Consider the following 72089-nt stretch of genomic DNA (forward strand, 5'->3'; position numbering starts at 1 on the left):
CGAAAACGACTTATGCAAACGACGTAAAAAACTACCGCCGGGCGCACGTACGTTTGTGAATCGGCGTAACTAGGTAATTTGCATAATCTACGCCCAAAACGACGGGAGCGCCACCTAGCGGCCAGTGTGGGAATGCACCCTAAGATACGACGGCGTAAGTGACTTATGCCAGTCATATCTTAGGCTAATGTCGGCGTATCTTGCTTTCTGAATACAGAAAGAAGATACGCCGGCGCAGATTTGAATTTACGCGGCGTATCTATAGATACGCCGGTGTAAATTCTCTCTGAATCTACCCCAGAGTCTTTAAACACAAGAAATTATCGTAGATCATAGGGAGGCTTGAGACACAGGCAACTAATCTAAATCAACGTAAAGCTTTGAACAATGAACACAAGTAACTGATCTTAAATCAGAATGAGGCTTGGAACACAAGAAATGATAATTAGATCATAGTGAGGTTTGAAACGCAGGAAACGAATTTTAGATCAACGTGAGGCTTTGCACACAAGGAACTGATCTTAGGTCAGAATGAGGCTTGGAACACAAGAAATGATAATAGTTCATAGTGAGGCTTGAAACAAAGGGAACTAATCGAGACCAACGCGAAGCTTTGAACACAAGGAACTGATCGTAACTCATAGTGAGGCTTGGAACGCAGGAAACCACTCAGAGTGAGGCTAGGCATATAGTAAACTGATCTGAGAGTGAGGCTTGGAACGCAGGAAACCAATCAGAGTAAGGCTAGGCATATAGGAAACTGATCTGAGAATGAGGCTTGGAACACAGGAAACCAATCAGAATGAGGCTAGGCATATAGGAAACTGATCTGAGAGTGAGGCTTGGAACGCAGGAAACCACTCAGAATGAGGCTAGGCATATAGGAAACTGATCTGAGAGTGAGACTGAGATCCTGAACACAAGAAATTAGGTGGGAGAAGGAAGGAAAGGTGGGAGTAGCAGACGAGAGGTGATATAAACCCACTAAATAAGGTAATGTAAAGACCTGATATTTGTATGAACTATTTTGGTAATCAATGGTCGGTGCATTGGTAGCAATGATGAGTGTGGAGACTGACAGATGTGCACTCTACCTGGAGATCATTGTTTTCCTGTATAATTGCTCCCCAGAGGAATTCATAGCTTGCTCTTCTGAGACTCCTAGCTCTTGTTTACCAGACAGCAAACTAAAAGAGATCTTTTTTTCCTCCTAGCTTTATACGGATGACTATCAGAGCAGCAGTGCAGACATGACGGGTGGGAAGAAAAGTTCCAAGGAAAAGAAGAAGAGGAGGAGGTCGAGTTCTCGTGACCCGAGTGCCCAGATAGAGAGGAAGAGGAGGACTACGGAATCCAGTCAGCAGCAGGTAGCTCGATTTGTGCTTCTTTTGTTGTATGGACCACCTTACACTTGCATACTTAGAGCCCATGCCCTTTGAAATCACACATGTAATAGAATAGAGATTATTATGGATTACTACATTCACTGTTGTATCTGTATAAAAACACATCTGTTTATGTGTAAACATGCACAAATGTTGACAATAACAAATGGTTAAGATGGCATTCCTACATGTAATGTGGGTTCTGTGTCAGTCTTAATTCACTAAGCTCTGAAATGACTGTTCATTATAGCCGTTGTAATCAGTATACTGTAGTGTATGTCGGCTCTCAGTGCTACAATTTTTTGTCTGTTATTGAAAATAAATCGATTGCGGAGTGTATGTTGACGGCACTCTTCCAAATCAGTTTGCAAAACGTAGTGCGATTTTACAGATTTGGTACATATGGGTGTGAACATCCATGCGATACGATTCTGGTGCAGACAAAAAAAGGTTCCTGCATGAGTTTGGTGCGATTTGAGCCATACAAATCTATGGCTCAAATCGCACCCCAGAGACACTGCATGTAATTTACAGAGGGATGTCCCGCACCACATCAGTGTGAACCCGGCCTCTCTGCAAGGAATGAAAAAGATACATACATCTTTCCTCTCCATTCACAGAGAGAGTAAAACAAAGGGGCAGGCTTCACAGTGACTGATCACTGTGGTAGCCAATTGGAGGTTACCACAGCGATCAGGTGACCCGGAATGGGGAGATTCGGGTCCCAATTGTTAGTACAGGGCCCGGAGCTCTCAGTGGGCACACTGTGTGGCACGCTCCCAGCACAAAGGGATCTATGCATATATGTGGCCCCACAGAAAAAAATCACAGTGCAGTGGGGCCGTATATATGTGTTACATCGGCAAGAAGAGGATTGAATAGTTTTGAATAGAGAGGATAAGGATTAGAACACCTGTTGTGTTTTTATTACTGTCTGTGCCTCCATTAGTCAGGGAGATTCATCCTCCCTGTTTACCATTATTTCCAAAAGTGAAAGCAAAAGTAAATCCCAAAATGTGGGTTGTCCCCAGAACAGGAATAGAGGGAAGATTATCCATCAGGGGCGCTAGTTATGGTGACAACCAGGGATTTCCTCACTTTGGAAAGATGTCCTCTCACTTGCTGTTTAGCTAAGGAACAGGAAGTTCAGGGAAATCTCTGCAATGGAGCACAGATAATGTGAAATAGACTGACGGGCTATAACCCTCCCTTCATCATCCAAAATGATAAAGTTTTGCCTTTAGGGCACTTTCACACTGGGGCGTCGGCGGTAAAGCGCCGCTATTTTATAGCAGTGCTTTACCGTTATTTTAGCGATGCTTTTTGGGCGCTAGCGGGACACTTTTAACCCTGCTAGCGGCCAATTTCAATGTATACAACGCTCCTAAAGCGCCTCAAAGATGCTGCTTGCAGGACTTTTTTTAATGTCCCGCAAGGACACCGCTCCAGTGTAAAAGCATTCAGGCTTTCACACTGAAGTGACAGGAGAGGCGCTCTGCAGGCACTATTTTTTGCGTTATTGCGCCTGTAAAGCCCCTCAGTGTAAAAGTGCCCTTAGTTCTACTTTAAGTGGCTCTATGTAATCTCAAACTACAAATCCTACTTACACAGGGCTGTCTTTCCTTACTTCTTGGCGCTAAACAGAGCGATGAAGGAAAGGCAAGTATAAGCTGCTAGGGAGAGGGTTAATAAAGTGAATCTGTTGCTCAGCTCTGTATGGACAAAGCACAGCTTCACTTTAAGGCCTCATTCACACTACGGGCCATTCGGGTCCGTCTGTCACGGACCTGAACGGCCGCTCCATGCATTCCTATGGAGCGTCGGATGTCAGCGGAGACATGTCCGCTGACATCCGATCCGCTAAAAACAGACGTATGGGGGCCACGTCCCCATCCATCCATGCTGATCGGATCGGGTAAGATCTGATGAAAACGGACATGCTGTCCGTTTTCAGCAGATCGCTCCATAGGACACAGCGGTGCCCGACAAGCCCCTCCCCGCTCAGTGAGCAGAGAGAAGCTTGTCATCCGTCGGCTCAGCGGAGATCTGCGGACTGATCTCCCGCTGAGCCGACGGGAGTAGGCGGACTCCGTAGCCAAGTGTGAATGAGGCCTTAAGCGTATATAAAAGAACTTTTCTTATTTTCTTTCTTTTGGTCTAATAAAGTATACCATTGAAAGCTTTCTGTTCAATAAGTGAAGTTCCCTTTTTAAAGTTATAACATTTTACAATATATATTTTTTTTTTTAACACTGATTACAAATCTCTATTGTCTGATCTGTTTACTGAATGCTGCTAAATTTATTTCAGGAACCAGAAACCTCTGCTCCATATTCTGCGGTGAAAGAAGAAGAAGTAGAGGAGTTGAGTGATATAGAAGAAGGTGGACTAGACTTGAATGTGCCTCTTAAACCTATTAGTTTCTACGTTTCTGATAGAAAGGAGATGATGGAACATTGTTTTCGTGTTCTTGGCGATCGGAAACTTAAGAAAATGCTTCCTGATATGTTAAAGGTGAGAAGATTAATTTTTTTTTTTGTTTTTTTTACAGGTGGAGTCGGATGCATGAAAGTTTTCTGCAGTTCTGTGCTTGCTGTAAATACAGTATTATTTAATCCCCTGTATCGATACTAAAAATAATATACTGGAGCTTAGTAGAGATGGGCTCAGGTGTGTTTTGGTTTCCTGGTCCTAACCCACCTGCCCGATCCCGGCCAGGAAGCCGACATTGCTGACTGCTAATCACAGGCAGTGAGACATTTCACGATCTGTGCAGCTGCAGACCAGTAAATGCCTGGCAGGATCGGGCAGGTGGGCTGGGACTAGGAACCTGAACATGCCCAAACCCATACCTTAGATGTGGTGGCTGTGGTAGTTTTCTTCTTTGAGACTTTTTACTGCTGTTTTCACCTAGTAATCTTGCAAATAAAGAACTTCTTGTCCTTTTAATTTTTTTATTTTTCCCTCACGGTATCTGTGTGGGCAGCCATGGTTGTCCTGTATGTTTTCATTGTCGCTGTGATACAGAAACTCATCTTGACATCAATCTGCAGTCTTTCTGAGGCTGGCAGGTATGCTGCTATATGGTCAGTTTAACCACTTGTTGACGAGCAACGTACCAGTATGTTGCTAGACTTTAAGTGGTTATACCTGGATGATGCCTGCAACTGCAAGCATCATCCCAGTACTGTTTTTTTAGCGTCAACAGTCGGATGGCTTTTACAAGCAGCAGGAGGGGGCATCCCATCTGCAGATTTACCAGGATCTCCCCGTTCCACCGGGAATCCCAATCAACCAGCCGGTGCTTCTGCTGGCTGATCATATAGACTGGAATGATTTTCATTGCCTCTGTGATATAGGAACCCAATAGTGATGTCCTTGCTTCTAGTGTACCTGGAAGTAAACGGCTCCAATTTCAAAACTATGTACTCTTTTCAATAAATATTGTTTTTTGATACTTCTCCATTGTTTCCATGCCTTTAAATTCCGACCTATGGTTACTGTAAGGAGTAGCCTTCCACGTTCCTTCTCCAATTTATGGATGTGGCATTTTGAGTGCTTCCTATTTTCCTTTTCTGCTAGTGTATACCCAGCTTAAGACTTGCTGTGAGGTCAGACAGCGCACCCATCCTCCATAACCAGATTTTGCTGGGCAATTTGAAAAGCTGAATATGCAGTTGGGACCTTAATGTTCCTTCCTTAAGGAACAGAATAATAGCTTGTGGTGATCTTTCATCAAATCATATGCTTTAACTGTTAGAAAATGTCTGAAAACAAATCCTGTAGGGAATGTTGCAGCTATGAAGACACTGCGGTAAATGACAGCGGGTCTTCTATAGCAAGGAGTTCAACTTTTTTGTCCACAGAACTCAAGGCTAGTTGGGGAGACAAACTTTTACTGTATGCAGCCTTTTGTGAAGCATGGTAAGAGATTCTGTCATTGCCATATGTCCATGATAGCCTGGTCTTAGCTGAGGCTAGATGTCATTCAGCCTAGAATATTAGTGATGTCCAGTGGTGGTAAGTATTACTGCAGAGGACATCATTGGTCTGAAGATGAGTATTGCATCTAAAACTGTTTATTTTTATCTTTTGCTTTAGTAGCCTAAGATACACAGTACTGTATGTATTTTCATTGGTTTTAACTTTTGTGTTGGTTTGGAAAAACTAAATTATTATTTTTTTTTCCCCCCTGAAACCTTATTTTAACAGGATTTGCCTCTTGATGAAATCAAGCGTCTCTGCCTGGAGCAAGTGGAAATGGAAACTGATGATAATTTGCTCAGAATTCTACAGGGTAAGAACACAACAGTTTTTGCATAATTATACTTTTAGTTGTGTATTTTCTTCCATGTAGTAATATCAGGGGTCTCCACATCTCCTAAAATATGCCCACTACTTAAAGAACCATAATCGCAAATATATATACCGTGTATATACACAAGTTTTTCAGCAATTTTTTTTTATTTATTTTTTTGTGCTGAAAAAGCCCCCCTCGGCTTATACTCGAGTCTCCCTGCCTCACTGTGTCCATCTGCAGCCTGATCTCCCGCTGTGACATGCAGTCTTAACTGCAGTCGTCGGCCATCCAGTGTAAATACCCCTGCCGCCTCCTCGTCCTCATCCGTGATAGATGGAACACTTGCTGGGAAACTGAATCAGTGTTCCGTCACAGACGCAGATGGGCATTGTTAAACCTCTTTTCCACTTACAGTAGCTGCTGCATTTCTCACCCTAGGCTTATACTCAAGTCCATAAGTTTTCCCAGTTTTTTTGTGGTAAAATTAAGTGCCTCGGCTTATATATTCGGGTCGGCTCGGGTGTGTGCATGTGTATGTGTAAAAAAAAAAAAAACTATTTTTTTATATATATTACATTTTATAGGTATTATACACGAGAATTACAGAAAGTAAATGGAATTTACATTTTGCCATAGGCTCCAGCCTGTGATGCAGATTGCTTATCCAAAATAACCATGTTCAAGTGGGCTGAATTACATTGTGCTGAATGTGTAAACTTTGCCTTCCAAAAACGCACTGCACAGATGCGTACGCACCCAACTTTAGTTTAGCTGGTGTCTTTCAGTCCCAGCTATCTCTGACAGCTGGTTCCCCACTGACGATCAAGATTGGGTCGGTACAATGTCCAACAGGTATGGAAATGCGACTCGGTGCACATCTTGTGACGTGTATGCGTTCCTTCAGCATTCAATCACGGCGGAATACTGCTCTACAAAATGTGTACACTTTGCTTCCTTGGACGCTCAGGTTCTGAATCTATGAAAGCAGCAGGCAAACACTGCAAAGCCAGTCCCAACCTGAAAGCGAGTTTGGAACGTATCCGACGGGTACTGGCAGGGGCCAGCACAGAAGCAGGTGGAGATACAGCGATGCAGGCACCAGAGTAGAGTAGTTGGGTGACAGGCGGAGTAGAGGGGAAAGGGGTAAGGAGGTCAGTCCTGGGCTGGAACATCTCAATAAGTTCACCCTGTTGCGTGATGTTGGGGAAACCAGTCAATGACCAGCATTGCTGGAACAGAGCAATGCCCCTAGTTGCCAGGGGAAAAACTCCTCCAATGAGGGCAGTGGCAAGGCTAAGGGTAAGGAAAGACAGATGCTGGTGGTAGGGGATTCAGTTAGTAGAAGGCTAGAGAGGGTCATCTGTCACAAAGACCTTAAGCGCTGAACTGTGTGTTGTTTACTGGGCGTTTGGGTTCGGCACATTGCGAATTGGGTGGACAGATTATCGGGTGGGGCTAGGGAGGTCCCAGCTGTCTTGGTACAGTGACGAAGTTAGAGGAAGATGGAGAGTCCTAAAAAAACTATTTCAAGGACTAAGGCTCGCTTTACATCTATGCATGTTGCTTTTGAGCATTTCTGTCGTGCTTTCTGCGTGTTTTTGCCGCGATTTGTGTCTTTAATTTTTTTATTTTTTTTACATTCACTGCTCCTTAGCAACTAGCTATGTACAGGTCGGGAAGCTGGCCGCCACATCCTTGGCAATGGGTGAGTCATCAACTGTCAGCGGGCTTCCTCGCTGATGGCTGAATGTAAAAAAATAAAATAAAAATAAATTGCATGCTAAAAAAATGGTCTGGTATGGATTTGGAAGGGACCCCCACGCCAAAAAAAAATAAAAAACAAATTGCCAAAATCCATACCAGATCCTTATCCGAGCATGCAGCCCGGCAGGTCAGAAAAGGGAAGGGATGAGTGAGGGACAAGAGGTGGAGCCTGGGTGGCTGCCAATAGAAATGGAGCTGCTGCCAGCCCCGCGGCCTGCTGCTGGTCTTTGACCTGTTGTGGGAAAGGCCACTGGGCGGGGGTTGGCGGCAGCTCCATTTCTAATGGCAGCCACCCGGGCTCCACCTCATGTTTCTTTCCCTCTGCGAGTGACCGGGCTCCACGAGAGCTGATCTTCTGTAAAATGGTGACGGAGGTCATCACCAATGCCGGCACCGGATCTCTAGCGACGTCTCTGTCGACTCTTCGGGAGTCTGGACAAATTCCAGTTTCCCATGATTTTTCTGTGACAATGTCAAAATGGGACAATCTAAATCAGGACTGTTGGCATGTATGCAGTATCAGAAATAGTCTTGAAGGGTGCATGTGCGGCGTGATGCAGGTCAGCAGCTCACCGTAGGCACTCCACCGGACTGAAGGGAATACGATTAATCTGCAGGGCTCAATCGCAGCTTTTTAGTCCAATTCTTCATCTGCACCCCTGCAGGATACTTCTGAATGAATGAATGAAAACTTATATAGCGCAGCACATGCAAACTTAATCGCCTCTGTGTATGCGGTCACCACTCGCAGCATTCTCCAACAACCTATTTTCTCTGCACCAAAGAGAAGACATTGTCCCAAGATGGCTTCCATACTCCAGTCTCCTACAGTCACATGTGATCCTCGGCCATAGAAATCTACCACACCAAGTTACAGTGAGTATTCTCCTCAGCTCACAAAAGCTGATCTCTATGCCAGTTTGACTATTAGGCCCCTTTCTCACAAGGCAGATCCGCACAGCAGAATCCGCTAGCTCAGCAGGAGATCGCTTCATTGATCTCTGCTTAGCCGGTGGATGACGATCCGTCTCTACTCACTGAACAGAGACTGACCTGTCAGAGCCCCGCTGATTTCTATGGGGAGATCGGACAAAAATGGACAGCATGTCTGTTTTCATCAGATCCCATCTGATCCACCAGGGTCACTCCGTTTGTCTCCAGGTTTTGGCGAGCCTTTTGTGCACGATTAGGAATTCAGCTTTCCTTCTTCTCTGTGTATCACCCACAGTCCAGTGGGGCCGCAGAACGAGCCAACCAAGCCTTGGAGCAGTTTCTACGCTTCTTTATTTCTGACCACCGTAACAACTGGTCAGACCTCCTACCTTGGGCAGCGTTTGCTCACAATAGTGTCATCAAATAGTGAAACTGGGCCCTTTCACTTCTGAAAAACGCCCGGTGGCATGCGGAGTCCCCCAGGGATCCCCACTGTCGCCTGTTCTGTTCAATATCTATCTCCGCCCTCTTTTTGAAATCATCAGTAACCAGAAGTTACTTTACCACTCTTATGCAGATGACACACAACTATATTTTCGCATCTGCAACAAAAAGGACCATTATCTCGGAGTAGAGAAATGCCTTTCTTTGATAGAAAATTGCATGACTAAGAGTTACCTTAAACTCAATGGCTCAAAAACAGAACTTCTCCTGTTTCAGGCCAATCGGAAGATTCATCCCGCTACAACATGGACCCCCCCGCCCATTCTGGGTCAAACCATCACCCCTAGCACCAAAGTCAAAAGTCTTGGAGTCATCTTCGACACCTATATGACAATGGATGCACAAATAGGGTCAGTAGTTAGCGGATCGCACCATCTGCTGCGCCTACTACGCAGACTCGCCCTCTTTATACCAAAAAAAGACATAGCAGTCGTGGTGGGAACAATCATCAACTCCAGACTTGACTATGCAAATGCCCTCTATCTTGGACTCCCTAAATACCAAATCACTCGTCTGCAAGTCATTCAAAATACGGCCGCTAGACTTGTGACTGGCAAAAAAACATGGGAATCAATCTCCCCTTCACTGAGAACCCTTCATTGGTCGTCTGTAAAAGACAGAATCACTTTTAAGGCACTCTAACACATAAGTGTATTCTGGGAAATGCCCCCCAATATCTATGCGGAAAAATAAAAGCTCACAACACCAATCGCGTTCTGCAATCCACCAACCAAAATCTATTCCAGATACCCAAAACCAGATACAAGTCCAAAGGAGAACGAAGATTTGCGGTCCAAGGACCCAGACTATGGAACACTCTACCAACCAGCATCCGGTTGGAGGTAGACCACCTGGCCTTCAGGAGAAAGATTAAGGCCCCGAAGTTCATTTTCATCGGACCAAACCGACCGTGTGTATAGGCCATCGGTCTGGTTTCCTTCGGTCCAAAATTTCTAAACATGCTTCAAAACCGAACTGATGGACCGCTGCCCCATCGGACCAAACCGATGGTTAGTACAGAAAAGCATTGGTTCAAAACCCGCGCATGCTCAGAATCAAGTCGACGCATGCTTGGAAGCATTGAACTTCGTTTTATTCAGCACGTCGTGTGTTTGACGTCACCGCATTCTGACCCGATCAGATTTTGGACTGATGGTGTGTACAGGTATCAGGCCGTACGGCCACTTCAGAGGTGAACCGATGAAAACGGTCCGACGGGCCAGTCTCATCGGTTTGGTCCGACCGTGTGTACGGGGCCTTAGACCCATCTCTTCTGAGGGCCCGGGAATGGATACCAAGCGCCCAGAGGCGATTCAGTTCGCATGTGTTGCGCTATATAAGTTTCTCACTCACTCACTCAATACCGCTTCACGATTGTCTCAGTATATGGCGAATTATGGTTTCCAACCATCCATGTTGCCTGACTCATTTGTTTCCCAAAAAATTCCTGCGTTAGAGAAGCATCTCCACGATCTTCGTTCTACCTTGGTGCAGGTCCATGAGCCCTTGCAAGTGACAGTGAGAGGTACAGACTCCATGCTGACCACCAACGCCAACCTGCGCCTTCATTATTAGGTTGGGGAGAGGGTCTGGCTGTCATCTCGGAACCTCTGGCACCATGATGTATTGGGCCTTTCTGTATTCTCTGTAGGATCAACCCAGTGGCTTGCGCATTAGACCTTCCTTCTAACCTGCGTATTTCGAATGTTTTTCATGTCTCCTTATCAAAACCTTTGGTGTGCAACCGCTTCACCACCTTGGTACCACATCTTTGCCCAGTGTAGGTTGAGAACCATGAGGAGTATGAGATGTAATCGTTTATTGACTCCCGTAGGTTCCTTGGGCGCATACAGTACCTGGTTCATTGGAAAGGGTTCGTTCCGAAACAATGCTCTTGGGTCTCTTCCTCGGACATGCATGCTCTTGTCATCCTCCGTGCTTTCCATAGATGTTTTCCCCTCAAACCTGGTGGTCCTCCTGAGGGAGAGGGGTTGTTAAGGAGGGGGGTACTGTCAGGGCTGGGCTCTCAGTCCTCCCATCTCGGTGCTCAGGTTGTTCAGCTGTTGGTTAATTGCCGGTTACTCATCTTTCCACATGACTCACCTGTTGATCATCTCCTGCTTATCAGTCAAGCCCACAGCCAGCCCCTTCTGGCTATTTAAACTGCCTTGTTCATTTCTTCAACGCTTACGCCTTGGTCAAGATATGTAGAGACTCTCTGCTGTCTTCCTGTTGAAGGCTTGCCTGGCTGACGTCGCCCTTCTGGTTCCTGATCTCGTCTGCTGCCTCTGACTACGCTGATCTCTGGCATCCTTATTTCTTGGCTTGTTCTGACTACACGATTTGGCTACCGAACCCTGGCTATGTTTTTACTACGGGTACCATTTTGTTAAAAGATGTGATTTTTACTGCATTTTTTTTTTCTCGATCCGTTTCATGGTTCCTGACAGCTACTCCCATCAGAAACGCTGAGGTACAGTTTGGGGAGATTTCCCATGGATATAAGGCATTGTAGACAATTGCATCACTTTTTCTTGACACAAGCTTACGCTATTCTTTATTGATGCAGTTCGAACGACTTTGTGCTGCTCGAACACCAATCTCACACATGATCTCAGAACTGTATAAGTTACTGACTCGACCAATTAAAAGCCAGCCTTCATCAGGGAATGGCATTGATCCTGCCCCCGTATGACATCATCAACCAGGGCATGCTGGGCTGATGTCATAAGTAGCCCCACCCCTTAGCTTGTTTAGCAGCTTGGGGTGGAGGAGCTATTATTCAACGGGAGCCAAGCGCCGTGTTTTTTTTTTTTTTGTGAATTGGGATACCGCTTTAATTTGAGCCCTAATAGAGAGGAAACCTTCAGCATGCTCTCTCGCCAGTCCTCGTCAATTAGCATTGTTAAACGCTATCGTCTAACGTTTAAAATGTGTTTTTTGTACTAGCAGCTAATTTATATTGTTTATTTCATCCTTGCATATTGCTTAGAACCATAAAAATCCATTGGAATCAAATTATTTGTTATGGAGAATAGGAACTAGGCTTCCTTATCCATTACAAATGCTGTTCTATTTATTTTCATTGAACCACTAAGCCCCATAGACATGGGTGCCATACTATACTTCAAGCCCTCTAAATGCTGTCTCAACATCAGGGTAACAGGATAAATACAGCCAAATGGGTCGGTTGACAGGAACACTTGTTGCTTCTTGGCAAAACAAATATTGCCAGCAGCATCAGTTTGCTTTTAAGTGGTAATGCCCAATGTTCCAACTGGACTTCATGCTTTTGACAGCAGGAAACGGCTGGGCTGATTGTGGCCTAGAAGTCCCCAGAGTTGGTTTTGGAGATGAATGTTGTAGCATGCGTTGTCTGTGCACTCCTCTATATTAACGGCAGCTTATTGACACCATTTATTAATGACTTTTTTTATTACAAAATGTATTTTCTCTTTTTATTTTAGGTGACCATGGAGTAGACTCTGCAGAAGAAGAGGAAGGATATACTCAATCCAGAGCAGGTCCTAGTAGCCAGTGTGTATAAATTAATCTTTTCTGTCCTTTATGGCATGTGTTTTTTTTTTTTTCTGGTAGTTCCACCCCCCCTCCTTTCTCCCCTTGTACTATCTAGCACCACTATCTCCAACAGATCCCTGCTTTGTCTATTTTTTTCATACAGAGAAGTGCAGGCTTTTATAGGATTCTAGGGAGGCAGTTTAGCAAAGGGGATCTTTGACCCCTTAAAGTGCCTGCTGTCTGTAGGCCTACAGCATTATTCACTAAAGGTTTACTTTGGTATCCATGTATTTCTAGGCTTTAATCTCACAAGGCGATTGGCTTAAAATCATACTCTGTCCTGATCAACAGCTCTTGGCTCTTTGCCAAGCTGGATATCCACTACACATACAAAAGTAGAGCCCACGAATAGAGAAGAGCACTGGGAGGCTCCATTTAAATCGGCACTATACAGCAGCAGAAAAGCCCTAGTCCTAAGGCTCATGACTCGTGCAACAGAGCTGTAAAACAAATCACATTTGGTACGATGCCTGGTGGCTATGTAGATGCGACTTGGTGCACATTTTTGCAGCATGTATGCATTCCTTGATCATCCAAATAAAGCTGCGCAAAATGTAATAGCGTTGTTTCCCTGGAAGCCCGGGTTCTGAATCTAGGGAAGCAACTGTCAACAACGAGAAGACTCTCCATACTAAAGGAGAGTTGGGATCGTACACGGCAGGGCCAGCACAGAGGCGGGTGGAAACAAATAGGTGCAGGCACTAGAGCAGAGTAGATGGGTGACAGTCAGGAAGGGTAGAGGGGGAAGAGGCAGGGAGGCCAGTCATGGGCTGGAACATCCCAATAAGTACGCCCTAATGGGTGATGTTGGGAAAACCAGTCAGGGACCAGCATTGCTGAAGCGGAGTGATGCCCCTAGCTGCCAGGGGAAAAACTCCTCCAGTGAGGGAGCGGGGGTAAAGCCGAGGGTAAGGAAAGACAGATTCTGGTGGTAGGGGACTCAATTATTAGAACAGAGAGGGCAATATGTCATTAAGACCTGAAGCGCCAAACTGGATGTTTACCGGGCGCTCAGGTTCCGCACATCACGGATCTGGTGGACAGGTTACTGAGAGTCAGAGGAAGATGGAGTGTCCTAAATGATTTTAGGGACTTGGGAGCTAAATTGAGGAATGGGACCTCCAAGGTAGTATTCTCGGAAATACTACCAGTACCTTGAGCCACACCAGAAAGGCAGCGGGAGACTAAGGAAGTTGACAAGTGGCTGAGGAGCTGGCGTAGAAAGGAGGGGTTTAAATTCCTGGAGAACTGGGCCGACTTCTCAGTCGGTTATCAGCTCTTTAGCATGGACAAACTGTACCTAAATGGGGGAAGGTGCAGCTCGGCTGGGAGAGAAGATGGCCAAAAAGTTAGAGGGGCTTTTAAACTAGGCGAAGGGGAGGAGTGTTCAGATGTATCGATGGCCAGCATGGAACAAATTGGTGGTAGGTACCTAAACCCGAGGTAAGTAAATTAAGAAATCCAAATTGCAGCCTCAGAACAACCAACAAGGAGATGGTATGCGATCGGACAAAACTACAGGGCTTTTTCACTAATGCCAGGAGTCTGGCTGACAAGATGGGAGAACTAGAGCTGCTGTTGCATGAGGATTTCGATTTTGTGGGAATTTCAGAGACTTGGTTCAACAGCACTCATGACTGGCTGGCAACCATTTAAGGGTATTCTCTATATCAGTGTTTCCCAACTCCAGTACTCAAGGCACACCAACAGGTCATGTTTTCAGGCTTTTCATTATTTTGCACAGGTGATTTGATCAGTTTCACTGCCTTAGTAATTACCACAGCCGTTTCATCTGAGGGAAATCCTGAAAACATGACCTGTTGGTGTGCCTTGAGGACTGGAGTTGGGAAACACTGCTCTATATCACAGAGATAGGGAGGGTAATGAGGAGGGATATGCCTGTATATCAAGAATGATGTACAAGTGAATGTGAGGGACGACATCCCTAATGGAGCAAAGGAGGAGATGTAATCCTTATGGGTAGAGCTTCAAAGGGAGGAAACCAAGGGGAAAGTAATACTGGGAGTATACTATAGGCCCCAGCCCTCCAAAATTTACACTCGCCTGCTCGCATTTTGCGAGTAAATTTTGAGGGCTGGCGAGTGTGGGCTGCCTGGGAGCAGGGGGGGGCGAGCAAGGAGAGGAGAGCATAGTCGCCGCCGTGTTCAAACCGCGGGGAACATTACAGCTTTCAATTCAATAGCTGTGTTCCCTGCCGCGCGCGTCATATACAGCCCCTCCCCCTTGTCCGGGCACTTTGATAGACAGATCACCCATCCAATCCTGGAACAGGTGATCTGTCTATCAAAGTTTCCCGGACAAGGGGGAGGGGCTGTATATGACGCGCGCATCGGAGAACACAGCTATTGAATTGAAAGCTGTAATGTTCCCCGCGGTTTGAACAACGTGGCGGCTCCTCTCCTACCCAGCAAAGGTAGGCTGCAGGGGTAACTCTGGCTGCAATGGTGGGGGGGGGGTAACTCTGGCTGCAATGGTAGGGGGGGGGTAACTCTGGCTGCAATGTGGGGGGGGGGGACTCTGGCTGCAAAATGGGGACATTTTGCTGCATTGGGGACCCATGCTGCATTGGTAGACATGGGCAGGCTGCATTTTTAGGCATGGATAAAGTTGTTGTTAATATTTATTTTTATAACTTAATTCTGCATAAAACATTTAAGTGTCATTTCATGAGGGTGTGTCTAGGGGCGGGATTAGGGGGCGAGACATGGTGGGGGTTGGGTGGGGCAACTGGTGGCGAGTATGCCTTGAGGCCTGGCTAGTAGCCCAGGACTTGAAATTTTGAGCCCTGCTATAGGCCCCGTAACCAGAGGGAGGAGGGGGGAGACAGACCTCCTTTCACAGTTTGGAATGGCGGCAAGGATGGGAAGTACCCATTATAATGGGGGATTTAAATTATCCAGACATTGACTGGGCGGAAGGAACCGCGCATTCTTCTACTAGACCTACCGAGTACTAACAAATACAGACCTGATGTGGAATGTGGAAATATGGGGCAATTTAGGGAAACAGCGACCACAGGTCAATTTGTTTCAGCATAAATCACACAAATAGGAAACACAAGGGTAATACAAAGACATTGGCCCGGATTCACAAAGCGCTTACGCCGACGTATCTCCAGATACGCCGCGTAAGTATGCGCCGTGCCCATAAACTGAGATACGTCTGAAAATAGGCTTCATCCAACCGACGTAACTTTCCTACGCCGTCGTATCGTGGGCGCATATTTACGCTGGGCGTATTTGCCGCTCCCATAGATTTTCTATGCAAATGAGAGAGATACGCCGATTCACGAACGTAGTTGCGCCCGGCGCATAATATACGCGGTTTGCGTAAGTCGTACGTCCGGCATAAAGTTATTCCCCATATAGTAGACGCAACTCGTGCAAAGGTATGGACCAGGGAACACAAGCCGTCGTATCTTTTGTCGTTTACGTAGTACGTGAATAGGGCTGGGCGTAGGTTACGTTCACGTCGTAGGCAGTGATCCGTCGTATCTTAGGGAGTAGTTCCGACGTGATTCTGCGCATGCGCACTGGGATGCGTCCACGGGACAGCACATGCGCCGTACGTTATTCGTATCTTTATGACGCTCAATCCATCATTTGCATGGGGTCACGCCTCATTAGCATGGCTCAAACCCAGCGTATCTTTAAGAGTGAGTGCTTTGTGAATCCAGTGCTTGCATCTGTGCGCTGCGTTGGCGTAGCGTATATTAGATACGCTACGCCCGCATAAATATGCGCCTATGTATGTGAATCCGGCCATTGAATTTAAAAAAAGCAAGTGGGATAAAATCGTAGGAACAAAGAACACAGAGGAGAAATGGGAGTGCTTTAAGAGCATATTAAATGAAGGTATTGGCCAATGCATCCCAAAGGGAAATACATTTAAAAAGGCTAACAAAAGTCCTGGGTGGCTTACAAGGCTGAGGGGGTCATTGTCTGCATTCCAACTTTACAGAAAATGCAGTAAGTAATGTAAGGGTGCAATCAAGATGGAACACTAAAGGCACATATCGGAGGAGAGTAAAAAAAAAAACCCAAGAAACTCTAAGTATATAAATGGTAAGAAGGGGAGGTCCGAACATATTGGCCCCATAAAGGATGATGAAGGGAATCTGGTTACAAAAGATGGAGCGATGGCAAAGGTTTTGAATTTATTCTTCTTCTTGGTCTTCACAAGGGAAACGGGGGGATTCAGTAACCAAGACTGCAATGTTTATCCCCCTCACACGTCACAGGAAGCATCCTCATGACTAACAGAGGATAGAGTTAGAAATGGACTTAAAAAAAATTAACATTAATGAGTCACTGGGACCAGATGGCTTACACCCGGGGGTGTGTGTATATATATATATATATATATAGCGGTTGTATACCCGCTATATATATATATATATATATATATATATATATATATACCTAAAAGGCATAATGAGCTAGTATGCTCATTATGAAATACTTACCTTGGAACGAGGTGTGGAGAACTTACCTGATCCACGCCGAGCGAGATGTCATCTTGCTTCGGCGTGTCTTCTGGGTATCGCCGCTCCAGCGCTGTGATTGGCTGGCGCGGCAATGTCGTCACTCCTGCGCATGCGCGTGGGAGACTTCATTCCGGCAAGGTCCGGCAGCTGCCGGGCCTTTAGCCGAGGATCCCCGCTGTGCATGCGCCGCTGCAATCAGCGGCGCATTGTGAGGAAAATATCTCCTAAACCGTACAGGTTTAGGAGATATTCTTTATACCTACAGGAAAGCCTTATTATAGGCTTACCTGTAGGTAAAAGTGGTAGTAAAGAGTTTACTACCACTTTAAGGAACTCGGTCAAGTGATTGCCAGACCTTTGTTCCTAAAAATTAGGAACAAATCTACTGACTGTAATGGTACCAGCTGATTGGAGAAAAGCCAACATGGCACCAATATTTATAAAAGGGCCAAGATATATCCCTGGGAACTACAGGCCAGTTAGCCCACCATCAATAGTTTGCAAGCTCTTGGAGGGGATGGTAAGGGTCTAATATACAAGATTTTAGTAATAAAAACAGTATTATTAGCAGTGATCAGCATGGATTCATGAAGAATTGTTCTTGCCAGACCAATCTGTTAATCTTCTATGAGGAGGTGAGCTGCCATCTAGATAAAGAAAGGTCTGTAGATGTGGTGTATCTGGATTTTGCAAAGGCATTAGATACAGTTCCCCATAAACATTTACTGTACTGTATTTAGTTATTCACTTGCTCACTTAGCACCACACTTGTTTTTTAGAACCCTGGGGGACCCCCGCCTTCTACACCAGACCATTGCAAGTACTCCCCATTTACCACCAGAGGGTGATGGTAAATGGGGAGTACTTGCAATGGCCTGGTGTAGAAAGCGGGGGTCCCCCAGGGTTCTAAAAAACAAGTGTGGTGCTAAGTGAGCAAGTGAATAACTTATGAACCTGATAAGGTAAAATAGACAGTGCAAAATTGAATGTGGACAAAACCAAAACGTAAAAATCCAAAGTGAATAATAAACATCTATGGAAGGTCCATTAGATTTTACAATAAAGTGGAAAGGTCTTTCTTTGATAATCTGGAATGAATCTTGAAAATGCAGTCAAAATGGTAAAATGTTCACGCTTACCAGATTCAATGGACACGCGTATCTTTACAGGGATAAGCAATTAGCGGACCTCCAGCTGTTGCAGAACTACAAGTCCCATGAGGCATAGCAAGTCTCTGACAGCAACAAGCATGACACCCAAAGGCAGAGGCATGATGGGATTTGTCGTTTTGGAACAGCTGGAGGTCCGCTAATCAGGGCCGGATTAACAATGGGGCTGATGGAGCTGCAGCTCCAGGCCCCTTTCTCAAGATAGGCCCATTTGCCCAAAAAAAAAAAAAAAAAAAAAATTTTTTTTTTTTTTTTTAAGATTTTTTTTTTCTAAGATCGAATTTGGGGGGTTGTAGCTCGATGACCAGAGGTCACAGAAACCCCACATTTGGGGGTAGGCATGGGAAGAGCTACCCCACAACTGGTGAAAATATGGGACGGCTATCATTTATGGTTCCGGAGATACGGGCCTGCTTGCACAGCCTGTTAGAAGCTACATACAGAGCGGCCAATATAAATACAAGCTGACACACTGCAGCAGACTGATAGGATCACAGTGCTTATAATAATTATTTGTATATTACTCATGGTAATTAACCCCTTGCCACCCAGGCCAATTCTGACACTTCTCTACTTCATGTAAAAATCATCATTTTTTTTTTGCTAGAAAATGACTCTATGGTGGTCTTTGCACTTTTTATGTTACACGGTATAGAGCTGCACGTTTCTGGCTAAAATGAGAATTGCAATTTTTTTGCTTAGAAGATAGATCACGATTCTCTCACGATTGTTGCGGCGTAACATCATCTTTCACATTAAAACAAAAAAAACAAAAAAAAAATGGGCTAACTTCACTGTTTTGTTTTTATGGTTTTTATTATTCATTGAAGTGGGAAAATGCAGTGTGACATAACATATTGCAGCAATAGCCATTGTATTCCCAAGAGTCTCTGCTAAAATATATATAATGTTTGGCAGTTCCAAGTAATTTTCTAGCAAATAATATTGCTTTCTAACTTAAGAAACAAGTGTTGGACTTTAAGTGGTTAAATTTAGTTACAATGTTAGTTAGTTACAATGTTTCATTTTGTTTACAAACTTCGCAGACTGCCCAGATTTGTTCTTTACACACAGAAGTGTATCCCTTTGATCTAAGAAGGAAGTGTCAGTTACAATGTTTCCTGATAAAAACTTGGCAGACTGCCCAGATATTTTCTTTTGATAGCTGAAAGTCTCTCCACTTGTTATATGAAAGAATCAGCAAACTCTGCATTGAAGATCGTCAGGGGGGTTGAATCGAGATCACGATTTTTTTAACGATTAATTGTGCAGCTCTAGCACGGTATTTGCGCAGCAATTTTTCAAACATGTTTTTTTGGAAAAAAATGTTTCATTCATTAAAAAAACAGTTAGTTAAGTTAGCACAATTTTTTTTGGTATCCTAAGCGATGCTTTACATTTCTTTTAGGTTACATGTTTAGAGTTACAGAGCTCGAGGTCTAGTACTAGAATTATTGTTCTCGCTCTAACGATCGTGGCGTATGTAACCTGTGTGTATCTGGCTCTGATACTACCAGTGCCTACCCAGCCACTGACTAGTATCTCTCCCCATCCTGTCCCCACACACCCCCTCACCTGTCCCCACACACCCTCTCACCTGTCCCCACACACCCCCTCACCTGTCCCCACACACCCCCTCACCTGCTGACCTGTGGATGGGGGAATCACTCCTGCAGTGTTATTGTGTTCTGCCAGTGCGTACAATGATCAGTGTTGCTAACTATAGCTGGCAGCACTGATTGTTTTGGGAAAAACCTAACAGGCTGGTTGTACTCAAGTTGATTAATAGATTGACTTGTGTAAAACCAGCTAGCCCATACATAGATTGACTATGGCTGGTCTCTGCATAATTGGCGTAATTTCAATCCATGTATGACCCGCTTAACCACTACTCAGTCCCTAAATATCCTTCCACTCCTGTACATAGTGCTCACTTTCATACTCTCCACACTCCTCTCCTATACATAGCGCCCACTGCCATACCCTACACACTCCTCTCCTGTACATAGTGCCCACTGTCATACTCTCCACACTTCTCTCCTATACATAGTACCCACTGTCATACCCTACACACTCCTCTCCTGTACATACTGCCCCATCATACCCTCCACACTTCTCTCTGGTACGTACTACCCTCTGTCATACCCCCTCACTCTTCCTGTACATACTGCCCATTGTCATATCCTTCACACTCCTCTCCTGTACATAGTGCTTTTTTTCGTACCCTTTGTACTCCTCTCCTGTACATAGTGCCCACTGTTAGACCCTCCACATTCCTCTCCCTCACCTGCACATACTTCCCACTTATATACCGTCCATACTCCTCCCCTATGTCGCTTACCCACAAAAACAGTTCTTTAAAATTATACTGAATATCCTCAATGTTACCAGCTCTAGAATGGACACACTTTTGTTAGTTCAACTAAAGGAAATCTCAGTTCTCATATTTGTTCTGCCCCATTATTAGTACTCATTTAATTTTGTGATTACTACTATGATGTATAGAGGAACATCGGGGATCTCAGCTACTCTAAATATAGCACTTATATAAAAAAGTGACCCTGAAAATATTTTTTAAATGTTGGCAACTGTGCACTTAGGCACTGCCCAAGGGCCACCGTCCACCCGGTCAGTAGGGGGCCCCATGAGAGGCTCCTGGGATCCTGTGATAATAAAGCGGTAGTAAACTTTCCTGACATTACTACTTTTTAGAGGCCCTGGGGTAGGTTATGCCACAACGTACAAGTATGCACAGCATATTAGCACATTAGTGTACACTTCAATTTTCAGACTGAGCCCTCCAGTGCTGCGATGAATCAGGCGGGGCCTGGACACTTCCATCTTCACCCGGTCTTCCTTCTGGGTTCTGTGCCTTTGGTCACTTGCCTTGGCTGGGCTGCGTTCATGTCATTCCCACGCATTTTTTTATTATTTATTACACCCCATCCTCCGCGACAAAACGCCCGACGCCGGCCGCTCGTGCCGCTGGAGGGGAGAATTCCCATTGCTGTCTATGAGATGGTTCACATCTCATAGACGCCGTACACCTGCGGCATGAAAAAAAGTCCCGGACCCTTTTTTTCAGGCGGCATTGGCGTTCGGCCATACAAAGCAATAGGAAGGATTTGTAAAAAAAAAAGTTACACTATTCGCGGCAAAATACGCCGCGTACGCGGCGTTACTTGTCGCGGAGGTGTGAATGCAGCCTAAAAGGCCCCACCAAAATCCTCAGCACCAGGCCCATGATGTTCTTAATCTGGCCCTGCCGCTAATTGCTTATCCCTATAGCATGTGGGTCAAACAGGCACTCTTGAGGGAATGACCTCAAACAGGAACTCCCACCACTGGAAAAACGGTAAAGCCCCGTACACATGTGCGGGATTTCCGACGGGAAAAGTTCCCGTCGGAAATTCAGAGGGGAAAGCCGAGAACCTGCTCGGTTCAGTCTTTCCCCTACACACTGCCCGTTTTCTGGACCGGAAAACTGCGATGGAGCTTTGGCCTGGAAAATAGAAAAACTGCAAAAAAACGCCGGGCAAAATTCTGGTTCTCCTTTCTTTTTTTTTTTTTTTGCAGTTTTTGGCCAGTTTTTCCATCGGAAAACTGCGATTCCCGGCCAAAAGCTCTCCTCACAGTTTTCCCATCGGGTAAACTGATCGTGTGTACGAGGCATAAGAAGGGGTCCACCCAACGTTGAATGAAGACTGTCGGGTATCCATGATGGACTCCAAAACATGCAATGAATCGCATCAAATGGTGTGCATGAAAAACAATTGATCTGCACATAGTGTGATACCGTTTGACGTTTAATGGTAAAAAAGGGGGTTTACACTTACAGCAAATCCGATTAAAGCAAGCGTGTAAATAAAAGCAATGATTCCAAGAGCCAGGTAATGTCCAATAGGATGAAATGCGTTGGTAAATGCTCTTGGAATTGTTGCTCATAATCCATTTTATTTACAAGCTTGTTTTATCAGGATTTGCTGTAAGTGTAAACCCCCTTTTTTACCATTAAATAGATGTTTATTATTTACTCTCGATCTTTTATGTTTTGGTTTTGTTCACATTTAATTTTGCACTGCCTATTTTTACCTTCTCAGGTTCATACGTTATTCACTTGCTCACTTAGAGCCACACTTTTATCTTTTATTTCCATTTTGCACTGTATGTCTATTGACGTATTGGCTGCTTATTTTGTTCTCTATGCACAATTTTTTTCTTTTTTACAATTCCCCCAGGATTCTGTCCTGAGACCAATTCTATTTAGTTTATTCATAAACGATCTGGAGGATGGGATACACCGCTCAATTTCCATATTTGTGGACGATACTAAGCTAAGCAGGGCAATAACTTCTACGCAGGATGTGGAAACCTTGCAAGAAGATCTAAACAAATGAATGGGATGGGCAACTACACGGCAAATGGTTTAATGTTTAAAAATGTTAAATATTGCATTTGGGTGCTAAAAATAAGAATGCAATCTACTCACTATGGGGAGAACCTCTGGGGGGAATCTAAGATGGAAAAGGACCTGAGGGTCTTAGTAGATGACAGGGTTAGCAATGGCATGCAATGTCAGGATGCTGCAAGCACAGCCAACAGTATACTGGTATGCATTAAAAAGGGGATTAACTCGAGAGATAAAAATAATTCTCCCACTCTACAAGACTCTGGTCCGGCCACATCTGGAGTATGCTGTCCAATTCTGAGCACCAGTCTTCAGGAGGGATGTGCTGGAACTGGAGAGAGTCCAGAGAAGGGCAACAAGGCTAATAAAGGGACTGGAGGATCTCGGCTATGGGGAAAGACTGCAACCATTAAACTCCTTCTCTCTGGAGAAGAGACACTTGAGAGGGGATATGATTTCAATGTAAAAATAGAGTACTGTGACCCCACAATAGGGATACAACTTTTCCGCACAAGGGAATTTAATAAGACACGGGCCATTCAATAAAATTAGAAGAAAAGCATGTTAATATGTAAAATATGGGATACCGTTACATACTGGGTGTCTCTTATCCTACTAGATACACTCCCATGTGGGAAAATGATCGACTTCCTAAAAATTTTGCCTTTAGATGCTTTCAGAGATGGGGGGGAAATTAGGAATAACAACTCTAGCTCTAGCTAAGGGGAGAGTTCTCTTTACAATCTAATTGCATCTATCAATTCCACCAACTAAGACATGCTTTACATTCCCAATTCTCTTCTAGGATATTTTTTCCCCCTATCCTTGTTCTTGATAAGATAGTACAGGCAGGGTCAACAAAAGGTCTCACCTCTGCTACATATGCGGTATTGTCAGATAGGTTTCTACTAAACTTTCCCATTCACTTTGGTTGGGGGAAAAAGACATCGGTCCTATTCCCGAGGGAGGTCTGGGATGATATTCTTTGGTCCTCCCCCGGGTGTCTTTCACCATCATCACACAGACTGTCACAGATCTTTATTCTCCATAGAGTCTATAATATGCCCCAGTTTCTGTATGCAATTGGATTGAAATCTGAGCCAGCCTGTGCTAGATGTGGCAATACAGGTACGCTAATAAATCTTTTGTGGCGGTGTCCGAAACTTCAAAGATATTGGGTGAAGGTGATTGGTGCCCTAAATGGGCTATTGGATACTAACATTCTGTTTGAACCACTTGTATGCCTATTGGGTTACTGTGATACGTCTATTTATACCTCCTCTACTTTTAACACTATAAGACACGCATACTTTTTGTTGCCCAAAGACAGATTGCTCTTAGGTGGACCTCTCCCTCCCGCCGACCCGTATCTGAGTGGATTTTAGATCTCAATAGGATTATACTTTTTAAAAAACATACTCTCTAAGGAATTCCATGAGTAAGTTGGATACTACCTGGTCAAGATGGCTTCAATCCATGACCTAGGTATCATATAAACGAATAGGTACTATATATTTTGTAATATTGGATCTTGTTATTTTAATTTTTTTCCCCATGCATACTCAAAGAGCAGGTTGGGGGATAGAGGGAGGGGGGGTTTGGGCAGGTGGGTGGTTTGGGGTGTTGATAATTAAAACTATTAGATGGGCACCTAAACGACCACAACATACAGGGTTGTACAATTAACCTAAAAGCACACACACAGGTTGGACTTGTGTCTTTTTTTTCAACCTCACCAACTATGTAACTGTGTAACATTAAAGGGTCACTAAAGGAAATCTTTTTGTTTAGCTAAATAGCTTCCTTTACCTTACTGCAGTCCTGGTTTCATGTCCTCATTGTTCGTTTTTGCTCTGATGTTGCTGTAATTCTTCTCTGATCTCCACACTTCCTGGTTGTCTGTTTCCTGATGACCACAGTACTGGGAGATTCTAGTTTCATTTTCCAAACCATCACTGCTCTATGGCTCTATACAGCACACAGGCAGGATAACATGCAAAAATGAAGCTAGAGGTACATTATATGATTGATTTGTATCTATTATTAAAAGGAATCAGTTAACTATTATGTCTCTATAACCTGTAAACAGTAATTTCAGCAAAAACAATGTTTTCCTTTAAAGAGGAAGTAAACTCTTCCCTTTTTTTCCTTACCTGCAAAGTAAAGGTGTATTGTGACTGTACTGTCTTCCCTGATGTTGTAAAGCACTGCGCAAACTGTTGGCGCTATATAAATCCTGTATAATAATAATAATATAATAATAAAGGCATAATGTGCTAGTACTAGCACAATATGTGCAACTTGCCTGCAAATGAAGCTTGCATCGTCCCTGCCAAATGCTGCATCCATCTTCGCTTGTCTTCCTTCCAGGTCTGTGAACCCCATCTGTGTGACTGGCCAGAGCCGCATGTGCACGGGAGCTGCCAGTCACGACAAAGGCTTCTGAAGAAACGGCACGGGTGGCCATTCCTTCACCGCACATGCGCATATGACCTCATCAGTGCAGTATACAGTAAATATCACTGTGCATTTTTAGGAGATATTAACAGTACCTATAGGTAAGCCTTATTATAGGTACAAAGAATAGGGGAAAGTTTACTTCCTCTTTAACCACTTGCTGACCCGGCCTCCGCAGTTTTACTGCGGCAGAATGACACGGCTGGGCAAAATGACATTACCTTACGTCACTTCGCCTTTTGGCGCACTAGGGGCGCGTTAACCCCTTCCCTGCCAGTGACATTCATACAGTAATCGTGCATTTTCATAGCACTAATCGCTGTTTAATTGTCAATGGTCCCAAAAAATTTGTCAATAGTGTCCAATGTGTCCGCCGCAATATCGCAGTCCCAATAAAAAAAGATCTTCACCATTACTAGTAAAAAAAATTTTTTTTTAAATGGCATAAATCTATCCCGTTTTGTAGACTCTATGGGCCAGATCCACAAAAGGGATACGACGGCGTAACTGCTGTTACGCCGTCGTATCCCTGTTCCTAACTATGGAACTGATCCACAGAATCAGTTTTCCATAGTTAGGCAGAAGATCCGGCATGTGTAAGGGACTTACACTGCCGGATCTTAGGATGCAGTACCGCATCCGCCGCTGGGGGCATTTCGTGTCGAAATGCCGCCTCGGGTATGCAAATTAGCACTTACGGAGATCCACGAAGCTTTTCAGCTTAATTTTTTCTCCGTAAGTTTTAGTTTGCAAACGCAAAATTAGGGCTGCTTTTGCAAAGTGTAAACTGTTTACACCTTGTAAAAACAGACCTTTCTGTCCAGCGACGCGATTTTTTTTTTAATTTGAATTTTTTTTTCCGCGCCGTATCTATTTTTTTCTTTCCCGACGCAACTTTACTGACCCGTCGCAATCCACAAAGCTCGGCGTAACGTAATTTCGCGCTATGCACGTCGGGAAAATGACGTCACGAGCATGCGCAGTACGGCAGGCGCGGGAGCGCGCCTAATTTAAATGGGAATCGCCCCCATGAAAATAGGAACGCCTTGCGCCTGCGGAATTTAAGTTACACAGCCCAATTTCTAGGTAAGTGCTTTGTGGATCGGGCACTTAGGTAGAAATTTTAAGGCAGTGTAACTTAAATGGAAAAAATTAAGTTACGCCGGATCTTTGTGGATTACCCCCTATAACTTTTGCGTAAACCTAATCAGTATACGCTTGTGAGATTATATATATATATATATATATATATATATATATATATATATATATATATATATATATATATATATAATCGGCCTAAACTTTTTTTTTTTTTTTTTTATAGAAATGTGGGATATTTATTATAGAGGTTTTTTTTTTTTTCTTTTCAAAATGTATTGCTCTTTTGTTTATAGTGCAAACAAAAACAAAAAAACAAAGACGTCACTTTTTTTTTTGGTTACAACTTTGCACGGCCGTGCAATTGTCAGCTAAAATCGGTGCTGAATCGCAAAAAATGCTCTGGTCAGGAAGGGGGTAAATCGTATCGGGGGTGAAGTGATTAAGGCTTTCTTGCAGCTATAATGTACTGAGATTTAAAAAAAGCCTCCCATTGCTCTACTTCAATCGTGTAACCTTACTCTGTTCTTTGCGTGGGGTTTTTGTCCCCAAAACATTGAAGGATCCTGGAGAACAGGAATCATTTTTTCGAATTGCATAATTGAATGGATCTGATGACTGGATTGTTATGTGTGGGTACTGGTTGTAAACCCTTTACAACCACTTTTTACTACAGGTAAGCCTATAAATCTTACCTGTAACTACCATGGATATCTCCTAAACCTGCACGGTTTAGGAGATATCCCCAGTATGAGCATGTTGCTGACGCCATCGGCACATGCGCACTAAAGCAACGGCTCGTTCGTGCCATTGCTTCAGCTGACGTACCGTTACTGGTGGCTCCCGCATGCAGGCACGGGAGTGTGGTTGTCGCAGCTCTGGCCAATCACAGCGCCTGAGCCCACGATACCCGGAAATAACTGCATACTAGCTCATGCCTTTGCCGTGCAGGTGTTTTTTTGTTTTGGTTTTTTTTGCGGGGGGGGGGGGGGTTTACAACCACTTTAAGAATACCTTTATTCACAGACCAATTTTTTTCCTTATATTTTGCATTATTACCCTCTGTCTTTTTGTTGTGCCCCCTTTCCCTCTTTGTCATTTTTTCATCTTTTTTTATTTATTGATTTATTCTGTGGTTCGTTGCATAGCTACCAGGATGTTATTGTTTCATTCTATGGACTGGACATATTGGTGGCCACAAGAGGATGTTGAATAGTATAAATATTACCCCAAAATGACAATGCTGTGAATAATCTCAATAGGTATCCTATAAGGAATGTTGGTATATTGAAAGGTCTAGGTGTGTGCTGTCGGGTGTCTAAAGGTTGACACCCCCCCCCCCCCTTTACTATACCTGAGAAGCAACCTATTTTATAGGCAATGTTACCTTTCTATCGTGCATGTTTATTTTTTATGGTACCATTATGCTGCACTGTTTTTATCTGACACTAGATGGCTCTAGAAGACTTGCTTTTATTAGTATCTGTTCATTCTGCTATGCTGTAAATTATAGGCCTACAGCAAGCTTTAAAGTATAGAATAGTGTGCAGAAAATAACACTCCAGGGACCTGAAAGGCAGATGGTCATGTTTCCCCTATTCCATCTCAGTTTGTGTACAAGTAATAACATCTTGTACAAGTTATTGCCTATTTTTCCTGTTACAGAAATTATGGTTCTTGTAATGGCGAAGCTAAAAAGTGTTTGTTGGAAAAAGGCGTGCTACATATTCGGCCCCTTTCACACAGACAGATAGAATGTTGCTTTTAGCTGCGGATTTTACCGCAGCTAGAAGCACACAATGCTTTCCTATGACATCATGCACACTACTGTTACCTGCGGTTTTGTTCCCCGTGGTTTTGTGCGGATAGAAAAAATAGAACTGGATGCGTCCAGCTGCGAAATTCCGCAGCTATCGTCACATAACCGCAGTGCACTGTGTCAGCTGCGTTTTGGTTTGAATCTCCACTCCAAATTTCAAATAAAAAACCGGCATGGGTTCCCCCTACAGGAGCATACCAGGCCCTTGGATCTGCTATGGATTTTGGAGACACCCCCGTACGCCGAAATGACGGCGTGGGGTTCCCCCCAAAATCCATACTAGACCCGTATCCAAACCGCAGCCGGCCGGTCAGAAAAGGGGTGGGGACGAGCGAGCGTCCCCCCCTCCTTAACCGTGCAAGGCCGCATGCCCTCAACATGGGGGGGTAGGTGCTTTGGAGCAGGGGTGGCGCCCTGTGGCCTCCCCACCCCAAAGCACCTATCCCCATGTTGATGAGGACAGGGCCTCTTCCCGACAACCCTGGCCGTTGGTTGTCGGGGTCTGCGGGAGGGGAGCTTATCGGAAATCCGGGAGCCTCCTTTAAGAAGGGGGCCCCCAGATGCCGGCCCCCCACCCTAGGTGAATGAATAGGGGGTACATCGTACCCCTACCCATTCACCTGGCGGAAAAAAACTAAAAAAAAACTACACCGGTTTTTTGAAGACATTTATTAGTCGGCTCCGGGGCCCCCCTCTCTTCTTTAGCTCTTTTACGAGGGGGGGCCTGCTTCTTAAAGGAGGCTCCCGGATTTCGATAAGCTCCCCTCCCGCAGACCCCGACAACCAACGGCCAGGGTTGTCGGGAAGAGGCCCTGTCCTCATCAACATGGGGACAGGTGCTTTGGGGTGGGGGGGCCACAGGGCGCCCCCCTGCCCCAAAGCACCTCCCCCCCATGTTGAGGGAATGCGGCCTGGCAAGGTTAAGGAGGGGGCGCTCGCTCGTCCCCACCCCTTTCCTGACCAGCCGAGCTGCTGCTCGGATACGGGTCTGGTATGGATTTTGGGGGGAACCCCACACCGTTTTTTCGGCGTACAGGGTGTCTCCTTTAAATCCATAGCAGATCCAAGGGCCTGGTATGCTCCTGTAGGGGGAACCCATGCCGGTTTTTTATTTGAAATTTGGCGTGGAGTTCCCCTCAAGATTCATACCAAACGCAGTGCTTGGTATTGGCAGGGATCCAAGTCGGATGCCCGTTCAATATCGTGCTGCGGCTAAACGCAACCGCAGCTAAAAGCACTGTACAAATCTACAGCTAATCTATGTGCCTGGAGTCAAAAGAGCTGGTTGTGGATTTCAGAAAGAGGAAGCCACCAGTGACCCCAATCTCCAGCCAATTAGTAGATGTGGAGGTAGTGGAGAGTTACAAGTATCTGGGGATGCATATAGATAATAAGCTGGACTGGAGCAAGAACACTGAGATGCTCTATAGGAAGGGCCAGAGCCACCTATACTTTTTGAGGAGACTGGGGTCCTTTAACAATGCTAAAGATGTTTTATGAGTCTGTGGTGGCCAGCGCACTCCTGTATACAGTGACATGCTGGGGAAACAGGCTTATACCTTGTACAGACAATCGGAATTTTCGATGGGGGGGGAAAAAGTCAGATGGAATTTTTTCATCAGATTTTCCGACCGTGTGTGGGCCCCATCTGATTTTTAAAATAGGATTTTTTTTTCCCCATCGGGGGAAAAAAAACATGTTCGATCGGAAATTCCGATCGTCTGTGTGGAACTCCGACAGAGAAAAATCCATGCATGCTCAGAATCAAGTGGATGCATGCTCGGAAGCATTGATCTTAATTTTTCTCGGCTCCTCATAGGGTTTTACGTCACTGCGTTTTGGACGGTCGGAATTTGGTCTAACAGTGTGTATGTAAGACAGCTTGAACGGAATTCCGATGGAAAATTCCATCGGATTTTATCCTATTGGAAATTCCGATCGTGTGCACAGGGCATTAGGGTGCCCGACACCAACAGACTCAAACTGATACGCAAGGCCAGTGATGTTGTTGGATTGGAGTCTTTTACAACAGTGTTGGAGAGGAGAATGTTGTTCAAGTTATGTTCTATCTTGGACAACTCCTTACACCCACTCCATAATACGCTGGTCAGTCTGCAGAGTACCATCAGTGACAGATTGTTACACCCACAATGCACCACAGCGTGACACAGGAAATCATTTTTGCCTGTGAGGAGCAAGATTAATTTGGGTTGTTTATGATCAGGACTTTGTATTGTTTTTTATAGTATGTTGGTATTGTGTTGGTTATTTTCTGGGGTGGTGTTCGAAAAAGTGGTTTATTATTTGTATTTGGTAGTTTGCCTGTTATTTTAATCTGTGTTATTTATTTATGTTGTATTTTATTTGTATGGATGTTTTATTTGTTGTGTGTGTTTTTTTTTTTTTTTTTTTTTTTTTTTTGTTATTTGGTGGTAATGGCTGTTGTTGGTAATTTTGTTGTGTTTTTTTGCATCTTGTTCAGTCTATTGTTGTTGTGATCTTGTGTTGTCTTTTTTGTTAAAGCGGGGGTTCACCCTTAGAGGGCACTTTTCCCCCATAGATTCCTGCTCGTTTTTACTAGGGGAATCGGCTATTTATTTTAAAATATGTGCAGTACTTACCCGTTTACGAGATGCATCCTCTCCGTCGCTTCCGGGTATGGGCTTCGGGAATGGGCGTTCCTTCTTGATTGACAGTCTTCCGAGAGGCTTCCGACGGTCGCATCCATCGCGTCACGATTTTCCGAAAGAAGCCGAACGTCGGTGCGCAGGCGCAGTATAGAGCCGCACCGACGTTCGGCTTCTTTCGGCTACGAGTGACGCGATGGATGCGACCGTCGGAAGCCTCTCGGAAGGCTGTCACTCAAGAAGGAACGCCCGCTCCCGAAGACCCATACCCGGAAGCGACGGAAGAAGATGCAGCTCGAAAACGGGTAAGTACTGCTCATATTTTAATACAAATAGCCGATTCCCCTAGACCGAACGAGCAGGAAGCTAAGGGGAGAAAAATTTTTTTTTTTTACAAATGGGTGAACTCCCGCTTTAAGTGTGTCTGTGTCGTAACAATTTCCCTTTGCGATTTAATATTCGTCTGTATTGCATAAGAACTTGCAGTGCATTCGTTTTCACTAGACTGGCTATTTCACTTGTTAGCCATAGTAGACTATTGTAGTCTTTTGGTAGTGTTGCTTTTGTGCGATTCTATAAAATCTTTGGTTCTGTTTACAATCTGATACCTAACCGCACATATCCATGTCACACTAAGCAGCAGCCTCCTACTAGAAAAACCCTTAAACCTAGCAAAAAACAATAACAATATGCTGCCCTCTCTGGGAATGATTGTCAAGGGCCGTTCTACAGATCTCAGGTTGATGGCAACGATGAGATCCAAAATCATCCTCTACATGTCTATAAATATCATAAGAGGGATTTGAGTATAAAATTAATTAATGATAAAAATGGAGAAAACTGGATCCCATTTTGAGGCAATTCCCTTCACTTCAATTCAAACAGATATGACACAGACAGCAAGAAAGCACTGTTTTGAAAGTCTACCCAGCAAAGATGACAGAGAAAAAGGGGATACTAAACCATTTGGCCGACGCTGAACTGTGCTTATTCATGTAAAATGCAGATAACCCAGATTTATACATTGCCCATTTTGTATTGTGCGGGTTCATGTGCAATTTTGCCAGCACACAATTTTAAATTGTAAAAAAGGATTCAGTATATACAGTACGGTGTACATTTAGTACATATTGTGTGATATTTATCAAGTACATATTCTTTTACAGACATAACGATTTAACATCTTCCTTAAGGGACAGTGTGGACGACATGGATACAAAAGCGGGTACGTGGGGCTACTTTGATTTATTATGTGCGTGTATGAGCAGAAAAGAGCATAGTTTCAGATTAGAATGTGAACACTATCTTTTAGGGGTCCAAAGATGACAAATCTTCACTTATTTCAAAGTACCCAGTTCAATATCGGGCACTTTTACCCCCTTCCTTTCAGCACTGTCACACTTTAAATTGTGCATTCATGCAACACTGTATCTAAACACATTTTTTTTATCATTTTGTTCACACAACTAGAACTTTCTTTTAGTGGTATTTATGGCAATCACCATTCGTCTTTTTTTTTTTTGTGCTAAATAAAGGAAAAAAGACCAAAATTATGGTATTTTTTTTATTTCTCTTAGTTTCTGGTATAAAAGTATGCAATACTTCATACATTTAGGCCAAAATGTATCCTGCTACATTTCATTGGTGAAAATAAACCTAATCAGTCTTTATTATTTCGTCTGTTGGAAAGTTATAGGCCTTGTACACACGACCGAACATGTCCGCTGATACTGGTCCGTCGGACCAGTTTCCGCGGACATGTCCGACCGTGTGTAGGGCCTACCGGACAGTCTTCCGGCCTAGCGGACAGGTTTCCAGCGGACAAAAGTTTCTTAGCGTGCTAAGAGACTTGTCCGCTGGAAGCCTGTCCTTCGGACATGTCCGATGGTCAGTACGACTCATCGGACATGTCCGCTCGCCCGAAATCCCACGCATGCGTCGAAGTGATTCGACGCATGCGTGGAAGCATTGAACTTCCTGGTGCGCACACGTCTCCACGTCATCGTCGCCACCACGTCACCGCGTATTCTGTCCGCAGGAAATTTGATCTGATGGTGTGTACACACATCAGACCAAATGATCCCAGCAGACATGTCCTAAGAAAACGGTCCGCGGACCGTTTTCATGGGACATGTCTGGTCGTGTGTACGAGGCCATAGAGTCCATAATCTATGGGATATATGGCCCCATCTCATTTCTTGAGGTCCAAAAATTTCAGGACAGTACAAATATTCCCCCCCCCCCCCCCCCCATGAGCCCCTTTTGAAAAGTAGACGGTCTAAAGTCTTTAGTAGGAGGCATACAAGTTTTTTTTTAAAGTTGTAATTTTTTGTCTTAATTGTTTTGGGGAAAATAATGTAAAAAAAAAATCACTTTCCATACTGTCACCGGTGCAGTACAGCATCATATAACTGGTGTGGCAGTGATCAGGGACACTGACTAGTGACGGTATGGGGAAAACAAAAAGGTGTAATCATTATTTTATTTTTATTTTTTCCATTTTATTTTTCATTACTTTTTTGGCTCTTTTTGTTTACATTTTTTGTTAACACACTGTTACCAGAGCAATATAATGTTAACATAGGAACATTGTAATACTCCGGGGAAGTGATCAGGGTTTCTTTTTCTTTCTTTTTTGTTTTTTTTGTTTACACATTATGATTGCTTATAGCAGTGAATTTAATTGCTATAAGCAAGAATTTTAGGAAATTAAATCGGTTCATTCCGTTTGTTTTGTTGTGATTGGCCCTATCTCTGTACCATGTGATCACTGTGATTGTGATTGACACACTGCGATGTGCTGTGATTGGTCACAAGGATCACATGGTACCGGCAGCAGGCCGGTACACTGACACTTGGTGACAGATCGTGCCCGCAGCGCGGGCCATTCCGCAAGGACGTCATATGACATCCACCCAGAGCGGTGAAAGTCCTGCTTGGCTGTCAAATTGCTATAGGCCAGGTGGAAACTTGTAACATGGCACCATTATATCCTGGGGCAGAAGCAACTCTTACTTTTACTGACTTACAGGCTTGACAGCAATGTGTTTTATGTTCTCATATTTTTATCATTTTTTCCCTGTATCCCCTTCACTTTTATTCCCCATCTATTCAAGAAGGAACTTCATTCCTCTGTTTGTGAGATGTTTCTTGGACTCGTATGCGCTCCAGTTGATTGTTCTTTTGCAAGTGCAGTTAAACATAACTTTTTAAAAAGCTTCTCTACGTTATGTTTAGCAGGCTGTTTACATCAATATACAAGGCTTCTTTTATGCAAAGGAAACTTATCTGTAACATAAACCAGGAGTTAAAATATGAACTTCATCTGTGTAGCACAGGCAGAGGGAGGAAACATCTGAGATTTTTACATGCTTAGATGGTCTGCATTTTGCAACAAGATATTTGAAAACTAATATTGAAATACAGGAAACTTGACAAAGAGCTGCATACAAGCACTCAAGAAGGAATCTTTTTATTATATTCAATTCTTATTACAATAAAAAGACATATAGACATGGTATGTTAATAAACCCATTTGCAGGAGTATCTCTCATGTGTACGAGGTGGTATTAAAAAGTTTAGACTAGTATTGTAACACGCCAACAGATGGCAGCACAAGGCTGCATGCACAGTCACAGGGAGCACCAACCTTCATAAGTCAGTGTGCCAAAAGACATCGTCCTGTGTACATCGGGTGCTGTGCAACTGGTGCTATTCTGACTGCGCACATTACCACGTCTGCTATTTCATCATGGACAGCAAGTTACAACAAAGAGCAAACGTGAAATTCTGTATGAACAGGGCAAATCTGCCAGAGATATGGCAAGTTTACGGCGATGGTGTAGTTCAAAATGTTTTGAGTGGAGATCTGCATGACACCAGCAATCTGCTGGTGCAATGCTTTACAGGCTCCAACAAAAATTCACCGGACACAGCTGATGACGGATCACTATACAAGCCTGCTGCCAGTATCGTGATCGCTGTGACCAATCACAGCAGGTCACATGACCGTTTTAAACAATGAATGGCTTCTTTTCATGCCATTCATTGTATTGCTTGCTGTGATCATGGCCAATCGCAGTCCATTTGTACCATGTGATTAGCTTTTACCAATCACAGCTAATCGCAACACTAGGCAATGTCTACACACTGTCATTCAGTAAAAATAATTGCATATACTAGTGAAATGCACTGCTATAAGCAAAATATTTGCCTATAATGGTAAAATTCACTTGTATAAGCAAGTATAGTACAGAAAATAAATAACCCGATCAACTCCCCAGAGTGGTGCAGTGTTATGGTAATATTGTATTGCTCCTTTTTTTTTTTTTCATACTGTCATTAGTCAGTGTCCCTGGTCACTGCCACACCAGTTATTAAATGACTATGTACTGCACTGGTGAAAGTATATAAAAAATAAATAAAACAAAAGTGGGGGAAAAAAAATCTTAATTTTCCAAAGAAAGTGACAAAGATATACAACTTCAAAAAACACGCCATGCCTCTTACTAAATACCTCAGACTCTACCTTCCAAAAAGGTCATTTGGGAGTATTTGTACTATCCTGGTATTTTCAGTCCTCAAGAAATTAAATGTGTCAGTACATCAGGATTGATTAATTGTCAGATGTATACACCATAGTTTGTGGACGCTAAACCTTTACTAAAGACGAAATAATATATAAACAAAGAAAACCGCATTTACACACACACACTAAAAAAGAATCGCCACGGTTTAAAATAATTACATTTTGTTGCTTTGCAGCCTAAAATGAAGACAGTTTTTGTTTAATCCAGCTGTATTTAATAGTGCAAGATGTAACACCAACATGTAAGAATGTTGAAGAAGTCACTGAGTTGGAAAAAGGATCACCCCCTTATGTCAGTATTTTGTTGGATCACATTTTGCTTTAATTTACAGCCTTTAGTCTGCTGGGATATCTCTACTAACTTGGCACATCTAGACTTTGCACTATTTGCCCACTCTTCTTTGCAGAACTGCTCAAGTTCAGTTAAATTTGTTGGTGACCGTTTGTGGACTGCAGTCTTCAAGTCATTCCACAGATTTTCAATGGGGTTTAAGTCTGGACTCTGACTAAGCCATGCAAGGACTTTCAGCCTTTTCTTTTTCAACCACTTTGTAGTCATTTTTGCTGTGTGCTTTGTGACATTGTCATGTTGGAATGTAAACCTTCTTCCCATTGACAACTTTCTGGCAGATGGTGGCAGATTTTCTTCAAGAATTGGTATTGGTATTTTGCCCCATTCAATTTTTCCCTTTTATCCCTACAAATGCTCCAGTTCCTGCTGCAGAGAAACATCCCCATGACAGGATATTACTACCTCCATGCGTAACTGTAGGAATGGTGTTATTTGGATGATGATTTTTTTTATAAGGCTTTTTTCCCCTTATTTTCACCTGCTGGTCCAGGCAGTAATACACCTCCTGCCTCAGGGTGACTCCATTCTGAAAAGAGGAGCATCAGAGACACCTTTTGGACCACAGCATTGTCAATCTGGGGTAAGGGTAGGGTTAGATGTACTAGCATATTTAGATAGACTTGACTAACATATAAGCCACTTAAGGACCAAGCCTCTTTATGTGATTTGTTGTTTACAAGTTAAAAACATTTTTTTTTTTGCTAGAAAACTACCGTATTTTCCGGCGTATAAGACGACCCCCTATTTTTCCAGTGAAAACTTGGGTTTTGGGCTATACTCACCGTATAAGACTACCCCCTTCCGAGACAACACCACCATTTAAAAAAAAAAAAAATAGAAACATAAAAAAAACATCAGATTTGATTTAAAAGTACCATAAAACTTTTGATGTAGGACTTTATACTTGTAGTAGAAGACTGCAGTATAATATATCAATACCCTTTAATATACAGAGACATTATTTCAGGTTAAACGTTGCTCATTTGTAATTAGATATACTATCTTGTACCCTTTCAGAGCTTTGCCAACATTTGTTCTTTTTTTTATTTGTAAGATGTAAGAAGCTCAAAACGTTTGTAAACAAAATACATTATAGGTGACTACTGTGTGCATACAGTGTGCACCGCTGAGCCAATCACGGCAGGCAATGCATTTGACTAGATGGTTGATGGATGCAAAGCCTGCTCGGATTGGCAGAGGCTGTGACATCATCAGCCTGCGCCGCACCAATCCGAGCAGGCTTCATCCAGCAACAGAGTGCATCGCCGCCAGGATTGGCTGAGCGGCGTGCACTGTATACCAGCATTGCCGACGGCCGCAATAGCAGTACAGGCATGGGTTTGGCAGCGTAACGAGCACCCGTCGGGCTTCTCCTCGATCCGGCGGCCTCCTTAACAGGTACCTATCACCCGGCGTATAAGACGACCCCCCTATTTTGGCAGCATGATTTGGGTGTAGAAAGTCGTCTTATACGCCGGAAAATACGGTACTTGAAACCTCCAAACGTTATACATTTTTTTTTCTAGCACCCTAGAGAATAAAATGGCGGTCGTTGCAATAATTTATTTTGCACTGTATTTGCGCAGCGATCTTACAAGCTCACTTTTTTTGGGGGGGGGAAATGCACTTTTTTTAATTTTTAAAAAAATAAGACAATAGTAAAGTTAGCCCAATTTTTTTATATTGTGAAAGATAATGTTACACTTCAAAATTGCGCCCGCTCATGGAATGGAGACAAACTTTTACCCTTAAAAATCTCCATAGGAGACGTTTAAAAAACTCTACAGGTTGCATGTTTTGAGTTAGAGAAGGTCTAGTGCTAGAATGATTGCTCTCGCTCTACTGATCGAGGCGATACATTGCATGTAAACATCCCTTGTAATAGAAAAAAGCTTGACAGGTCCTCTTAAATATAAGATCTTGGGTCAAAAAGACCTCAGATCTCATTTTTCACGTTGCTTCCGCCCTGCTAAGGTATGAAGACGGGTGGGGGCCATCTTCCCTTTACTTGTCTCCATACCCAGCCACAGGAAGGACCCAATTGCCTCTGTCGCTGCCGATGGCTCGGGTAAGCGGCGGAGGGCACAGAGAGGGGGGGGGGCCCTCTCCTGCTGGTGATCTCGCAGCGAATCCGCCGAAGAGACCGCCATTATCGGAAACCACCGCCGGCTGAAGACGAGGATACCTGGGTTATGGCAGCTAGCTGCTGCCATAAGAGATATCCCTTTCAAACAGCCGACGTATATCGACGTGCGGTGGTCCGGAAGTGGTTAAAAAGTTTTCATTGTGGAATAAAGCATTTGCATAAATGAAAACAAGTGGACCATTATAAGCACCCCAGTCGGTGTTCAATGGTTTGTCTATTAAAGAAAGTTAAAGCAGAACTTTACCCATAATGGCTTGATAGATGACAAGTCAATTACTTTAACATACATTCCATATTTATAATTATGCTACCAAAATGAGTGTGTGGTGTATATTGCCTCCAGCCTTGCTCTTGTTTCTTCTTGCTGGAGAAAGCCATTTTATTAAAGTCGCTTCCTTATTGGAAACGCTCCTTGGACTCAAAAACATTGTCACTTTTAAACAAGACCCTTTTGTCAGACAAGGTCAACAGATACTAAATACAACAATTGTGAAGATTTGGATCCTAGGTGGATATAATAATAAAAAAAAATCTACATTTATTCATAATAAAATATGTGTGTGTATATATATATATATATATATATATATATATATATGTTTTTTTATTTTATTTATTTATTTATTTTTATTATATCCACCTAGGATCCAAATCTGTACAATCTATTTAGTATCTGTTGACCTTGTCTGACCAATAGGGTGTTGTTTAATTTTTATAATATTTTTTTTGCCTCATGATATGCTCACAAAGTTCGCCTTTTTTTTTTTGGGACACATTCTCAGTCCTTACATATACTCATTGGATGTTGGCATAGTGGGGGTCTTCCCTTTCTATTTCTTCAAATAAAATATGCACATCTCCAGACTTGATTGTATGGCTTTACTCAGTTAGAGAGGAAGGCTGAGAGGAGCTTTTTAGTGCTAACATTCACAGGCTGCCCATGAGGGAGAAAGGCGATCAGGTGAAAATAAAAGCAAAAAAGCCTAAAAAAAAAAAAAAAAAAAAAAAGAAAAGAACAATTGCAGCCATCACATCTAAGAACTGGTGAACTGCAAAATAATAATTCTTTGGTTTTGGGTTTAATGCAGCTTTAAATATTTATTAGTAAAATGTAACTATTAGTATTGCTGCTGTTTGCATTAACTTGATCATTTTACGTGATTATGTTAAAAACAAAACAAAAAACAAAAAGCTGCTGTTGTGTCTGAAGGCATTTCAGTATTGGGAAGCTTGAAAAAATCATAAAATTGTCATTTCAGAGAAATAGTTTATCAGTTTATGCCAATAATTATTGTTAGGTGTGTGGTTTTCTTCATAATTAAAAGAGCAGAATAAAATGGATGGGAGGATGCACACAAATATGCACAGCTTATAATTACAAGTTAGGTGGCTGGCCACAGTCCTGTCTTAGATGCTGATTTTACAAGGATAGTAAAAGTTGTACTGATTTTATGAGCTAATAATTATATGTTGCTAGTAAATAAAAAGGTTAGCTTATATAAGGGGAAAGAATAAATTTCCTCCCCAAATATAGGGATTTTTACGTGAGATGTGTTGCTCTTAGTATCGAAGGTAGGCGCACAAAACACAAGGTTTTTAGATATCAAAAATAATTTAATTATATAAATATAAAGTTTCACATTTCATAAAATAATTTAGCAAAGTGAAATATACATGATCACGACCAATTTTACATGATTTATACAAAAAGGAAATCAAGATTATGATTAGAAGAAAAGCAGATGCGATATTGCCAACTAGTTTCGCACTAGATGTGCTTCATCAGGGCTTGCATGATACTTCTGTTCCTTAATTACATGTAGTGGTCTGTGTATGACACAAAGGTTCATTATTAATTCAGGTAGGGTCAATGTAGTATCTTTAAACTTTGTAAATAAGTGTTCAACACATATACAATTAATAAAATAAGAATAAGAGAATATAGTGCGCTTACCAATTATGTTTAAAAAGCTCAAAGAACCTGGCAGAACCAAGAGGAGCTGCCAAGAGAAATAGCGAAGGCGAACCTGATGCGGACAGGAGATATTGGATGCTGCACTTTCAATCAGCGGAGGCCAGATCCACTTGATTTTAGCAGGTGCGGACAATGAGATGTAAAGAGGGGGTTCACCACAGTTAAGGAGGAAGAGATACAGGTAAGAATACGTTGTATCTGTTTCTCTCCTAAGAAAGAAGGCACAGGGTTAAAATTAAAGATAAAGAAAAATAATATTGATTGAGAAAATGAATGAAAAAATTATAATAATATGACAGATTAAGGATGTATCCATATATATTTTTATAGACATTTTTTTAGATAAAACAGATATCTTATATTCAAATGAACATAGACAAAATAAATATTCATGCATTAGATGAATATGGATGAAGTCTAAAGAATATGTATAAATCTAGAGAGTATTACCTCAATAGTAGTGAAGTTTGGATATAAGCTCAATACTGCTAGTAGAATCCAGCAGAGTTCACACTGGATTCTCGGTAAGCTCTACAAGTAAATAAAGCACAGAATGTGCATGCATATAGGTATATAAATGAATTCGGTATAATATGAAAAACATGAATTCAGTAAAGATGACTATTGCGACGCAACATAGTAACCGTCTATTAGAGAAGAATATTATTGAAAAAGAAAAAGAGAATTTACCTTAGATGGTTAATGACATGAAGTATCTAGTAAAATATGCTGATGTCCTAGGGGGATATAATATCCCAGTAGTATTATAACCAAAGACAATGCTGTAGAATAGTCCAAGGGCAGTTGTATATGTTGTTTATACTGCGATTCTATGAATAGAATAATAGATAGGTTAAGCTCGTGCATATGGCAAGGAAAACCTGCATAGAGCACTAGATCTTGAGAAGATAGACTGGAAGGTAATTACCTTATTTATGTCTCAACACCGCGAGGCTAAGTAAGGCAGCGTTGCATGTGTGGCGTGATATCCTCCCTCGAGCCGTCCAAGTCGGCGTCTGACACACACTGTGTCAGCGCTGACCTTAAGAGCAACATCTCCACCGGAAGTGAAGAGAGTCAAGCATGACCCCTGGCGTCATATCCGGTCCACGTGTCCCAAGACACTTGCGCGCGCATCCCATGCGCTCCAGCGTGATGATGTAAGCTGGAGCGCATAGGAAGGAGACATGTATTAACAGTCTCAGACCGGCCAGAAACGAAATGGTGGCCGGATATGCGCGCGCGTCCCATCAGATGTTGATAATAGGGACGGGAGGCATTGAAGAGAGCACGCCCCCTGTGTTGGGACCTGTGATTGGCCACACCAAGGCTATGCAGGATCCAACCTCCCTCCGCATCAGGAATCCCTCCCCATGTTAAATGGAATGGTTCAGAGCTCAGAAAACGCAAAAAGAGAAACATTTTTTTAAATAAACACTAATAATAAGTTATACGCAATAACGCGTGTATTTAACTGTAAAGAAATATATTAGAATATACTCCTGATTTCTCTCAGCTGGACATCCAATGGCTTATTTTTACACTGTCTTATCTGAGGGAAGGTTAATAAAAAAGAGACATCTACAATAATAAATATTTTTAGAAAGTTTTTACATTTTCCAATTGCTAACTCATAAATCATAATATAACAAGGCAAGATGGAACAAAGCAAAATACAATCCAAGTAAGAATAAATAAAACAAGGACAAAAAACATAAAAAAGCAAAACAAAAAACACAAGAGATACATTTGAGCCAATGATAGAGGGAGAGGCAATATAGCCATAGATCATAAAAGTTCTTATCATGTATTTATCACCAATGATTCATTATATCTATATAGGACTAGTGCCTGAGACAGAGATATAATTTGCCTTATATCTATATAGGGCTGGTACCTGAGGTAAAGATATAATTAGCCCTAACAGGGCGACCTATATCAAAGTATATATATGATCTATAAGTTAAATCTCTGTGATTTGGACCAATGATAAATGAATGTATAAAATGTATTCTAATGGGGTTTAATGATGATTAATCACGGCCATGGCATTACCCTATAAAAAAGGTTTAAATGACAGGGATGTGTTGAGCCCTGGTACATAGGTGGCCCGTTGGTCAAAAATCCAACGGGCCTCACGTTGGAGGATTTTTTTATCAAAATCCCCTCCTCTTTCCGGAGGGGAGATCACTTCTAATGCAAAGAAAGTAATGAAAGATGGATCATAGCTGTGGTGCAACCCCACATGTTTGCAAATGGGTGTATAGAGCAAACCTGCCTCTAGATAATAAAGATGATCCTTAATTCTTCTAGAGAATGCCCTTTTCGTTTTTCCTATATAGAAAGCGCCGCACCGACACTTTGCAAGATATACAATACCTATAGTTGAACAATTGGCATGTTTCTTGGACTTAAGGAAACCTCCTCTAGGGAGGGGACAACCGTCCCCTTCTTCGATCCAGGGGCAAACATCACAGTGTCCACATTTGTATGTACCTGGTACCTCAGGCTCCTGTGAAATGGGAGCCTCAGGTACCAGGTGACTATGTGTAAGGCCATCTTTGATGGACCTACATCTTCTATAAACAATCTCGGGTCTTTGTGAAATATACTTTGAAATGATAGGGTCCTCAGCAAGGAAGTGCCAATTATGGTTGATCAGTTGGCGAAAAATGTTCTGATCAGAGCTGAAAGTGGTTATTAATTTGGTTGTTGGATTGGACTCCTTTACCTTTTTCTTAAATAGTAATGAATCTCTTGTGTTTATCTTTGACTTTGCATATGCCTGTTTGAGAACTTTTTTACTATATCCTCTCAATAAGAGGCGTGAATACAGGGCAGACGCCTCTTTTTCAAAATCCTCCTCCTTTGCACAATTGCGCCGAAGTCTTAGGTACTGACTGTAGGGGATGCTTCGCACCAAGGATCTTGGGTGAGAGCTAGAGTAGTGTAAAATAGTGTTTCCTGCCGTTTCTTTCCTATACAAATTAGTGGACAAAGTACCATCATCATTTACTGAAATTTTTAAATCAAGAAAGGGGATACTTTTGGTATCCGACTGGATCGTAAATTTTAAATTATAATTGTTAACAGATAAATATTCCATAAATTTGGACAAAAGTTCCGCACCGCCAGTCCAGATGATCAAAACATCGTCAATATACCTCCGCCATAATAATATATGGCGGAGGTATATCACGGCGGAGTCATCTGAGAAGATGGCTCTCTCCCACCCCCCCAGGTACAGGGTGGCATACGATGGGGCACACGAAGTCCCCATCGCCACACCCTGCACCTGGAGGTAGGTTGAGCCATTAAAAACAAAAACATTATTAGTCAATATATGCTCAAGCAAGGCCGTAACGAAATTACACTTAAAAAACGCATGGTCTCTCCTCAGGTACCCATAGATCATTCTAAAAAGAACCTGGAATTGGGAATAGACACAAGTGGTGACCTGGTGGTGGGTAACACTCCTTTGGTAATGTTTGCTATGGAGAAGGAAATTACAAGCTTAAAAGAACAGGGAGCAATCCCAAAGACTAACAATAGAATAACTAACTCAGGTAACATCCCTTTAGGACCCTGCCTAATTCCATCTACACCAGTGGCCACAATGAAGTTAGGAAAAATGGATCCTTTTGTGGTCAAGCAGATGCAGCTGACTCAGGATTAGATATTGTAAACCTCTCGACATACAATCTCTCATCCACTGAGATTGAAGTGCTGAAACTGGGACTGAGTTTCTGCCCCTCACAAAAAGTGGACAAATTTACCCTAATTAAAGATCTACATTTATTTGCTAGAAACCTTACATATAAATTTATGTTTGACACTGACAGGGGACGTATAGCGTCTAGGGAAGAAGAATTATATAAAGACTTCAAGGTACAAGACTTCAGAGCCTTGAAAATCTTGATCCAATTGTTGGATGAAAACGAGAGCTCTGAAGAGCTTATTGACCTTTCTGATGAAATAGAACCAGAAATAGAACTGATCCCGGAACCCTGTAAGTTTAAGACAAAATCACAAAGATTCCCTAACCTACAAACCTCACCAGCAGTATGGGCTTTCCTTAAGCAAACAAGGAAACAAATTGAAAACCTAGTAATTCCCAAAATCTCTGATAATAATTTATCAAAAAAACAACAGCAAGCACTTACCGAACTCACTAGCAATAGTGAATTGGTGATAAAACCCTCCGATAAAGGGGGCAATGTGGTTGTAATGACAAAGATCCAATACATTCGAATGTGTGACAAAATTCTATGTAATAACAACTGGTACAAAATAATATCAGAAGATGATGTTCCAAAAGCCAGATCTGATTATATTTCACTAATCTCACTGGCATTTCAGCAGGGACTGATCGATCAAGATTTGAGGGAATATCTAGAGATTAAGTGGCCTATAACCCCTACGTTCTATTCATTGCCCAAAATACATAAAGACATCGGGGATCCACCCGGGCGCCCCATTATCTCAGGTATAGGCAGCCATACGGAAACTGCAAGTAAGTATGTAGATATGCAATTGAGACCCCATGTAATGGCATTACCATCATACCTTAAAGATACGTTGGAACTTCTAAAAATAGTTGAAGGTATGAGTGTACCCCCAGGATCAATTTTGGCAGCAATAGACGTAGAGGCCCTCTATTCTAGTATCCCTCATACAAAAGGGATTCAGGTCATTTCCCAGTTTTTACGTGAACAAGACCACAATAATTGGAAACTTTGTAATTTCGTTACGGCCTTGCTTGAGCATATATTGACTAATAATGTTTTTGTTTTTAATGGCTCAACCTACCTCCAGGTGCAGGGTGTGGCGATGGGGACTTCGTGTGCCCCATCGTATGCCACCCTGTACCTGGGGGGGTGGGAGAGAGCCATCTTCTCAGATGACTCCGCCGTGATATACCTCCGCCATATATTATTATGGCGGAGGTATATTGACGATGTTTTGATCATCTGGACTGGCGGTGCGGAACTTTTGTCCAAATTTATGGAATATTTATCTGTTAACAATTATAATTTAAAATTTACGATCCAGTCGGATACCAAAAGTATCCCCTTTCTTGATTTAAAAATTTCAGTAAATGATGATGGTACTTTGTCCACTAATTTGTATAGGAAAGAAACGGCAGGAAACACTATTTTACACTACTCTAGCTCTCACCCAAGATCCTTGGTGCGAAGCATCCCCTACAGTCAGTACCTAAGACTTCGGCGCAATTGTGCAAAGGAGGAGGATTTTGAAAAAGAGGCGTCTGCCCTGTATTCACGCCTCTTATTGAGAGGATATAGTAAAAAAGTTCTCAAACAGGCATATGCAAAGTCAAAGATAAACACAAGAGATTCATTACTATTTAAGAAAAAGGTAAAGGAGTCCAATCCAACAACCAAATTAATAACCACTTTCAGCTCTGATCAGAACATTTTTCGCCAACTGATCAACCATAATTGGCACTTCCTTGCTGAGGACCCTATCATTTCAAAGTATATTTCACAAAGACCCGAGATTGTTTATAGAAGATGTAGGTCCATCAAAGATGGCCTTACACATAGTCACCTGGTACCTGAGGCTCCCATTTCACAGGAGCCTGAGGTACCAGGTACATACAAATGTGGACACTGTGATGTTTGCCCCTGGATCGAAGAAGGGGACGGTTGTCCCCTCCCTAGAGGAGGTTTCCTTAAGTCCAAGAAACATGCCAATTGTTCAACTATAGGTATTGTATATCTTGCAAAGTGTCGGTGCGGCGCTTTCTATATAGGAAAAACGAAAAGGGCATTCTCTAGAAGAATTAAGGATCATCTTTATTATCTAGAGGCAGGTTTGCTCTATACACCCATTTGCAAACATGTGGGGTTGCACCACAGCTATGATCCATCTTTCATTACTTTCTTTGCATTAGAAGTGATCTCCCCTCCGGAAAGAGGAGGGGATTTTGATAAAAAAATCCTCCAACGTGAGGCCCGTTGGATTTTTGACCAACGGGCCACCTATGTACCAGGGCTCAACACATCCCTGTCATTTAAACCTTTTTTATAGGGTAATGCCATGGCCGTGATTAATCATCATTAAACCCCATTAGAATACATTTTATACATTCATTTATCATTGGTCCAAATCACAGAGATTTAACTTATAGATCATATATATACTTTGATATAGGTCGCCCTGTTAGGGCTAATTATATCTTTACCTCAGGTACCAGCCCTATATAGATATAAGGCAAATTATATCTCTGTCTCAGGCACTAGTCCTATATAGATATAATGAATCATTGGTGATAAATACATGATAAGAACTTTTATGATCTATGGCTATATTGCCTCTCCCTCTATCATTGGCTCAAATGTATCTCTTGTGTTTTTTGTTTTGCTTTTTTATGTTTTTTGTCCTTGTTTTATTTATTCTTACTTGGATTGTATTTTGCTTTGTTCCATCTTGCCTTGTTATATTATGATTTATGAGTTAGCAATTGGAAAATGTAAAAACTTTCTAAAAATATTTATTATTGTAGATGTCTCTTTTTTATTAACCTTCCCTCAGATAAGACAGTGTAAAAATAAGCCATTGGATGTCCAGCTGAGAGAAATCAGGAGTATATTCTAATATATTTCTTTACAGTTAAATACACGCGTTATTGCGTATAACTTATTATTAGTGTTTATTTAAAAAAATGTTTCTCTTTTTGCGTTTTCTGAGCTCTGAACCATTCCATTTAACATGGGGAGGGATTCCTGATGCGGAGGGAGGTTGGATCCTGCATAGCCTTGGTGTGGCCAATCACAGGTCCCAACACAGGGGGCGTGCTCTCTTCAATGCCTCCCGTCCCTATTATCAACATCTGATGGGACGCGCGCGCATATCCGGCCACCATTTCGTTTCTGGCCGGTCTGAGACTGTTAATACATGTCTCCTTCCTATGCGCTCCAGCTTACATCATCACGCTGGAGCGCATGGGATGCGCGCGCAAGTGTCTTGGGACACGTGGACCGGATATGACGCCAGGGGTCATGCTTGACTCTCTTCACTTCCGGTGGAGATGTTGCTCTTAAGGTCAGCGCTGACACAGTGTGTGTCAGACGCCGACTTGGACGGCTCGAGGGAGGATATCACGCCACACATGCAACGCTGCCTTACTTAGCCTCGCGGTGTTGAGACATAAATAAGGTAATTACCTTCCAGTCTATCTTCTCAAGATCTAGTGCTCTATGCAGGTTTTCCTTGCCATATGCACGAGCTTAACCTATCTATTATTCTATTCATAGAATCGCAGTATAAACAACATATACAACTGCCCTTGGACTATTCTACAGCATTGTCTTTGGTTATAATACTACTGGGATATTATATCCCCCTAGGACATCAGCATATTTTACTAGATACTTCATGTCATTAACCATCTAAGGTAAATTCTCTTTTTCTTTTTCAATAATATTCTTCTCTAATAGACGGTTACTATGTTGCGTCGCAATAGTCATCTTTACTGAATTCATGTTTTTCATATTATACTGAATTCATTTATATACCTATATGCATGCACATTCTGTGCTTTATTTACTTGTAGAGCTTACCGAGAATCCAGTGTGAACTCTGCTGGATTCTACTAGCAGTATTGAGCTTATATCCAAACTTCACTACTATTGAGGTAATACTCTCTAGATTTATACATATTCTTTAGACTTCATCCATATTCATCTAATGCATGAATATTTATTTTGTCTATGTTCATTTGAATATAAGATATCTGTTTTATCTAAAAAAATGTCTATAAAAATATATATGGATACATCCTTAATCTGTCATATTATTATAATTTTTTCATTCATTTTCTCAATCAATATTATTTTTCTTTATCTTTAATTTTAACCCTGTGCCTTCTTTCTTAGGAGAGAAACAGATACAACGTATTCTTACCTGTATCTCTTCCTCCTTAACTGTGGTGAACCCCCTCTTTACATCTCATTGTCCGCACCTGCTAAAATCAAGTGGATCTGGCCTCCGCTGATTGAAAGTGCAGCATCCAATATCTCCTGTCCGCATCAGGTTCGCCTTCGCTATTTCTCTTGGCAGCTCCTCTTGGTTCTGCCAGGTTCTTTGAGCTTTTTAAACATAATTGGTAAGCGCACTATATTCTCTTATTCTTATTTTATTAATTGTATATGTGTTGAACACTTATTTACAAAGTTTAAAGATACTACATTGACCCTACCTGAATTAATAATGAACCTTTGTGTCATACACAGACCACTACATGTAATTAAGGAACAGAAGTATCATGCAAGCCCTGATGAAGCACATCTAGTGCGAAACTAGTTGGCAATATCGCATCTGCTTTTCTTCTAATCATAATCTTGATTTCCTTTTTGTATAAATCATGTAAAATTGGTCGTGATCATGTATATTTCACTTTGCTAAATTATTTTATGAAATGTGAAACTTTATATTTATATAATTAAATTATTTTTGATATCTAAAAACCTTGTGTTTTGTGCGCCTACCTTCGATACTAAGAGCAACACATCTCACGTAAAAATCCCTATATTTGGGGAGGAAATTTATTCTTTCCCCTTATATAAGCTAACCTTTTTATTTTCTACAATTTTGATGGGATTGTGAGTGACTGCTGCTCAAGAGGAAGTCATTCATTCACCGACATACTTGTTTCTCTATATGTTGCTAGTGTTTAATTTTATAATGTTTACCTTGATAATACTGATGGGCTGACAAATGGGTGGAATAATTATTCAAATGTCTGTGAGGGAATAATCAAGGCTGTCATCTTCTGCATGTAAATAATGTCTTGACATTAGAAGAGCTTAGCTTTGGTGAGGAGAAGACGAGACTATTTACTGTTTGATGTATTAAGCTAAAAGCACATCATTCAGATGTACTTTACAAAGCAAACTTTTGTAAAGTAAACTTTATAGATGTTCAAACTGTTTTTTCTTTTAGAAGTGTTTAAGAAATAAAAGTAACAAACAGGTTTATAATCTACATAAATATGTATATATGTACACTATCTCACAAAAGTGAGTACACCCCTCCACATTTGTGTAAATATTTTATTATATCTTTTCATGTGACAACACTGAAGAAATGACACTTTGCTACAATGTAAAGTAGTGAGTGTGCATCTTGTATAACAGTGTAAATTTGCTATCCACGTCAAAATAACTCAACACACAGCCATTAATGTCTAAACCGCTGGCATCACAAGTGAGTACACCCCTAAGTGAAAATGTCAAAAGTGTCTATTTTGTGTGGACGCCATTATTTCCCAGCACTGCCTCAGCCCTCTTGGGCATGGAGTTCACCAGAGCTTCACAGATTGTCACTGGAGTCCTCTTCCACTCTTCCATGACGACATCACAGAGCTGATGGATGTTAGAGACCTTGCGCTCCTCCACCTTTTGTTTGAGGATGCCCCACAGGTGCTCAATAGGGTTTAGGTCTGGAGACATGCCTGGCCAGTCCATTTACCCTCAAATGAAAAGGTATAGTAAAATATAAAAAAAAAATGTGAGGGGTGAACTCACTTTTGTGAGATACTGTATGTACATATATGTGTATAGGGGTTCTTTTCTCAGAAAATAGGTGCAGGAACTTCCCCCCTCTTCCAAGTCACCCATTTTCTTCACCCCCTACCCACCTCTGGGTACCGTCCCCAGGCCTTAGGCGGCCACCTCTTTTAGTGAATACAGAACCAAGTATCATCTTGTGGTGCCAAGCAATGTGTATGAAATTTGTTAATGATAACAGGAAAAGCAGTAAAACAGCCCCCCCCAGCAAGAACAATACACCCCCCCAACAACTAAAGACCACCATTAAACATTAGACATCAAAATACTCTTCTAGCAAGAACAGATCCACCCCAACTGCCAGAATCGATTGACACTCCAGCAGCCAGCAACAATTGACCCATCCCCCAACAGTAGATCTCTCCCAGCAACAATGGATCCCCAACAGCAACAATGGACTCCCCAGAAATAAACCCCCCAGCAACAATAGACCCCCTGTAAAAAACAAGTAACAATTGACTGGCCCCAGCAACAATAGACCCCCACCAACAGTAGATCCCCCACCAGCCAGCATCAATAGACCTCCTTCCTCAACAATAGATTTCTCAGAACAACGATGGACCTCCCTTGCAACAATGAATCCCCTGCAAAACAATAGAGCCTCCAGCACACTCCACCACCCCTTGTCATTACATACTTTCAGTGTTGAAGATGCCAGAACGGCATTCCCCTGTGTTCCCGCTGCAAAAAAAGCCCTTTATGTATGTGTGTGTGTGTGTGTGTGTGTATATATATATATATATATATATATATATATATATATATATATATATATATATATATATATATATATATCCAAAACAATAAAACTAAACAATCACTCAAAAGCAAGTATCTACTTTCCCTCAGCGCTCATGAGCCTATTAAAATAAAAAGGTCACAGACCCTTCAGCTGCTGCTATTAAATAAATCGGTTGGTAATAAGCATGTCCACACACTCTGAGGAAAATATAGGCATTGGCTGCGCTAAACTAATGTTTCAATACGAAGGGTTTTTTTTACGAAAGGAAAATCGACTTTGCACTACAAGTGCACATGAAAGTGAGGTTGGAAGTGCAGTCGCTGTAGATCCAAAGGGGGACATGCAAGGGAAATAATAATTAAACAGCATTTTAGCTTGCACATGATTAGATGATAAAATCAGCAGAGATTCCCCATTTCAGATCTTCCCCTCAGATTTACAGGGGCTGCACTTCCAAGTGCACATTCAGTGCAATTTCAAGTGGGTGCAAGGGGATTTACCTTTTGTAATAACCCCCAAAGTGTCCAATAAACACGTTTTTGTGTCAAGCAGACAATGAAAACACAATGTCCTCAATATAAATAAAATTGGAAAGTCTGTATGTAAAAATATTTTAACATTGTAAGAGCAATATGTTAGAGGGTTTTTTTTTTTTTTTTTTTAATTAAAATTACTTTTAAACGGAATCGTGCTACGAGTGTTTTTTTACCCTTTTGACATTACCGCTGATGAGCTTGGAACCCATTAGCAATCAATTTGAGTCCGGCATTCCAGGATCTAACACGGTAGGAGTCCATACAGCTCTATTATTGGTGAATTTGCTTCAGAAGCTAATGAGGTAGTCTGTACCATGATCCAATGATTAGAGCAGGAGGTCTGTAAAGTTGGGGAGCTTAAGGCTGAATTTTACCAGATTTTACCATTTACCTGATTTCTGGTGAGTGTAACGGAGCGCTGTGGTGAAGAGATACAAGAACTAATTACATATTTTTTTCAACATCTCCCTGTGCACTGTTGGTTACCTTTTTACAGCATATTACTCCATACAGACTTTCCAATTTTATTTATATTGAGGACATTGATGAAAACACAATCATTGTCTGCTTGACGCAAAAACTTGTTTATTGGACACCTTTGTATTGAAACATTCGTTTAGCGCTGCTAATGCCTATATTTTCCTTTTTAAGGTGTGTAGACTTGCTTATTATAAAAGTTGCAGATCGCCACCATTACTATAAAAAAAATAATCCTAAAAAAAATGCCATAAATCTATTCCCTATTTTGTAGACACAAAGTTTTGCACAAACCAACCAAAATATATACTTTTTTTGCGATATTTTTTTTTTTTTTCCCCAAAAATATGTATAGGAATACATATCGGCCTAACCTGAAGGAAAAAAAATACCTTTTTTAAAAAAAATAAAAAATTAAATTGGGGCTATTTTATTACAGCAAAAAAGTACAAAATATTGTTTTTTTTTTTTTTTTTTTTTTTTTCATAGCACAAAAAATAAAAACCACAGAGGTGATCAAATACCACCAAAAGAAAGCTCTATTTGTGCGTACAGCATCACATGACTGCAAAATTGTCAGTTAAAGCAACGCAGTGCCGTATCGCAAATAATGGCCTGGTCGGGAAGTGGGTAAAACCTTTCGGAGCTGAAGTGGTTAATCTTTATTAGACATATGGTCTAGACAGAAAGGGTCCATTAACACGATTGAATTGCAAAACATAATTACTGTACATGGCATTTAAGTGCACTATACAGTAGGAGTCAACATAGTGTTGCTCTGCTTTAACAAAAAAAGGACCATTTTGTGTTTTTTGGTTCATTGCTATTTATAATGCATGGGCTGCAGAGAATGCATTTAGATTAAATACTTTTGGTCTCACAGATACTTTACCCTTTACATACTACCAAATGGTCACAAGACTTAGATAAAATATTCTGCAAAGAGGACTGGGATAATATTTTATTGACCACTATGCACTCATCCCCAAATTGCTATGCACTGGAAACAAACTTCAAAGTCTTAACACGCTGGTATATGGTACCAGCAAAAATAGCGAAATTTCTCTCTACTTATCCAGATACTTGTTTTCGTGGCTGCACATCTCCAGGTACTTACTCACTTACACATCTGGTGGGAATGTCGAATAGCTCAAACGTTTTGGATCAAAATATTCAATATGGCCTCTATTGCCCTGGAAATCTCTATCGCCCGACCCTGCCGTAGCACTGTTAAACCTTAAGCCCCCTGAACTCACTCGGACTCAATTCCAGCTACTTGTATATCTGACAACTTCGGCTAAACAAACCATAGCTAAGGCATGGAAATCTCAAGCGCTCGTTGTGGCTGAGGCGAAACACCGAATGAATAGAGCCCTTGTCTTTCACAAAATGTCGGCTATTGAGAATGATACTATTACATTTTTTTTATAAAATTTGGCAACTGTGGGTTAATCATTACCTACCTTCCGATTTTAATCAGACTTTGTTGATGCCTTGCTAATCATTTTTTAATTTTTTCCTTTTTTTTTTTTTTGTGCTATTTATTTTATTTTTCTTTAGTGTTTTTCTTTTTTACATTTTTTTTTATTCTTGGGGCTGGTGTCGGGCCACCTTCGGGAGAGAATCCTACTCTTATCTTCCCTCTTCTTCTTTCTCACTTCTTCCTCTCCTTCTTTTCTTAGCAATTTCCTTTTTGTTTCTGCTTATTATTCATCAACAAGTACATTTGGGATTTTTTCTCTTTTTTTTTTTTTTTTTCTCCAATTGTCTGCATATATAATTTAGAGTTTGAACTATTTACCTAATAGATTCATTTATTAATACGACCCATTTTTCTTTTTTTAGGGTCAGTTCAGGTATTTCAGAAACAACGCACATGAGATAGATGTATGCTCCTTTTTCTTCTATGTTACGATAATTATGTTTATCTTCTTGGGATTTTAGCTTTCTCATACTTTATTTTATTATCTTTCCTCTCACGTGCCCCCTCCCATCCACAGTTTGAACCCATTAGGGGTGGATGGGTGTTCCGGAGGCACTTTAAACCTGATATAAGGTATAGTCCTTTTTTTTTTATTATTTTTATTTAGCCCCTTATACCTGACATTTGCTTTTTTTTTCGATATTTATCTGATAAATATGAACATGCATTTGTGCACCAAACTCTACCGATATTTCAGTCATTGTTGATCTTTATCCCATATTTGCATTCTTTATACTGCATTTGTAACTTGTTCTCTTATGCAAAGCTCAATAAAAATATTAAACAAGAAAAAACACTTTTTGGACATTAGAACCACCCTACATACATACTCTGCTCACATCCACAGATACCGAATATATTGGACTTTTACCTTTTAAGTGATTGGTTGTACCTTTTATAGAATTTGCAGTCCTTCTTTTATCAGGGTACTTGGTATGAGATATTTGTTGATACACATCCCTTGCTTGCCCATACTTATGTACAGAAATGCATATAAAAATTGCCACTGGTGACTGTTTTTGCTGACTCTTCGTTGCGGCTGCTCCCTAGACTTGACTGACAGTCTTAACTATACATAGATTTTTCTATTCCTACTCTTCTAGTAACTCTGTCAAATGATTATCACTCTCTGAACTTTTCCTGACTTTTTACTCCCTTTACACTTCAGTACATCTAATCTTTTAGGCCCCTTTCACACTTGTACAACTTGTCCCACGATTTGGGACTGCAAAGTAGCATGACAAGTCGTTCCCCATGATTTCCAATGACAACCATTCATATTAGTATGACTTTAAGTCGTTCCGACTTCAAAGTAGTCCCTGCATTACTTTGGTCCGACTTTAATGCCAGCTACACAGGCATTCCCTGAAATCTCAGAAAAATCGCACAACTTTGAACTCGCAGTAATGTGAAAGAGGCCTTAGTCTGTCTTGTACAGCAGTTGCATCTATAGTCAACAGTGCATCCTTCAACCATGTTTTCACAATTACAAAAACTAACTGTAATTGGAATATAGATTATCTGAAAAGCTGTCTGCTGTTGGGAAACTGATAACAGGAAACTTTTTTTTCTTTTACAGGAAAGGGAGAAGACTATGATGCTCTTAGCATTAATGCGGATACCTATGATAGTGATATAGAAGGGGCAAGCTTTGAAGAACGTAGCCATGACCCATCTGTCGCAACCTCCACAAAAGTAACCGGAGAGCCTGATGACCTTGTGATGGACATTGAAAAAAGTGTCAATGAAATTCTTGGCCTGGCTCAGCCAATAGCTGAAGAGACTCCCCCTGGACCTGTTGCTGTACTCCCAGAGGACATACAACCCTCAGCTCAACAGCTTGAGCTGCTTGAACTAGAAATGAGAGCTCGTGCTATTAAAGCCCTTATGAAAGCTGGTGATGTAAAGAAGACATGATCTAACACAATGTGTACAACCATTTCTTATTTAAGTAAGTTTAGTTTTTAGCTAATGCAATAGAATGTTTAAATTTAAGTTTTGTACTTCATGCCATAAAAGAATCTAACAATATCAAGTTTGTTTAAATTAGCAGACTGCCTTTGCTAGCCAAACCTGCCTTTTGCTGACCAAACCTATTGATTTTCTGAGACACCTTCAGAACACATGGCCACCATATTTGTTCCAGGGCAGAGACAAAGTATTTAAACCATTAGATCGGCATTAAAGACAATTCCCTAAAATTATAAGATTTCAATAAAAAAAAAAGGGGCGGTCTTTTCAGTGGAAAAAAAAATCCATAAACATTTTTAAGAATAAAAAGTAATTTTAAATCATATCAAACATTTCTGGTTGTTGTATTCCTTTTCTTTAACACCATATATTCTAGCATTTGACATACTTCTAGTGCACAGTAAAGTCAATATTGTAACATTGCTTAGTTAAAAGTAAAAGTACACTGTAAATTCAATAACGGTGTAATGTACTAAATATGTATTTTTCTTCTTCATTGAGGGACACAAATTCAGAAACCGTTGGTTTATACTACTGTCTACACAAGGTTAGGACACTGGAAAAAAGAGTACCGTATTCATCGGCGTATAACACGCGCTGGCGTATAACACGCACCCCAATTTAAGAAGTTTCAGGAAAAAAACTTTAAAAAAATAAACCACTTTGAAGCAAAATAATGGTCAGTGTCCATCGCAGCCTGTGTGTCCATCGCAGCCTGTGTGTCCAACTGCAGCCTGTGTGTCCACCTGCAGCCTCACTATCTCCTCATACAGCCGCCATCTCCTGTTCACTCGGCGTCGGCAGTCACATACACAGTCCCACCTCCGCCATCGGCATTGGACCAGCTCCTGTGAACACTGGTCCAATGCCGTGGTGGAAGCAGGACTGTGTGTGTGATGTCAGAGCAGAGTAAACTGATTACGGCTCGGTGAATTCCGGCGGCACTCGTTCCCCCTCCGAGTCTGAGGCGCACTATCGGCGTATAACACGCACCCGTGATTTTCCCGTGTTATACGCCGATAAATACGGTAATTGTAAGCTGGTTAGCGTTTTTGCTAGTGTCATAGGGGGCTTTATAGTAAAGAAAGGAAAGGGTACCAATGCGCAGACCACAGCGATAATAAACGAAAAACTAGACCAATGGCTGCGAAGATAAAAAAGTGATCTCGCACTCAAGGTAAAATTGATAAAGCAGAAAATATGGCACTCATGGAATAAATTAAATCAAATTAATCAATCCTATATCTTGCAAATAATAATCTTGAAATCACAGATGGACCTCTTAATATAAGATTATTTGGAAATTCCAAAAGGGATTGATCCAAATAAATAATGCGTCCTTAAATCAATCTCTCATCTGAATTGTATAGCCAAAGATTAGCAAACCAATGCTATAACCATACAATGAATAAAAGATAGCAATCTGCCCTCCAAGCAATGTGCCCTCCAAGCAATATGTAATAATGTCCTCAAACGTTAATTTAAAGATAGCTTCTCATAAGTATAATGGAATCTGATTCAATATTGCGTCCAGACCATAACAATGGGATAATCAATGAGTTTAAAATAGCAGATAGGCGTCAAAAATATAAATATGTGTGCAAAACGAATGAAGATAAACAATTTCAATCTGTGCAAAAAAATTATTGAAAGCAGAAATTGCCAAATAATCGTACACATAATAAACATGACACTTACTAAAAATTCATATAATAGAATCTTAAAAAATGCAGCTACGCACTCTGTGCAAAGTAGCAAGATAACTGTGCAAAATGCTAGATGGTGAAATCCAAAGTGCAAATAGGCAATTTGTGCAAGTGTAGCAATAGTAAAAAACTGCAGTAATAATGGTGCAAAAATATTAGGCAGAGACTAATCCAACATAGACCATCAGATAAAGATTTGTGCAAAGGAATCGATGTACCAAAAATATTTTAATAAATTGAAAAGAAAAAAAGGTCCCACATATGGTGCAATCGAATCCAATTGTGACAATCACTTTAGATGTGAAGCCAAGTTCATCAAAGAAATAATAAAGTGCCACCGTCCAACCAAGCTCCAATGTTCATTGTAGTGTTCTCCACCAACCTCTAACCTCATATATGAGGACAATAAGCCTCACTGACAGGTACACACTGGCCGATTCGTCCCCGGGCTCCCCCGGTAATACCGCTTCTACGGCACATTTATTATCCCTCTGCCAGGTCTATCTCCAGGACGTTAAGACTGCCAGCCAAAAGACCGTTAAATGTCGAAAAAAGGAACGGGAGGGCTCCATGGTGTAGTAAATTAGCAAATCGATTTAATAGAAGGTAAAAAACGTACAATTAACAGGGTATACAAACCGCGTAAAACAAGTGTGCGTTTCCGATCTCGGCCGCGACCGGAAACAAAACGCCACCCGTCACTGTTAACGTGACTTTTTCAAAGAGCATGCGCTTTTAGACCAAAGTGTCCTTTGTGAGGGCTCTTTAACACTTGCTTCGACTTTAACACAGATTAAAGCACCTACCACTTCGACTTGCTTTTTTGATGTGATTTTGATGCGTCAATGATGCTTTGAAGATTGGCAAACGCCCTGTGTGTGTTCATTTTCTATTTGTTTTTAAAAAGGCCCAGTAGAACCCCAGCTTATTAGTACCTTCGTTCAGCAGATCCCTTGCTTAGTAGTACCCCCAGCTCTGCTGATGCCCCACACAATAGTACCTCCAGCTCTACTAATCATCTATTTAAGTGAAGAAACTCCTTTTGCAGCTTTCATCAGAGTCTCCACAAGCAAGGGGATTCTAGAACTTTAAATGAAGAGGTCAGAGTTTAAGACTTCACTGAAAAAGACTCCTTTTGATGTACCCAGTACCTATTTACCAATTGTTTTTATTTCTAAAAACACTTTCAGAAAGGGTATATTTTAACCCGCTTCCCGACCGCCGCACTCCGATGTACGTTGGCAGAATAGCACGGGTGAGCTAAAGGGCATACCCATACGTTCCTTTGTATTCCCGGGTTAGCGGATGCGCGCCTGCGGGTCCCGCGGACTCTATGTCCGCCGGTGGCCCACAATCGAGGAGAGGCAGAATGGGGAAATGTAAACAAGTTATTTCCCTGTTCTGCCTAGTGACATGTCGGAGATCCACTGCTCCCTGTCATCAGGTGCAGTGATCGGTCATGTCCTAGGTAGCCCAACCTCTACAGTTGGAATACGCTGAGGAAACCAACCTAACCCCTTGATCGCCCCCTAGTGTTTACCTCTTCCCTGCCAGTAAAATGTATACAGTAATCGTGGCTTTTTTTTTTTTTTAGCTCTGATCACTATATAAATGTCAGTGATCCCAAAATAGTGTCAAAAGTTTCCGATCTGTCCGCCGCAATGTCGCAGATCACCGCCATTACTAATAAAAAAAAAAAACGCAAAATTAAAAATGTGGCCTAAACTAAGGAAGAAATTTTTTTTTTTTTTTTTTTTTATATATATATTTTTGGGGGATATTTATTAAAGCAACGAATATAGCTTTTTTTTTTTTCCCCTAAATTTGCTGTTTATTTGTTTTATAGCCTAAAAAATAAAAACTGCAGAGGTGATCAAATATCACCAAAAAAGGACATACATTTTTGTTTGCGAACATTGTTGCGCAATTGTCGGTTAAAGCGATGCAGTGCAGAATTGCAAAAATGCTCTGGTCATTAAGATGGTAAAACCTTTCGGGGCTGAAGTGGTTAAATACTGTATGTTCACTTGATGTCCCCTAGATACCATCCCTAGCACAATCAAAATGCTGAGCAACATCAAACACATGACCCCAGAAGCCTTGATCCCATTTTGACAAACCACCCACACATTTTACTCATAATATAGGTGTAGAACCTTAAACCGTATCCAAATCAAAAATTTCATATACAGTTGCGCTAATAAGTTTACATACCCTGGCAGAATTTATGATTTCTTGGTCATTTTTCAGAGAACATGAATGATAACACAAAAACTTTTCTTTCACTCATGGTTAGTGTTTGGCTGAAGCCATTTATTATCAATTAACTGTATTTTTACTTTTTTTTTTTTAAACCATTATGACAACAAACTACCCAAATGACCTGATCAAAAGTATAGATACCCTGGTGATTTTGCCCTGATAACATACACACAAGTTGACACAAAGGGGTTTGAATGGCTATTAAATGTTACCATCCTCACCTGTGATTTGTTTGCTTGTAATTAGTGTGTTTGTGTATAAAACGTCAATTAGTTTATGGACTCCTGATAGACCCTTGCATCTTTCATCCAGTGCTGCACTGACATTGATGCACACAGTGTGTCGACATGTGCTATCTGCCATCACAGGATATCAATGTCTGTGCTTTGTGGGTGCAACCCCTTCCTCGCTACTCAAGTAGGTGAGAGGAAGGGTTTGCACCCCCAAAACACATCCATTGATCCCCCATGATGGCAGATAGCACATGTTGACATTTGGCATGGGATCAGGATAGAAATCCCCATGTTGCCGCACAAACTGTATGCATCTTCAAATTTTGGCTTGTTGCGGGGTGACATCACCCCATCACATGTGTTTCTAATAAGGTTGAACATATTAATTCCATTGTTTGTAGATATTTGCTTGTTTTAAAAATGCCTGGTTTTAGGCCCAAAAAAAATTAAAAAAATGTTTTCTACCCGAAAATTTAAAAAACGCACAAGTTGTGCACAGAATAACCCCCCCAAAAAAAGGGAGTTTGCGACCTGATAAATTTTAAGATCGCACACGTTGTGCACAGAATAAAACCCCCCCAAAAAATTGTGTGGCTTCTTCTTTCTATGCTCAATACCAGTTGGTACATTTAAAAAGTGAGTGATTACTGTGACAATTGTGGTTATTTACTAAAACGGAGAAATACATTTGGCACTACAAGTGCACTAGGAGAACCAGGGAGACAGATAAAAGAAACACAAGCAAGAATGACAAAACTGTTTTTTCAAAGATCAAATTTGGTGTTTATTTTAATTTTTTTAATTAAATATGCTCTGGCATAGCGATGGCCCCCCTACCCGTGAAGTACTCCACGTATCTTTCTCGTACATCTCGAGCAGTTCGGGGGGGGGGCCAAGCCAGTACGGCCAGTGTCCAGGCCAGTCAGGATTTCAGAATGTCTGGCCTCAGGCCCAAGGTTCGAAAGGTAGGTATCAGAATGCCTGCGCAAATAATTGTGTAGTATGCAGCAGCAAAAGACTATAATGTTCAGTTTATATTCCGCCATGTGGATGGCTGTCAGGAACAGGCGGAACCGGCTGGCCATTATCCCGAAGGCATTCTCGACAACCCTCCGGGATCTAGCCAGCCGGTAATTAAAAACTCTCCTCTCCGGGGTGAGGGTCCTCTGGGAAATTGGCCTCATGAGGTGTGGTCCAAGCCCGAAAGCTTTATCCGCGACAAACACAAAAGGGAGTCCCTCCACATTATCTTCATCTGGTGGCAGTGCCAGGCCACCAGTCTGGAGACGTTGGGCAAACTCTGTTTGCGCGAATACTCCGCCATCTGACATCTGGCCGTTCTTCCCCACGTCCACATACATGAATTCATACTGTGCCGACACCACCGCCATCAACACTATACTATGAAAACCTTTATAGTTAAAATAGTATGACCCCGAACGGGGTGGCAGCACTATGTGGACGTGTTTCGTATCAATTGCCCCTCCGCAGTTAGGGAAGTCCCACTGCTGGGCAACATGGGATGCCACAGTCTGCCATTCCTGTGGCGTGGAAGGAAACTGTGGAGTCAAACAAAAAATAAAATTAGTACTTTGGCACATAAACATTGCAATCAGATTACAAAAAGACATCCTTGTCCAACATCAGTATAACATTTATTTGAGTGAGTATTTCAGGGCAAAAATAAAATAGGCACACTTATCAGACTCCTCACCCCTCGGATGGGCCATTAAACATTTTAAGGGGGGGGGGGGGTTCTAGCTGAGTTTGGGCCCAGAAAAAAAAAGTATAGCACTCTGCCAAAATGTAATGAGAAACAAGACATTGGGACACATTTTAAGGGGGGGGGGGAACTACAATGGAGTAGACAAAAAACAAGTTTGAAACAGACTAGGCTAGGTGTGTTTGGGCCTAGGATAGCATGCTGGAGAGGATAGTGAAAGAAAAATATGCATGTAGGCCAAAAAAGGAGCATTAAAAGCTTACAGCGTGCATGGGGACAAAGGGGACATTCACAGCATATTACAATCATGGTAAGTAGAGAATGATGAAAGAAATACAAGACATTAGCATACATTAAAGACATAGATTGTGATTTTAAAGGAGAAAACTTACCTTAATATAGTCCTTCTGCATTACTTGAATGATGGCAGAACACGTCTCGGGGATGATGATCCCAAGCGCCTGGGGGGAGATGCCTGTTGAGAACTTGAGGTCCTGCAGGCTTCTCCCAGTTGCCAGGTACCTCAACGTGGCAATAAACCTCTGCTCGGCCATGATGACTTGGCGCATCACAGTGTCCTGCCTCGTGATATCGTGATATAGGGGACAAAATATCCAAAAGGCGGTGAAAAATCATCAGGTTTATTCTCCTGGATTTCCCTAAGCAGAGGCATATGAGACCAATTCTTGGCCCAATAACTCCTCATCGCCCTGTTCACGGCCACAGATCCAGTAACATTACGAAATGCAGAAGACAGCCCATACGCAGCACGAACTCGAGAATGAGAACGCACCTCCAACATGGCTTCAAACCGGTCGGCTAAACAGAACGCACCTAGGAACAGCAAGGCCTGTAAAGAACGACCTGAAAAACAGAAAACGAGCGGACAGGAACGCACTACAAAACAGATATGACCTGACTGCAAGCACTGAAAGACAGATACGATCCCACAAGCACGAACTGAACACCAGAAAACGATCTGAAAAGCACGGAGACTGAAAAGCGTGAATCGGCTCTAACCAAACTTCTACTAACGTGCGGTAACACGGAATCAGCAAAAGCAGCCTCAAGGGTGGCGCCATTGGATTTGAACTTCCCCTTTATAGTGCCGTTGTACGTGGTTTACGTGACCGCGTTCTGACACGATCGTTTTTTCAACCGATGGTGTGTAGGCACGACTGATGAAAGTCAGCTTCATCGGATATCTGATGAAAAAATCCATCAGTCCGTTTTCATCGGGTGAACCGATCGTGTGTACAGGGCATAATTCTACTCTTGGATCCCAATATGGCAACAAGTTTCTTATTTTAAAAAAAGAACCTTTGCTTTAATGTAAGGTCTAAGTGTCATTTGTCTTTTATTCTCTATTCTGCCAGTTGCAGTTTCTTGTGTACTTCAACTTTAATTTAATATACAGTAAAATCTGTTTTGATAGATCCAATCTCTTACTATGTCATTTTTTATGACTGTTTAAAAGAACACAGTAATGCAATCTCTGGTAAGTTAAAAGAAAAATATATAGGGTCAGAGACACATGCTGAGAAAAGCTAATCACACTAGTGCTATATTCCATCTCACACACAGCTTGAAATTGGTTTTGTTTAAGTGGCATACAATAACATTATAATTTATTGATGTTCCATTTGTTGGTTATTTAAAGAGTGCCTCAATTTTTAGAACAGCTTTGAGAAAGTATGATATGTAATGGCAAACAAATTGTAAACAGTATCTAAAAACTAAGTTTAACTACTTCAATCCCTGCCACTTTGATCCCCTTCCTGCCCAGGCCACTTGTCAGCTTTCAGCACTGTCACACTTTGAATGACAATTTCGTGTTGATGTAACACTGTACCCATATGGAATTTTTATCAATATTTTTTTTCCACACAAATAGAGCTTTCTGTTGGTGCTATTTAATCACCACTGGGGTTTTTATATTTTGCTAAATAAACGAAAAAAGACTAAAAATGTAAAAAAAATAAAATTTTTGTTTATTTTTGCTTTTTCGTTTATTTTGTAAGTAAATAATCATTCTTCGTGAATTTAGGCCAAAATGTGTAATACTAGATTTCTTTGGTGAAAATAACCCAAATCAGTGTTTATTATTTAGTCTGTAGAAAAGTTATAAAGTCTACAAACTATGGTATATACATTTCAAAATCGATCAATCCTCCTTGAGGCAGAAAATGCCTAGACAAATATCCCCCACATTACCCCTTTTGAAAAGTAGACAGTCCAAGGTACATGCTGTCACCAGTGCAGTACAGCATCACCATATGACTGATGACAATATGTAAAAAAAACTTTTTTGATATTTTTTTCAGTTTTTTAAATGTTTTTTATTACATTCTTTTCTTTTTATATGTTTTTTTTTTTTTTTTTTGCATACTGTGACCAGAGCAACATAGTAACACTGTAATATAATTTTTTTTTTGGGACTTTATATGAAACAAGAGCCTGTTATAGAGGTCCCTGCCTCCATCCCTATCATTATTAAAAAAGAGGCGAGAAGTGGGACTTTATATGAAGCACATAGGAGCAGATAAATGAGTTGGATATATAGAAACATGTATTTATTGGTTCATAATGTTATATAATTTCATATCTAAATGTTTGCACATTAAAATATATTAATAATCTTTACATTCCATTTGAAATTAGTATTACACAATGATTGACGGGTCAATAAAAATGCATATATTTACAAACACATGGGATAGTTGAAACATATATACATACACACATACACACATTGCAGTTAATGCGTATGCAGCCTGTTGACTTAATTTGATTTCTATATGTAGAGATGAAAAAAGATGGAATATATTAGAAAAACCTAAAAAATGAATTACTATAAACATATATTAAATCATAAAGGAATCTTATTGGCCCATAATTCATACTGGATACGGTAGTTGTTAGCTCAATGCATTGTTTTGCGGCCTTATAGCCACTCAACAGGAGCAGAACCATAGTAAATATCTATAAATAAAAAAGACAATCATGTCTAAATGATCTAGCTAGCACAATAAGAAAAATTAAAAGGTACTCAAAAAGTTGTAAAACTATTTATATATATATATATATATATATATATATATATATATATATATATATATATATATATATATATATATATATATATAGGAAAACCCCCTAATTATTTTTTTATGGAGGTTTTTCCTAATAAATTCCATCTTTTTTCATCGCTACCTATAGAAATCAAATTAGGTCAACAGGCTGCATAGGTATTAAAGGAGTTGTGAAGGAAAAGCATTTTTTGCCTAAAATTAATGTCTGCAAGGTAGACAGACAGAATAGTGCAATGATTCTGTTAAAAAACAAGTAAATACCTATTAAATTCCTTCATCTATATCACCTCCGGCGTTCTAGTTTCTGTTATCTCATTCACTTCCTGGTTTGCAGTGCTCGTTCATGTAAGAACTACATTTCCCAGTATGCATTGCGGCACGCCCAGTAATTTACACCTCCTTGAAGTCTCTAACACAGGGATCCTCAAACTACGGCCCTCCAGCTGTTGTAGAACTACACAACCCATGAGGCATTGTAACACACTGACATTCACAGACATAACTAGGCATGATGGGAATTGTAGTTCCTGAACAACTGGAGGGCCGTAGTTTGAAGACCCATGCTCTAACACGTAGAGAGCATCCTGCCGCACAGATGTAGTTCCCAGGAGGCGGCGAGCACGTCACTGACCACCGCAGTAAAGCCTCCCTTCATGGTGGTGAGTAACAATCAGACAAGCAGGAAGTGAACAGAACAGAGAAGAAATAGAGCAACTTTTGAGCAAAAACGAACAATGAGGAAGTGAAAAGAGGAATGTCTGCAGGTAAAGGATGCTTATTATGAAAAAAATGTTTTCCTTTACAACCCCTTTAACTGCAATGTGTGTATGTATGTATATATGTATCAACTACCCCATGTGTTTGTAAATATATGAATTTTTATTGGACTGTCAATCATTATGTAATACTAATTTCGAATGGAATGTAAAGATTATAATTATAAAATAATGTGCAAAAATTTTGATATGAAATTATATAACATTTTGAAAAAAATAAATGAATTGTTCTATATATCCAACTCATTTATCTGCTCCCATGTGCTTCATATAAAGTCCCACTTCTCACCTCTTTTTAAATAGCAACACTGTACTACTCTGTGGAGGTGATCAGGATTTTATTTTGCACACTATAATTGCTTATAACAGTGAATATCACTGTTATAGACATCCATTTTTACTGAATAAAATCGATGAATTCAGTGTTTACTATTTTTATTAGCTGTGATTGACCACAGATAATCACATGGTACTGATGGGCTGTGAATGGCCCTGTCTGTACCATATGATCACTGTTATCAATCACAGAGATAATCACAATAGTACACAATGAATGGCATGAATGAAAGTCATCCATTATGTACAATAGTCACGTGATCTGTTGTGATTGGTCACAGCGATCATATGATACAGGAAGCAAAACGGTACACTGATTTGTCACCTGTGTTCTGGGGAGCACGTCATATAACATCCACCCAGAACAAGAGAGCTCCCGACCAGCCATCATAAGGCCCCGTACACACGGTCGCACCAAACCGATGAGAATGAACCGAAGTTCAGTTTCATCGGACCAAACCGACCGTGTGTATAGGCCATCGGTCTGTTTTACTTCGGTCCAAATTTTTAAAACATGCTTCAAAACCAAACCGATGGACCGCTGCCCGATCGGACCAAACCGATGGTTAGTACAGAAAAGCATCGGTTCAAAACCCGGACATGCTCAGAATCAAGTCGACGCATGCTTGGAAGCATTGAACTTCGTTTTTTTCAGCACGTCGTGTGTTTTACTTCACCGCGTTCTGACCCGATCGGATTTTGAACTGATGGTGTGTACACACATCAGACCATCGGGCCACTTCAGCGGTGAACCGATGAAAACGGTCCGTCGGACCATTCTCATTGGTTTTGTCCGACCGTGTGTACGGGGCCTGAGTGTGCAGGTTGTAAATGTATTCTGTGCTTTAAAAAAGGTAGAAATGTAAATAAGAGTATGTATTAACTGCCTTAAAAACATTGTCAAATCTGGAGCCTACGGCATTTGTAGAAAAAAAAAGTACTGCACTGTTAACCATAACATAACCAACTAATTTCTGAAGATCATCACTTTATACCCTCTCAATATGTACAGTCATGTGAAAAAGTAAGTATGCCCCATGAAAAAAACAGTAGTTAACTTTTACAACTAATTTGAACAGGCAAACATTGGATTCTGATTAAAATAGTTTTTACTAATTAGAGTGAAAATGTAGATTTGTCACATAAAAAAGTATGTACACATCTACATTTATCACCACTTCAAATTGATTAAATTGAAATTAGGATGAGGCGCCAATGACTAGAGCCTACTTATGGAGTATACAGGTGGAACCTGTCTTATTTAAACCTCAAATATCTTTGGTCTAGTGTCTTTGCTATTGATGTGTGTGTTGTGTCACCATGAGCTCTTTAAGGTCTCTAAGAAAGAAAGTTGTGGATGCCCACGTGTCAACAAAAATCTAATGTTTGCCTGTTTGCCTGTTCATATGTGCTGAAAAAGCTATCAATTTCCATAAGGTGTACTTAAGTTTTCACATAACTTTAGAATGATTTCTCTATTGACTTGTCTTTAGTTATACTTAAGGAGATACAGTCTAATCCACAATATGCAAGGTAACCACTCACAGATGTACAGATTGTCATACACTAAAACAAAAAGATGGTATACCTGCTATATTAGACTCTGAGAAGGATTAAGAAGGATTGATGTTTTTCGTATATAACACTGTATCTGATCTTTCTAACAGTCCTTTACTTTATGTACCTGCACCTTGTATACCCTACCTTCACTATGGAGAATAATTGTGTATTTTTATATCATGTACACTGGCTTGCTCTTACAATATACTGTACTTCTTACTAGTAGTAAGAAAGAATTTATTGAAAAGTAGTGATGTGATCATTTCTTTGCCCTTTTACCAAGTGTATACTCCTGCTATGCAGTGTTTGTTTGCCCTTTTCCAATATGGCTGCTGTGCTCTCTCTCACCAAGGATGAGGTCATCATGAAGAACAGAGGATGGCAAGGGGTTTGTGGGTAAGTGGGTGGAGAGACAGACATGTGGAGAGAGATAGAACAATGAATTCCTGCTAAGAGAATACAGGCTGTATAAGTGCTATAGATTCATCTCACTGAGACATACATAGAGACCGTTAAGGATTTCATGTTCCTCTTTGGAAAATACTTATGTTGGATGGTTCACTGAATGTTATTTCTTCAATACATGGACTTTCAAATACAATGCTGTGTGGATTACTGTCTATGTGAAGATATATTTCTCAATTGGGATTTCACTTGCTATTCACAAGCCCCAATTGAGTGGAGGCACTGTGCTTGTTAAAGACCCTGTCCTGATCACACAGATTATAAAGACTCTACTCCTAAATAATATACAGGTGAGGCCATCATACCTCAGTAGCCGCAGAGACAGAGAAATAGTGCTACATTTGGAGGCACTGCTGAGATAAATATCTTGGATCAGGACATTAAGGAATGACCATGTCACTGTTATCAACAGAATATGTGAGGCAGTGGGCCCTGGAAGATGGACTTCCACCTAAAAGGACATTTTCTATTTTGTGTGTACCTATCACTGTGAGCACCTATAGACTGCAGGAGGCGCTACAAGCAAATGAAACCTTGCAGTCTGCCTCTCTTGTGGATAAAAGAGAGGAGGATTAGAGTTATGAACTGTATACCCATTATCTCTGTCTCAGTGAGGTGGATTTAAATCCAGTTAAAGGGCTCTTTTGCATATATCCAAAGGGCGCTGAAGTAATTGGTTGTGCTGTAGTATTTCCAGTAATCTCATCTCCAGTAAGGTGGAAGTTACCAGCTCTGCCTGTAAAGTGTGAACCATTGAATACAACTGCTTCATCAGGAAAAACTCTAATGTTGACTTCTACAGCCGCTAAGCAGGAAACAAATATTGAGCACCTGCTGTTAAAAGTCACTGAAGTCATTGCTCAGAATTTACATGCTGATTCTTATCGCAAATTAAAGGCTTTTTTAGGGGTGCTCCCTGTCCCCGCTGGTGAAGAAAGCTTTGAGGTGTGGAAAGATTTTGCACAACAAGTGATATAGGAATGGACCTGCTCAGAGGAAAAGAAAAAAACAGCGCATCATGTAAAGTTTAAGACCACAAGCATCCATTATCATTAGAGCTTACAAGGACACTCATGTGAGTACCAGTGCTCAAGAATATATTGATGTTTTGACAGATGCTTATGGACTGCACCATGACCCTGATGGGATGCTTGCTGATTTTAAACAGACAAAGCATAAAGAGGAAGAGGATGTTTCTGTGTTTGTGAGGAGGCTAGAAGTGCTTCTAGGGAGATTGCTCACTGAAAAAGGTAATCTCTCATACGGATGTTGACAAATTAAGGACTGCTCAAATAATAAAGGGGCTACTGCCACATCACCCAATTTCACCAGTTGTTTTGATAGAGAGAAACTTTACTTTCACTGAAACTATGACTGAAGTAAAGAAACAGGTATATGATATCTGTTTTAGTACCCCTTCTTAGAGCAAAGTTAAACAGGGTTCTTTGGTTGAGCACAAAAATGAGACTGTTGCTAAAAACAATGAAGTGGGTAGACACCCTAGAGCTCAATCTGCTGATAAAACCTCCAGTGATAGATAAGCCTCTCTTCCACATTAAATGTTTCCACTGTGGACAAGCAGGCCACACAGTTTGTCAGTGTACACTGCTGGCTAATAGTTCTGAAATTCACAGTAAAGCTGGACATGGATACAAAAGAAAACAGAGAAAATCTAGAAAACAAATGTTTACCAAACTACCTGGGATAGGCCACAGATGTACTTTCAATTTGTTTGTTAATGATATACCCACTACTGCTCTGTTTGATACTGGACACTATGCCTGTTTATGGTGTTGGAGAAAATCCTGTATTTATGGATGGTTGTCTAGAAGTTGAGCTTCGCATTCCTGGTGTGATAGCTGATAAGGATCCCCCACTTAAAGTCATTGCTTATGTGAGCCCTCCACCTGGGGGTAACGAGTATGCGCCTATGATTGTGGGTTCCAATGTGGAAGCCGTTGAGGCTGCCTTCATACTGTTTCTTCAGCCCCAACAGGGAACTCCTCTACCTTCATTCCCTGTTGCTCCAGAGCTTCAAAATATCTGCAAAAACCTTTGCTCCTGATCTTCCTGGAGGGTGTGTGGGAAATCCATGGCATCCCATCTAGCTTCCATGTAGGCTCATGTTTTGAGCCTTTTGCCTTTCTGCCTCCATCTCTAACTGGCTACATGTCCCACATATTTTGAGGAGAGGGAACCAGGCTCTGTAATCATTCTTTAGTAAACCAACACTAACCGGTACATCAGCAAGTAACAATGCATAACACCAGGTCTAATGAACATATGACATAACACTTTTCATCAGCTAGTTATACACGCATAGAAAACAAACATGAGAAGCTGCTCGAACTTTTCAAACTCTCCCAAAATGCTTTACAAGCATTAGGAAGTGTTTGAAAAATGTTGGAGAACCGTTTTGAAAGCACTTCTACTCACTTTTATTACAAACATCAGAACAAGTGATTCAAAGCAATGTAAGTGTTTGTCTCAAACATACCTGCTAACACATTTGCTTAAATTTTCAAGATTATGCAAAAGAAGGATTTTTAAATGTTCCAAAAACATTTACCTAAAGCTCAAGTGAATTAGCCCAAGGAATTGGAATATACAGGAAAAAAATGAAAGAGGACCTTCACCCATCATATGGACTTGCTCTACTCCTACTTATACAATCACCTTTTTTTGGGGGGGGTTTAAGTAATTTTTTAAGTGGTGCAAATTTCAGCTACCATTAATTTTCCTTTTGAGTGTTATAAATTGAAAGCAAGCACACAGTAATCTACTGTGGGCATCACCACATTTCTTTTTAAATAAATTAGTCTAAGTAAGGGTTTTAGTTGATAAATGATAAAGTGGTAATAAAGAAAACAACATAAGACAATTATTCTCAGAATCATCATACACTAAGTTTTGCATTTCCAAAGTTATTATCCACTGCAATTATTATCTAGTTAAAAATATTATTTTGTTTTATTCTTCCAAAATGCAGCCCACAACGTAGTAAAACTGAACTACTTATGGTAGCAGCATTTCAACATAAATAGGATTATACAGGAAAACTAATTAGCTTTTTCATGGATTAGTCTCTTGTGACTCATCCTTAACTTGCTAACAGAGTGTACAGTCACAAAGTACATAAAAGAAGAATGGATGATTTGAATTTCAGGGTTAATTCTACAAATTAAATTTGACCATATTTTTCTTGTAAATGGAAAACCCAAGTCTTGGCTTGTTGAATTGTATAGGACTACATCCTTGTACTCGGTAATCCTGCTGAGATCACGGAACAATATCAAAATGTAGACTGTAAAATAGCCTAATGGGAAACCTGATTCAAGACTTTAATTTAAGCTGTACAAAGGCTTCCTCACAGTTGGGAACCTCACATTCATATTATTCTATAAACAACAAAAGCACAACTCCCCAGAGGGAAGCAGAGTATCAATTATTCTTGGAGCGAGGATCCAATATTGTTATTTATGTTAATTTTAATGCTGAACGATAATTAAACTTCAAAGTGTCACTCAAAAAGATACATTTTCAGTGTTTTGTTCAACCACCTCAGTTTTTTTCTAATTTTATAGCCACTGTTGCTTGGTTTTGCTTGAAGAATCCTTGAGCTTTCTAAATTATTTCAACTAATATTTATTTTATTCAGATTCAGTATTCACATTACATTGTATAATCTTCCAAACATAACTACAAATTTCCAGAGCCACACTGAGACCCTAGTCTACTGCTGCTCAACTGACAAACCACCCTTGTTTCCTCCACCAGAATCTGCTATGGGTGGCAGATATGCTAGGAGTGCCACATTCCTTAATCAGTTATTATCACATCTACACTGATCATGCTAATATACTTTTAGCTGTGAATTTTTGCTGGGCTTCTCTGAGATCCTTGAATTCTTTCAAGGGTTTCTCTGTGTTAACAAGGTTGAGAAAGGCTACTTCAGAGTATATCTTGCTAATGTAACTTGCCCTCTGTAGCTGTCAGTCAACATAGACCAGTTCTTCTCTCTTTTGGTGAGAAATCCTCTGGAGGCTTCTTGGTGCTTACAAGCTTTCCCGACTCTGCATTGTGGTGCCACACAATAGCTAGTCAGTCAGCTTATGCAAGATGCTGTTTTGGCATTCCTCTACAGGCCGATCATTTTTAAAATATCCAGTTATTTTTCAATGGGGCTGGTATATATCTGTTTTTTTAAGATTAAAAAAAAAAAGGAATACAGTGGTGGCAATTGTGTCCATTAATATGGATTTTCCCTCAGATTCTGCCACTCCTAGTGAAGGAATGAGGGATGATTTAGCCCCAGTAAAAGCTTCGCTAATTTTCTTTTATTCCATTTTAGATTCATTTGAAGCTCATTTTCATTACTTTATTCACACATCCTGAGCTCCTTTTTGCATAAAAAGTCTGTCGTGAACACAGTTCAATAGCTTAAGCTGAAATTTGTTCAAACAGATGAGCGACTAATTTCTTATCAGATGGGTAAACCATGAGGATGGAGTAAGTCTTAAAGGGTCACTAAAGGATTTTTGTTTTTAGCTAAATAGCTTCCTTTACCTTACTGCAGTCCTGGTTTCATGTCCTCATTGTTCGTTTGCTGTAATTCTTCTCTGTTCTGGACACTTCCTGGTTGTCTGTTTCCTGATGACCACAGTACTGGGAGTTTCTAGTTTCGTTTTCCAAACCATCACTGCTCTATGGCTCTGTATAGCACAGAGGCAGGAAATAACATGCAAAAACAAAACTAGAAACTACAGGTACATTATACGATTGATTTTTATCTATTTTTATTCGTTTTTAAAAGGAATCAGTTAACTATTATGTCTCTATACCCTGTAAACAGTCATTTCAGCAAAAAAAAAAAAATTTCCTTTACAATTCCTTTAAGGTAGGAATATACTGTGCTCTATCTTTAAAAAAACACAAAACCTGGATTTTATAATGGGTGTTATAGATCTTCATTTTCAATTTGTCCCACATCCTGTGCAACCGATTTATATAACTGTCGGTAATGTGTATATTAATCTTTGATCGAATTGCTTCAGACAGAAGTTTGTCTCAGACAAAATTTTGTCTGCGACACAGTACTTACAGTACATGCAGAACACAATTTACTTCCACATGGAAGAGTTTACTTCCACTTTACATATCACCAATATGTCAGTATTTATTAATGAATTTGTCACATTAATAACACCAGAATGTAAAAGTGTCACACATAAAAACTACCTGAATTTATCACACACGTGATAATGATGATTCAAGATTTTTGAATACAGCTATAACATAATAAAAGTGTCACAAATGCTTTACTGAATTGCTCTCAAAGTGCTCTGGAGTACAATTCAGGATACATTAGGGGTTTAGCAGCTGGCAGTTGGAACCATGCATACTTTAGAGAACCAGGCATCCAGCACACTCAGAAATGTGTTAGAAGATAACTTTTCTTTTCTAAATTATCGGTTTATGAGAAAATATAACCTAAATGCCAATTAGATAACCATTTCATGC

The 72089-nt window shown here is 41.0% G+C and overlaps 1 protein-coding gene across 1 annotated transcript; it reads left to right on the forward strand.

The window, feature by feature from the left end:
* Positions 1-835: 835 nt before the first annotated feature.
* CAAP1 (caspase activity and apoptosis inhibitor 1) lies at positions 836-54476 on the forward strand. The gene is made up of 7 exons (XM_040358668.1): positions 836-993; positions 1215-1367; positions 3696-3899; positions 5598-5682; positions 12354-12423; positions 31720-31778; positions 54025-54476. The coding sequence occupies exons 2-7, from the start codon at positions 1251-1253 to the stop codon at positions 54360-54362; spliced, it is 873 nt and encodes a 290-aa protein (XP_040214602.1). The 5' UTR covers positions 836-993; positions 1215-1250; the 3' UTR covers positions 54363-54476.
* Positions 54477-72089: the final 17613 nt, after the last annotated feature.

Source organism: Rana temporaria, chromosome 1 (genome assembly GCF_905171775.1).
Source record: "Rana temporaria chromosome 1, aRanTem1.1, whole genome shotgun sequence".
Taxonomy (NCBI): domain Eukaryota; kingdom Metazoa; phylum Chordata; class Amphibia; order Anura; family Ranidae; genus Rana; species Rana temporaria.

Bases quoted from the DNA above. Each gene is read 5' to 3' on its own strand.
- CAAP1 (XM_040358668.1), top strand. From the start codon at position 1,251: ATGACGGGTGGGAAGAAAAGTTCCAAGGAAAAGAAGAAGAGGAGGAGG. The intron at 5,683-12,353 runs GTAAGAACACAA...TTTTTATTTTAG, and splicing joins TTTGCTCAGAATTCTACAGG to GTGACCATGGAGTAGACTCT. The intron at 31,779-54,024 runs GTACGTGGGGCT...TTTCTTTTACAG, and splicing joins CGACATGGATACAAAAGCGG to GAAAGGGAGAAGACTATGAT.